Source organism: Dipodomys spectabilis, unplaced genomic scaffold, assembly GCF_019054845.1.
Source record: "Dipodomys spectabilis isolate Male_0828 unplaced genomic scaffold, ASM1905484v1 ptg000119l, whole genome shotgun sequence".
NCBI lineage: Eukaryota > Metazoa > Chordata > Mammalia > Rodentia > Heteromyidae > Dipodomys > Dipodomys spectabilis.
In genome coordinates, this window is record NW_024870796.1 from 2,508,211 (window position 1) to 2,580,299 (window position 72,089).

Genomic DNA, 72,089 nt, shown 5'->3' on the forward strand with positions numbered 1-72,089 from the left:
CCTATAGCATTTGTGGAATTTTGGTCAATCAAATCAAAACTGACTACAACAGTGTCACACATAATCTCAGGGTTTCTCTTAGTACATGAAACAATGCTTCTCCATCTACTCCCTTCCTCCACCTCCCCCTTGCCTGCCTCTGCAATTTCCCTTAAGATGTAATGAATGAATTATTGAGTGGAAGCTGCCAAAATGGAAATGCTCTGTATCTCCAGATCCCCATTCTGGGGAACTCAGACAAGTAGTGGGCAGGCATACCATGTACAGCCACCACCATTTTCCAGATGAGAATCCTAACACCCAGGAGGTTAAAGTGGCTTGTATAAGATTATGTTGTAGGGGCTGGGAAGGTGGCTCAGTGGTAGCGCACTAACCTTGAACTGAAGAGCTGAGGGACAGTGCCCAGACCCAGAGTTCAGGCCGCACGACCGGACCCTCCCCCCACCCCAAAAAAAGATTATGTTGCAGCCGGGTGTTGGTGGCTCACACCTGTAATCCTAGCAACTCAGGAGGCCGAGATCTGGGTATTGCAGTTCAAAGGCAGGCAGGAAACTCTGTGAGACTCTTATCTCCACTAAAGCACTCAGAAAACTAGAAGTGGCACTGTGGCTGAAGAGGTAGAGCGCTAGCCTTGAGTTGAAGAGCAAAAGATTATGTTGCTGGCAAATAGTAGAGCTGAGATTCTGTCAGGATTTTGATGGGACATAGCAAGTACTTAACTTGTTTTGTAGCTAGACTAGATATGGATTTCTGAGACTTTGTGTCCCTTAGACTGAAGGGGGCTTGTTAGGGAAGTGGAAATGGGTATCTGGGAGAAAGGGGAAACTTAAAGGTAGGCTGAAACCCTGTTGGCAGAAGCAGAGGAAGGTCGGGTGGGTAGTGAAAAAGCTGATCCTTCCTTAGCGCAGTACTTTTTGGTGTGAGTATTCCAGGCTAACTTGGGGCTTTCTGATAGGAGGATGGGGTGAAAGGATGTTATATACCTACGAAGATTTCTGTCTGGTGGCCTTGGTCATTGATAGTCTCAGTAACCTGCAGACAGGAATCATTTTGCCATCCAACTCTGAATAAATCCATATTTTGTCCCTCAGTGTCCTTGTTCTCACTGGTAATTTCTCTAGGAAGAACATGCAGTATGAAGAGAGAGAAGATGTAAGTCTTAAGGATTTGTTCTCTTAGCTACACTGAGGTATTTTAGGCTACTCCTGTGTCTTTTACTGCTTGACCATCTGAACTGGGCCATGACTTCAAGGTGACTCAAAATGTTCTTGCTCATGACACCACTTTCATTTTCCTCAGGTAAGGTTTATATGAGGGCAGGGGCACTTCTTCACTGCTTTTTCCTGGAAAGGCCATTTGTCCATTCTCTTGCCTTCACTAATCTGGTCTGAGAGGGAAATCCTCAAGGATACACCCTATCCTTCTTTGCATGGTCTGTCCCCACTTTGTTGGGGGCAGTGATCAGAAATTACTGGCTCTGTGAACATGTTTGTTAGATTAGATTTGTTTTTATTCAATAAATATCTGCTAAGTGTCCACCAGTTGTCTAGCTTCTTGCTGTGTAGTACAGGATACAGAGATAAACATAATCTTGCCTGTGGCAAACCTGGGTGGAATAGAGAAGGCTGCTATAGAGATCAGAATCACAAGAGTCTTTCTCTACAACCAGACATCATTTGGCATGATCTTGCATAAAGTAAATTCATTTGATACTTTTTTTTTTTATCATTAGCATTTTATGTATGAGGAAACTGAGGTTCAGGGAATATAAGAAACTTGCCTAAGGTTACACAGCCCATAGGTGAAGGACCTGAGCATTGAATTCAAGCATGTGATCCCAGGGGCTATTTTCTTTAACAGCAGAGCTGTGCAGAACACTCTAGCAGCACAAAGGAAAGAGGTCACAGAAGCCAATCCAGGGAGTTAAGGAGGGTCGGGAGAGAGTTAAGGAGAAAAAGGCAGAGCTTGCAGTTGACTTGTGCTCTATTTTGGCTGTCCATTACATACCATGTAGATTTAAGAATATAAAACAATACCACTTATTACCCATTATCATCGGTCATGGTACTAGGCACTGACTGGGCTGGCTTAAGGGTCTCAGTTGGGGTTTCATGTGTTTGTAGTCAGTTGGTGGCTGGGGTGAATCAGCCTTGAAGACCTCCTTGCTTACCTGTGTGTATCTGAAGGCAAATTATTAGTCAGCTGGGACTGGGTTGATGTCTTCATGTAACTTGTGCTTCCCTACAGCATGGTGGCTTATCTCTGGCAAGAATTTTCCTGAGACAGCATCTGACAGAAGCTAGCTTGCTTTTATAGATTAGCCATGGGAAGTATTACTTCTGTGTTGTTAGAAGCAACTCACTGTGACCAGTGGAATTGTACTTTGCCTCTCCATTGGAAGATTGGAAGAGTTTTGAGGAATGTACATGTGTGTTGGCACACAACATACCGTTTTGGCAGAAGTATAAGAAAGAATATGAGTAGCAAAAGATAGAGAGTAGGCTTAGAGAGACCTGGAGGACAAAGGCCTGGAGGCATCAGTGGCCCTGAGTTATGTGGACAAGACCAGAAAGAGAGGTGTGAGGATTGCATTTTGTAGACCTGAGCATAAGTGGCAGGAATATAGGCAGGTTAGGAAGGCCATAGGGGCCATTTTAGGCTATAATTCTGATGGGCATTTTCCCATAAGAATCCTACCCTTAAAACCCAGAACCAACATGCTTCTGTTACTTGTTGGGCTTGCAGAGCTCTTTGATAGTGACAGTGGCTAAGCAGATCCCAGACTTCTTTCTTCAGAGCCCTGGTATCAGTGCTGGCTGGGAGCTTTGCAAAGAAAGTCCCATAGCTTCAAGTCCATTGATCTGGGATGAGGCATGGTGGTTTGCATGCTACCACCATTCCTTAGTGCTTTTTGCCCTTCGCTGGCATCCTTACAAAAAATATGCCCGTGGGTATCCAGGACCAGTGCAAGGACACAACTCACCGGGTGAACAAAGTTTCTCTACTTCTGCTAGTAGAGAAGGGTGGAAGAGATATTTTGATGAGAAGCCTACAGGGGGCCTGAGGAAGGATTTCCTCTGATTCTAATGTGATTATTGCCACTTGCTGAAGAGGTTGCCTGTGCAAATGTCCTGTCCATGGTGGGAGCTCTACTGAGGAGCTTTCCCTGTGTTCCTCAGTGCCCCCCTCAGTGCTCCTTGCAAGTTGTGGGCCTGAGCTGGCTCCTCCCTGACCTTCCTCTTACCTTGGCCAAGAGTGGTCTTGAGAGGAAGCACCAACTCCTCTGGGATTCTTTTCTGGTGTGGAAGAAGGAGTAGGAACGATCTAACACTCAGCTGTGGTTAGGGGGCGGCACACAGATGACGTGGTCCTGGGATATGTAGTATAAGACTGGAAATATATACCTATGAAGATGTATGCTGCCCTGTCATAGGGAGCAGGGACAACGGTAACCCTTACAGAACCAAGGGCATCCCTGGAGATGAGAGTGAGCCCCAGCTGACGTCCAGCAAGAAAGCGCAAGTCTCAGCTCCACCACTCAAGGAACTGGATTTTGCAAACAACTTCATTGAGACTGGAAGTGGATTGTTCCCTAGCTAAGGCTCTGGCTGAGAACTCAGTCAGCTTTGACTGTAACCTTTCAGCTTTGGAGTGCAGAGAATCCAGCAGCGCTGCACCTGTAGTTATGATCTGCAAAACTGGGTGCAATCTACTGAGGGCAGTTTCAGTCTGCTGGTCTGTGGTCCTTTGTTAGGTAGGTGGAAAACACCTCTTCCAATTCAGGTAGCATTTGGCAAAGGTCAGATGTGGCAATGAGGGCCTTCCGGGGCTGGGGCCCGAGTATGACTTGCCTTGTGGCCATGGTGACTCAGTTCTTAGTGGCCAGTTTTTTGAATTCTGGGTTGTGTGCCACATGTTTCTATCCCAGGCACAATACATTTTATTGTCACATTAGCAGGAATAACAGCAGAATTTTAGTGGCTGATTGGGAGCTGTATATTAGCAAGGTATTAATAAGTGTGCAGTGACAGGACACCAGTGAGAGTGAGAAAATGAGACACTGTATTTATCCCTAGTGCAAACTCTTTTTTTTATTATTATTAAAGACACCGGGTTAACTAATGATAGATTTAATGCCTGCTGATAATTTTATTGTGGATAATCAGCAGTGCAGGATCCCTACCACAGCCTGAGTTCTGGACCTGCTGGGAACCTTAGGGAAGCAACAGAGCTTGAAAATCACAGATCTGGACACTTGGCTTGGGAGGTTCCCCTGAGCTTGCTGCCTGTGGGTAGATCTTGGGTGGCTAATGTAGACAGGTAGAGTCCCTCACCCACTTGGAGATAGGCAAGGGGAAGCCAGCAAGAATTCTTAGATACTGAAAAGAAGGATTGCAGGAGATTGTCAAAACTGGTGGAGTTTTGACCTGGGACCTACTTTAGAATGTATTCTGTTAAGATGCTCAGCCAATGACTAAGAGTCCTGAGTTGAGGGACAATTTACACCTCATCTATGTGTTGTCATATCCAGGGTCTACATGGGTCCATGCCCAAGAAATCTGGTCTGGAAGAGAGTTGGGTGTACCTGGCACTGGCTGGAGCTGCCTCAAGGTTAAGGGTCACTGAGTGCTGAGGTGACAGCCATCTCAGCGGCCTTTTGCAGTGGAGCATGCCTTCTGCCAAGGGGATCCTACTTCATACACCAATAAGATCTTAGTTCTCCAAACAACTTAAGAGGAAGTGTAGCTTAATGGTGACTGAGAGCCCTTGTCTAGCATGTGCAGAGCTCTAACTTCTACTCCCAGAACTGCAAATAAACAAAGCAGAGGCAGGCACAGAATCCAGAAGTGGCGAGCATTCAATAGTCTTGTCAAGCCCTTCTCCATAGGACAGGCTGATCTTTAGCCCGGCTCCTTCACCGCTTCTCTGTGTTCTCCTTGGCATCCTACACAGCATTTCTTCTCCCCTGGTCTTCCCAAAGACTCAGTGTAACCTTTTCCTTGCACCTCCACCTCCCTCTCAGTGGACCATGAGGTGAGTGGTGCTGGCACTAGGGAGAAAGAACATGCACTTTGGAACAACACTGGCTTGGGCTGACCTCTGTTTCTTCATTGGGCTGGCCATGTAATGTCCACTCTAAGTGACCTCTCTGATCTTGTTGTTCTGTGCTCTCACTACTGACCACCATTTTCCTCACAGGGAAGATGCTTGTAAGGACCAAAAGAGAATGAATGAAAAGAAAGAAAGAATGAATGCTTGAAAAGAGCTTTGCAGACTGTCTGTCTCATAGAAGGCACTCATAGCAAGCTCTATTATTTCTAGAAGGACTCAGACTTTTGTATTCTCAGAAGAATCTCTTGGCACATGTGGATGTTGGTTCATTCATGTGTTCTTTCTGCAGGTGTTTAGTGCCACATAGTAGTAAATAATGTATAGAATAGATGGCTGATGGCTTCTGGTTTTCCTCAGGCCAGTTGATACCCAAGTGCCAAGGCATCTTTGTAAATGAGCAGCAGGCATGGATAACAGAGAATGAGACTCTGCTTAGCCATGGCACAATCTGTGATCCCCATGGACGCAGCTTACACTTCTCTGGCTCCCATAGGCACTTGGAAGCTTCCTTCCCACACCTTCCCCAGTCATGCTCTTCTGCCCATTTTGAGCCTAAAAAACAACATGAAACATCACAGCAAGTGCTCAGTTAAGAGAGAGACACATCGTTTGGAGGAGCTCTCCTTGTGTTATTCAGGAGTCTTGAAGCAGGCAGGTCCTTACAGGCGGGTCACTGAGAGGGGCATTGACTTCTTTGGATGCTGCAGGTCTTTGTGGGTACAGCTCCTTGTTTCCAGACTGATCTCCTCTCTCAAGGCCTGGCTTGTCAGTCTTGGCTTGAACAACAAGTTTTAGAAAAGCATTCCTTAAAATATAGATTGGCACTGATGTCTGCTGACCCTGCACCAAAGAAAGCAAAAGAGAAAGCGAGTGGTTGTAGCTTCCCAGGCCTGGGAGTATGTAGAGGGCAACCATAGGTCTGAGGTGGCAGCCTTTAAGACTAGAAGACCTACACCTTCAGAGACTAATAGTGCAGAGACCACCAAGAGTCCAGGACCTTGTGATAGCATAGCTGTTCTGGTGCCAAGGACCAGAAAAATCTGTGCAGTTGTTTATTGTCTCTGTTTTTTTTTTTTATTATAGGCAAAACTTTTAATTACAGCTCCTACTAAACCTACTACCTTCTGCCAGCATTTACAAGGCAATAAATTTCCCCTTCTCTCCTTCCACAATCTGAACCTGCAATAGGGCAATGCATATGCACTGGAAGTATTGATTCCCCAAAGAAATTATAACAGCATTTGTTCTCAAGTAAACACACAGAGAGGCTATTATAACACCGAGGAAGAGTCAATTGTCTTTGCTTTATTAAACAACACAGCTCTCAATTGGAAGCACATCTAAATTATCAAGAGATTGGTAGAACAGACAGGCTGCAGCACCTGAAATGGGATGTTGAGTGGGAAGACTTGGATGTAGAGGGGAGAGGGAGGCTTTGTCTGCTTCTCTTTGTTTCTCCCTCATCAAGCCACCTTGCTGTTCTCTCTCCTCCCCCATGATCCTTTAGTATCAAAGGGCATTGATTGAGACTCTAAGCTAGTGAGTGGGCAGCTCCCTGCGAGCTGGCAGAAATGAAGCGTACACAAGGTCTGCCAACTGGCTAATGGCCCCATGTGTATTACCAGACAATAAACAAAAGCCTTTTAAAATCTTGTTATGTTACTGGCAGGTAGGAAAGGTTGATGCATTCACTAGTCTAACTTGAAAAATGCTACATAGCCCATCTTCACCTAGAAATGCATCCCAGTGAGCAAAAGAGTGCTCAGCCATGAGAAGTAGAATGTTTTATTGTGCACAACTTAGGCTACAGTTCTGGAAAAGCAATGGTGAAATTCAAAGTCTGAGGATACTTCGAACAATATTGTTATGTTCTAGTGTTCCATAATAGGTTTCTTATTAAGAAAAAATAACACTGTGGTAACACTATCCATGATTAAATAAATATAAAATACAGGGCAAAGTTAATCAAATCTCTTTGTAGTGGTATTTTCAAGGGCAATATATCAATATGTATTATGAATCTCAGGAGTTGGAAATCCAGTATAAAATTCTCTAAATAAGTGTTTTATTTATTTATTATTACAGAATTCACATCTTTTAGGACCAGTAGTGTTAAAGGATATTCTTTTTTTTTTTTTTTTTTTTTGGGTCCGGTCATGAGGCCTGAACTCTGGGCCTGGGCGCTGTCCCTCAGCTCTTTAGCTCAAGGCTAGCGCTCTACCACTTGAGCCACGGTGCCATTTCCGGCTTTTTCTGCTTATGTGGTGCTGAGGAATTGAACCCAGGGCCTCAGGCATGCAAGGCAAGCGCTCTACCACTGAGCTATCTTCCCAGCCCTAGGATATTCTTTAGAATACTATTCTGTGGGAATAAAGCAAAGACTAAACAAACTATGAGAAGTAGTCTCGACTCATAGAGCTTTCGCAACCAGCTTTCTAAATGTCTCTGGATGAGGCAGCAGGTGATTCAGACTACCTGTCAACCAGAGTTTTGTTAAGGTAGTGACTAATGGTGGCTCATGCCTATAATCTCAGATCCTTAGGAGGCAGATATTGGGAGGATCTTAATCCAAGGTCACCTTACATTTCATGTAAGCTAGGCATGGTGGTGTACACATGTGATTCCAGCTACTCAGAAGGCATACGTAGGATCACAGTCAGGGCCAGTTTTTGACAAAAAGTAAAATTAACTAAGTCATAAGGGGCTGGGGGTATAGGTAAAGAGCTGCCCACCAAGCACAAGTCCCTGAGTTCAAACTCCAATACTGCCAAAAGAAATAGTGTCTGAGTTCTGATGGGGCCTCTTAGATTTTTCCCATATTGACCTGATGGATACACTACCTGAATGGCAGCTTCAGCTGAACGTAAGTAAGCACCAAAACATAAGTCATGGTAGTCCTATCTCAAAGAAAACTCCAAATTAATGGAGAAGTGACACCTTTGTTAAATGTCACAACCAATAGAATGCTACAGGAGGGAAGCTGCTGTCAAAGGCTGTCCTCAAACCTGACAAAGTCTTGATTCAAGGGATATGTGTGTATAAATAAATAAATAAATGTTGTGCAAACCAACAATGATAAGTGACAACTACTTATGGAGAATTTAAAGAACAGGAAAGATAAATAGGTGACAGTAATTGAGAAAGCAAAGCTGGGTTACTTAAGATTCTTCTGTTGTTTTAGAAGATAGTAGAGTGAATCTACCAAGAAGCTAGAGAAGCACATATTTGAGGAGTAATTTCTGTGCTGTTTTTGATTTTGTTTTTTTGAGACCAAGTTTTACTATGTTGGACTGGAACTCACTACATAGGTCAAGCTGGCTTCAACCCCCAAACCTCCTGCCTCAGCCTTTTGTGTTTTGGATTGTGAATGTGGCATCACCAGATCCAGCTCTTTTTTTTTGTTGTTGTTTTGTTAAAGAGACCTTCTAAGCCAGGCGCTGGTGGCTCACGCCTATAATCCTAGCTACTCAGGAGGCTGAGATCTGAGGATCACGGTTCAAAGCCAGCGTGGGCAGGAAAGACCTTGAGACTCTTACCTCCAATACATCACCAGAAATCTGGAAGTGGTGCTGTGGCTCAAGTGGTAGAGCACTTGCCTTGAGCTGAAGAACTGAGGGACAGCGCCCAGGCCAAGGGTTCAAGCCCCATGACCGACCAAAAAAAAAAAAAAGACCTTCTAAGTAGAATAAGCCTTAAGTCTATGAAATAGGAGTCTACCTTTGGAATAAACACTTAATATTTCATTTTTGCTTTTTATTTAGAACAGTTAAATATATTAGAATTAAAGACAACTACTGAAGATATAAAAAAATTGTAGCTTCTAAACTAGTAGGAACAAATGAAAGACAAAATTTGAATGAGCCAATTGGAAACAGTAAAAAGTAGAACAGAGAAGTGAAGGAAGCAGTATAAATAGGACACAAACTAGAATGGCAGATGTGGACAAAACTACGACTCAACTTTTGATACTTGGTCATCTCAAGTGCTAATAGGATTTTTGAGTCAAGTAGTTAAAAACTCAACATCTCTCAGGCTCCCTTGCAACTTAGATACAGCCGATGGTATGTCACAGGACAGTGTTGCAGTTTCTGGCTTTCCCTTCTCTTTACGTCTTTCTCTTCTGTTGGCTGGGATTTCAATGTAATGGCTATGTAATGTAATGTAATTGTATGTAATGTAATTGTCTATCTTGTACCATAAGACAGAAGTATGTCTTGAAGATGACAGAGCAAGAAGAAAAAAAGACGACTAGTTCCCTGATTATTTTGTGTAGAGGGGCCATCAAAGGTACCATTTTTATGTAAGTGATGACGTTTCTATCTTGTTCGTGGTATTTTAAGTTTAATTCTTGAAAATTGTGGGAAAGCAATTTTCGTTCTGCAAGCACAACCTTATTCAAGTAAATTTGAAAATTCAACACAACAATGGGTAGTTTTCAAGAAACACACAGATGTGCGAACCTACTGAAGAAATTATAGAAAAACGGACTAGTCCCACAACCTTTGTATCAGTTATCTGCTGCTGACTAACAGATCACCCCCCAAACAATAACTGTTCTAAGTGCTTGTGACTCTGTGGTTGGCAGTCCGGCAGGAACCTCTGGGCAGTTGCACTGGCCTCACCTGGGGGTCCTGGGGCAGTGGTAGCCGTCTCATTGCATTGTTTAGAGCTGAACTGGCTGTCAGCTGACCAATACTGCACTCTGTTTCTCTAGGCTTCCCCTGTAGAAGGATTCCAGCAAAATAGAGAAATCCCAATGCACTTTTTTTTTTTTTTTTTATTGTAAAGCTACTATACAGAGGGTTACAGTTACATGAGTGAGGTTATGAGTACACTTCCTCTTGAACATTGTTACCCCCTCCATTGTTTTCCCCCTACCATCCCCTCCCTCCCTACCTTCCCCTAGGTTCTTTTTTTTTTTTTTTTTTTGATTGTGATTAAATGATTACATAATTTCAAAGTCACAAGTTCATTCTAACTTCCCTGGAGCAAATTGTCTACCACAGTCTGTAATATATAACAGTGTTCACATGTTATATACCATATTTGTGATCAGCAGCATGAGGATATTTAGTAGTGGTTCAACCAGATGAGCAGGAGTTCTTTGTTTCTTAAGTCCTGTTAGTTTTGTCGTATCACCTAACCTTTTGGATTTAGCATCCACTTATGAGGGAGACCATGTACTGTTTGTCTCTTCGTTCTTGGCTTACCTCGCTCAACGATTCCTTCTAGCTCCATCCATTTCCCTGCAAATGCCATTATTTTGTCATTTCTAATGGCTGCATAATATTCCATTGTGTATAGATACCACAATCCAATGCACTTTTTAAGCCTCCTTTGTGTCACTTTTTTTTTTTTTTTTGGGTCCGGTCGTGGAGCCTGGGCACTGTCCCTCAGCTCTTCAGCTCAAGGCTAGCACTCTACCACTTGAGCCACAGCACTACTTCTGGCCTTTTCTGCTTATGTAGTGCCGAGGAATCAACCCAGGGTCTCATGCATGCAAGGCAAGCACTCTACCACCGAGCCACCTTTCCAGCCCCTTTGTGTCACTTTTGCTAATGTCTCCTTGGCCAAATCACAGCAGATCTTGGCCAAAGAAAGTCATCAGATCAATGTGTGAGGTTATTATCAATAGGTAAGGACACATGGGATGGATGCTTTTCTAGACTGTTCCACTCAGTGATGTAAACACAAAAATCAACCCTCCATAACTAAAGTGGTATGTTCCACAATGAATGTTAGAACAGAAAAAGGAGGATGTAGAAAAACTAGTGAAATAGAAGTAAAGACTGAAATTTAGTTAACCAATAGGTTAATGTTCAGTTCTTATTTTAACAAACATACTGTGGTTCTATACTCGCACTTTAACCCTAGGGGAAGCTAAATGAGAGATACAGGGGAATTCTGTTTACTATGTTTAAAACCTTTCTATAAATGATAAAAATATATACACAAATACACATATTGCATATTATGACTATATTCTCCCACTTCTCTTCCTTTGTCTATTTACCTTCCCTTGATTTCCCCCCCTCTGCATCTCAAGTACCATCTTTCTGGTATTCATTTTTTAGTTTGTTTTTATTTTATTATTATTGTTTTTAATCATTTAATATTATTTTTATTTTAGTATTTTTCTTGTTATTATTATTCAAATATTCTTTAGAGTGGATCTAATAAATGATACTGCTTTATAGTTTTTTTGGTCTGAAAACATGTTTTAAGAGTTTTTCCACTGGATGCAGGGTTCTAGATTGTGTTCATTGTTTTATTATCCTCAGGTTCCAGTATTTGTTTTTTGTATATAGTTTTTATTGTAAAACTTCTGTACAGAAGGGTTACAGTTACATGAATAAGGTGATGAATACATTTCCTATTGAGCATTGTTACCTCCTCCTTTGTTTTTCCCCTACCATCCCTTCCTTCCCCACCTCCCCAACTCCTCCCTCTCCACCACTAAGTTGTAAACTTCATTTTCAACATAGTGTCTTGTACATCTCATTGTTACAATGGGTCAACCTGTATCCTTATTTCAGCATTTTGTTGTTTCCTTTCCCCCCTCCAAATTAGAAATAAATATATACAAAATGCGGGGAGTTTCCAGTATTTCTTGTAAGTTGGTGATAGGCTCTCTGTACCTCTAAGAAGGAAATTTTGTTGTCAGGCTCTCCTAGCTACTCAAGAGCGATGGTGGTTTTCCATTATTATTTAATAGATGAAATTTTTCTGTTGCCCTTTTGGAGTATCTCTTATTTTAAATGTGTTAAAAGATAATATTAGGATTATTACATTAAAGGAAGGCTACTTAGCATTTTTCCATAGCACTTATTTGATATTTCTCCAACAATCTTCAAAAGTTCCACTGTCATTTTAAATTACACAACAGTGTACTGTACATGTGTGTACTACATATTCAATTATACCAAACCACATAGATGCACGGCACAAAAATGTTTAATAAATGCTTTCACTGAGGACAAAATATAAAAGAAGGAATCAAGAAAAAAAAGAGTAATGGTTTAAAGCTGGCCCAGGTAGAAAAATCTAGGAAACTCCATGTCCACAAATTAAGCCAGGTTCAGGAATTGAACAGAACTAGGAATTGAAACTGAAAATCACTAAGAGTTGCAAGCATTCCTCTCATCATTCTTCCCTTCTTTAGATGCTAAGTGAGTTGAAATATCTTTTAGATGGGTAATTTCATCTGAGAATAGAAGGTAAATCCTTGACCAGAAAGGGACCCCTAAATGTGATGCCCACTGCCGGTACTTTTTATGTAGTATCCTAGACTCCCTTTCTCTATGATTTTAGGTAATAATAGACCTACCTAAACCCACTATCTCCATGCTTGAGAATTGAGCAAAATGCTTACAGACTATTGGATGGTTCAAGCTGCAATCTCCCAGCTCAGAAGGTTCAGGTAGCTTCAGGCCACCTTTCTGCTTTGGAAAACCAACCCAGTGCCAGAAGGTACAGGTAGCTTCAGGCCATCTTTCTGCTTTGGAAAACCAACCCAGTGCCAGATGTCCTTTGACTGTATTCTTGATTGGAAATGTCCATGGTAGTTGATACACCTCCCTCCTGTGTTGTCTGGAAATCTTTGCTGTATGTGCTAGATACACAGCAGGGTGAGTTTTTTGCTAGTCTCCTTCTTGTAGTTGTTTGTGTCCACACCTGGCAGATCTATCACCTGATGACAGCCTCCTTCCAACTCTGACTCTTGTTAAAGGCAGACTCTATGGTCTCATCATTGGGCTGCCTAGAGGGAAGGGCTTTTCCTTCTGACTGACAGCTCTGTATCTCCTTAGGGCTGCCCAGGAAGTGGAGCAATTAGGACTGCCAAAGAATCCTGGTGAGAGAGTATGCTAGGACTTGGTGTTGCCTGGAAAAGCAGGAGGGGAATGTCAGGCAGGGTGTCTCTTCTGTGGTGACTACATCTTGGGGGCAGCTGAAATGCAGATGGCAAGAAAGGAAAGATGTGAGGCAGGGAAGGTAACTGGCTTTCCTCAATGGAGAGAGAGAAGGAAGGTGGAAAATCTATGTGGACTGTGTACGGAATAATCCCCGGATGCACTGATTTAACTTGAATACTTTCTTGGATCAAGAGGTATGTGCTCATGGCCTTATTGAATATTCTGTCTGGCACAGATTTGCAGATTTTAGGTAGGTTGTAACCCGTGGCACATATTACTGCTCCAATGTTGGGGTCCAGTTGATTCAGCAGTGGCTCAGCAGGATGTGGGGAACATTTCATTTGGATGGCTAAGGGTATCTTATTTGTTCTATGGTAAGATTTGTGTAGGGTTTACAATTGAGTGATCCTATTTCTCCCTATTGCAGACAGGTGAGTTGAAATGCTGTTCCTTGACTGCAGGAACTGCATCTGTATTTGGGTAAAAGTCCTCTCATCCAATGAGAATTTTTCTGTGACCCTAAAATACAAAGGATGCCCAGTCTCCAGATGTCCATCTTGCAGCTGTCCTACTTTTGGCACAGGAAGATTTTGGAGGCACTGAATGTCAAAGCAACACATAAGTTGAACAGCAATTGTCTTAATGAACCTGATGCTCAGACCTTGGCATTCAGCAGATGTTACAGTTTCAGGTCTTGGTATATGATACTATTCTGTGGCAATGGTGCACGGCACACAGAATCTGTTTGAAGAGCCCCTAGTCGCAAACAGGTAGTGAGAGTGTTCCATCTGATGCAGAAGGTCCTCATTGCTGGCCAGGTCCACTACCAGGTAGATTTGGTCAAATATCTCAATCACCTAGAAATCTTTGTCATGTGTAGGGATGCAGATTCTTTATGGTATCTACTTCCTTTGCAACTAGAACAGGTTGTTTCCCCTTCTGCAGCAATTTTACCACCACCTGGTGTCAGTGACTCTGTGGTAGGCCGGTTTAATGTGTCCCAAGCCACCATGGCTGATGATTCTCACCATGTGATGTTGATTGGTAAGCATCTCATCAGAGGAGCTGGGAGAGAAGTAGTTCTGCTTTCCACATGCTAAACATGGTTGATAGCTAATTAACTAAAAATATAACTGACAAGTGTAAAAGGAAATAAATTAAAAAAATTAAAAGCAACAAAAAAGGTCTCACCTGCTGGTTAGTTCTATATCAGGGAGATGTAGTTGGTTACTTCAATCATTGGAATACCTTGATCCCATAAAGTATTCCGTAGTACTTTTACTCCCACCTGTGTGTCATGACTTTATGTGTGTACCCAAAAGAATTTACCCAAAAGAATTTACAACAAGAACTGATTTTTTTTTTATCCCATTGATAAGTTCAGTAATGTTTGAAATAGGCTACTGGCAGAAACAGCTTAAGTTTCCACCATGAGATGAATAAGTAATACCTACAGACAATGGAATGTTATTCATCCATCAAAAGGGGATAAAACTCATAAATACTATAACATGGATGGACACAAAAGGAAAAAGATTTATACCATTTATGAGAAATATGTAGATGAAACCAATTTGTGGAACCAAAAAATAGATTAAAAGTTTTCCAGCAGCTCGGTGATTGGGTTCAGTTGATATGATAAGAAAGTTTGGATATAGTTGTAACCTGTTGTTCAATAGTGTGAATGTAAGTGATGGCACTGAATGTTATGCTTAAATAACTAAATAATTACATCTATCTAATCTATAAATATATACACATATATATGCAGAGTATAACAAGAGGGTTTTCTATGTACTCCAGGTTGGGCTGGAACTTCAGATCTTTCTGTCTTAGCCTCCTGAATATTAGGATTACAGGCAATATCACCTTGGTTATATATGTTATATACATTTAATATATGTACACACATATAATATGCAATTATAAGCAAAAGAGAGAATTAAGACCAGGAATCCAAGATGGCATAAGTACCAAGAAACTTCCAGGTCCACTGAGGGATAGAATCAAGATAGAAGGGGGGCTGGGAAGGTGACTCAGTGGTAGAGCTCCTGCCTTGCATGCATGAGGCCCTGGGTTCGATTCCTCTGCACACATGAGCAAAAAGAAAAAAGCCGCAAGTGGCTCTGTGGCTCAAGTGGTAGAGGACTAGCCTTGAGCTGACGAGCTGAGGAACAGCGCCCAGGCCGAGAGTTCAGGCCCCACGACCGGACCCCCCTACCTCCCCCCAAAAGAATCAAGATAGTAGGGACAAAATTTAGCAGCATGGGGTGGGAGGGGAAGGGACAATGCTGGGTGTTGAACTCAGGGCATCAGACTTGCTAGGAAGGTGATCTACCACTTGAACTACCTCCTCAATCCTGAAGGTTAGCTGTGATATTTGCAAAAACTTAAATATTTGCAAAGACTCTGTGGAGCAGAGGGTGAGAAAGAGCAACTTGTACTAAGTATGTGGTTGCATTGCAGCAGAGGGTGCAAGTAGAGGTGAAAGAAAGAAACCCAGAAAGCACAATTAGTAAAATCCTCAGCATAATTCAGTAATTCTGTGTAAACAGACAGGGGACTTGGAATCTGCACAGCATACTGGAACTGAAGTTCTCTCTTCGTCCTAACATGTAATGTGGCGTAGTGTCAGGAAGACATCTTAAAGAGGCCTTGTTGGAGCTTACTTGGGAATCAAAAGGAACTATATTTCCCTGCCTCCTGTATATTTTGCTGTCTTCTGCAGCAATTGCATATGCTGATCCAGCCAGTGTTGGACGAGAGAACCAGTCTGGCTATATGAAACATCTGAATCAAAAGCACAGCTCTAGGCATAAGCTGGGCTGAGACACAAAAGGGAACAGTTGTCACTAACCATTTGGGACCATCCGTTTTGGAAGCTAGTTATGGTAGCTGGAGGGACAAATGGTTCAAAGCAACTGTATGTGGGAAATAAATTTCAGAACCCCAGAGTAGAGAGGAAGGGTTATAAGGGTTATTGGGATGCTATAGGTCTACTTTAAATACAGATGGTTGCATTTCCCACCCCCTGAGCACATGTTAGAGAAGGCACTAGATCTGTGCACAGGTTGTTGGCAGAGCAGCCAGTCCCAGAACTACCATAGTGAAACAAATGGCAGGACATACCTCACTCTCAGGTAGTTGGACAAAAGTTATGCATTGTCAGAACACTGTTACTGTTAGAGCACTGCTTATAGTAAGTTTTTATTGTAAGAATCCCCTATATTATTTATTCCTTAAATAATCTAAGATGTTGAGGGCTCCAGTGATTTGACAGCTGTGAGACCCTTCCCTAGGGTCCTGGCTGCCTTCAATAAAGGGCTATCAGCCAGCAGCCAACTGGACTGCCCTTGTTCTAGCACTAGCTGTTTTGAATGTTTCAAGGACACTTAGAGCAAGCTACATGTTTGCTTCTGAAGCACGACTTCCAGCTCCTGAAGGCACTGCCTTAGCAGTCAACTTACATCAGACATTTTGCCATTACCAGTCTTGGTGAACTCTAGATGTCCATGCAACCATTTCTACCCAGGCCAGAGGAGGAGTATTTCCCCTGGTGGCCCAGCAGAAGGCCTGTAACTTGCAAAAACAGTTCTTCATTTGCATAAGAGATTGTCATACTTATTTATGCTGTTCAGCTCAGTTTGCAAGCCAACTAGGAGATACTCTTCTGTGCTTCCCCTGGGTATTGCAACTCTAGGTCAACTAAAATGTTTCTATTAAGTGGTCTTTTTCTTTTTTTAAAAATTGTTATCACTGGTAGAACAGAGTGGGTGACATGAAGAAAAGAGATGAGCAGTGCAAAAGTAGTCGGTGCTGGGGGAGGAAAAAAAGTGGTAGAAAAAGTGGTTAAAAGATCCAGTATATCCTGAAATTAAAAAAAAAAGAAGATGGGAGAGGATGAGGAAACATGACACTCGGCAAAAGGAAATATACTTCTTTATGGATGTATGTAAAGGTAACTGAGCTGTATATCACCTCTAAAATAACAATAAATTGATAAAAATAGAAGTAAAGGTTGGAATTTAGCTAATAGCACCATTTTATTTTACAAACATACTGTCCTTATGTATTGGTATATTAACTAGAGGAATGAAGAGACATACAGGGAAATGATTACTTTTAAGCTTTTCTATAGAATTAAAATTATGCCAATAGAAAATTTAGTTTTACAAATGCTAACAAAGCCAGGTGCGGTGACATATGCTTGTAACCTTTAGCTCTTAGGAGGCTAAGGCAGGAGAATTACAAGTTCATAGTCAGCATAGGTTATAGTACAGCCTTGTCGCAAAAGACAAAGTAAAGAGAAAACTGAATGACTTTTTCTTTTGGGTCTGAGACTGGGACTTGAACCTGGCACCTTGCTTTCACTCATTGCTTAGCACTCTACTAAGCCATTCCTCCAACCCCAACAAGCAACTTTTTAGCAAAAAACAACAAGACAGATAGTTCTATGGGTGATTTTGCCAATGAGCATTTCTCTCACCCCCCCCCCCCCCCCACTTCATGGCTGGACATTAAACCCAGAAAATTGCCATTAGTAAGCAAGCCTTTTACCACATGAATTATACCCTAAGGCATCTTATTTTATTTTTTGCCAATCCTGTGGCTTGAAATCTGGGCCTGGACACTGTCCCTGAGCTCCTTTTGTACAAGGCTAGCACTCTACCACTTGAGCTACAGTATACTACTGACTTTTTTCTTGTCTTTGATTCATTGGAGATGAGTCCCACAGACTTTTCTGCTCATGCTAGCTTCAAACTCTGATTCTCAGATCTCAGCCTCCTGAGTAGCTAGGATTACAGATGTCAGCCACTGGAACCTGGCTAAGCTGTTTGTGTGTGTGTGTGTGTGTGTGTGTGTGTGTGTGTGTGTGTGTGTGTGTGTGTGTGTGTGTGTGTGTTCCTTTTTGAGATAGGCTCTTGCTAGCCCAGGCTGGCCCCCAACTTGTGATCCTCGTGTTTTCACTTGCTGAGTAGATGGGATAATAGGTATTCAGCACCTCAACCATGTCTCAACAGTTTCAGAAATTTTATAAAAAGAAACACTTCCTAATTAACTTTTATAAGCACCATGACAAAAATGGGAATGTTTATAATTTTACTTATGAAAAAAGGCAAAAATCTAAAAATTGAATATATGTCAGAAATAAAGCATAGTTTCTTTTGTGTGTGTGTGTGTGTGTGTGTGTTGCTGAAGATCTAACACAGGGCTTCACACATGTTAATCAAGTGTTTATACCACTGAGCTACCCCACTTACATAAATTTAGAAAATCCAATGTAATTTATCGCACTAAGAGTAAATAAAACCCATATAATCATCTCAATAGATGCAAGCACAAAAGCATATCATGCTTAATATCACTGTTCACAAAAACCCTAAAATTGAAGGAAAATAGCTGTACCTTATGTAGGATCTCTATCAAATACAAGCAGTAAACAATACTCTTAGTGGGGAAATATTGGAGGCATTTCTGATGGAATCGAGAGAAATCTGTTATCACTATCACTGATACCACTGAACATCCCATCCGATGTTTTAACTGTAAGATAAGAAAAAGAACTAAAAAGAATTTAACTACACTGGAGGAAAACATTGTAATTTTATGACAAAGATGCCATGACTGTCTACATAAAAATTAAAGGATGTTTACAGAGGAATTCAGAAGGTGGTCGAACATAAAGTCAATAAACAATGAAAAATTAAGAAAAATAAGAAACCAAGGTGGATGTAGCTCAGTGGTAGAGTATTTGCCTGGCATCTGTGAAAGGTCCTGGTTAAATTCCCTGCTCTCCTGGTTCCTGCAACACTGCCGTGGTAATAGCAGTGGCATCCTTGCGTGCACCCTGTGTTCACGACAAGGCCTTGGCAACCGTCCTTGAGGTCCAAGAGTAAGATTACCCTTTGATCTGTGCCCGGCTATGATTGGTCCACTTTCTTCCTGGTGTTACTGGGTCCAGTTGTGATTGGTTCATTTCCTCTCTGACATCACGATCCATTGTGAAGCACGTGGGGGTGGGGGTGGGGCGAAGGGGGTGGGGCTCCTTGCAGGGTATATAAAGAAGCTGCTGTGCTCTACTTTTGTCTGTTACAGCGCTGGGAGCTCTTGCTTGGTGACCCGCTGAACTAATTAGTAGCTTGATTGACACTTTAGGAGTGGGAGCTTTGTGTTGTTTGGGTTTGGGGGCATTTCTTTTTGCTTATTCTGGGTTTTACACTTATTCTTTTAGCTAATTTTAGTTAGATTTGCTACCCGCCATCCTAGGCAGAAGGATGGCAGATGAGAACAAATTGCCCACAAGCTCCTTGAAGGAGATCTTCATCGAACAATATCATATAAAGGAGACCATTGGCACTGGAGGCTCTGGATGGGTGAAGCTGGTCCATCACCGCCTCACAGACACCCAGGTGGCAGTGAAAGAACTCTTGAGGCTTGGAGAGCACTGCTGTCCTCGAGCCAAAAATGAAGTGGACATTGTTAAGTCTCTACATCATCCACATGTGATCAGATTATACCATGTGATTGAGAAGGAGGAACAAGTGTACCTGCCATGGAACTGGCTACCAAAGGGGACCTCCTGCAGCAGATCCGAAACTCCCACCGCCTAAAGCAGATTGTGAATGCTGTACACTACATTCACCAAAATGGAATAGCACATCGAGACCTAAAGCCCAACAACATTCTGTTGTATGGGAAAGGCAATGCCATGGTCAGTGATTTTGGCCTGAGCACCAGGATCACCCAGGGGCAGTTGCTGAAGGACAAATGTGGTGCCTTGCTATTCCGTGCCCCCAAGGTCTTCCAGTGCCAAGGATATGATGGCTTCAAGGTGGACATCTGGAGCCTGGGCATCCTTTTGTATTTTATGGTTTCAGGAAAGTTCCCATTTGAGGGGAGGGATTTTGCCCAGGTACAGGGACTAGTTCTGGAGGGCAGGTACCTTGTTCCATTTTACCTGTCTGCAAACGGACAACACATCATCTCCCAATTGTTAACTGTGGACCCAAAGCAGAGACCCAATATAGTGCAAATAATGGAGAACTCATGGCTCAACCAAGATCAGAAATGTTCCCCACATCCTTCTGAGCCACTGACCAACAAGTTGAACCCCATTATTATTGCAGTAATATGTGACATGGGGCACAGCCTACTTGAGATTCAAGTCTATGCAGGACAGAACATTCAATAAAGTCATGGACACATACCTTTTAATTGAAGCACACTTAAAGCAGAAGCCAGCTGTGTTGAAGTTAAAACAGTACTTCCAACTGTTCCACCATGCCCAACTCCTGCAAACCTTACAACCTCTCCTCACCCTCTGCAAAGGAGAGCCCGTTTGCCTGCCCTGCTTAACACATTCACTTTGTCATCTGAATTTCGATTGCAGTATGATGGCAAGTGGTCCTCGCTGAAGAGAGACCTAAGTGCCACTCTGCCTGATATTCCCCTCTGCTTCCTGCAGGGGAATCCCAGTCCCATCATAATCCCATGCCATGAGTCTATGATTCCCTTGGATGCTCTTTCTTCTTGAGCAGCAATGAAAGATGTCAGTTAGAGGACAAGACCCTTCTCCCTGGGCAGCCACAAGATGAGACCGAAGACTCTAGCTCAAACAAGAGCCAGGGCTGGAGGAGGGTGGCTAACAGGATAGCCACCACTCTTCGAAGAATATGGTGCTGTGTGCTGGCCCAAAAGTAAGGCCAACTGGTTAGGAACAAAGTGATTCCAGAGAAAGGGGTAGAGAACTCTGAAACGTTTTTGAAACATTTGTTTTGAAATCTAAAACAATTAAGTCATGGGACCCAGGGCTTCTTGTAGACTGTCACTGGGGTATGGAACATCAGAGAGATATGAACCTAAAGAGCTGTAGGAGGGAATCCTCTAGAAAGTTTCACACTGCCTTGTGCCCAGCATACCCAGCAGAGACCTCAGTCTTAGCACAGCAGGGTGCTGTGCCAAGTGCCATGGGATTCTCAGATGGAATTCTGGTCAAAAGGACATCTGACACTGAGTTGGCTTGCCAATGCTCAAAGGTAAGTTGAAAGGTGGCCTGAAGCTGCCTGTACCTTCTGAGCTGGAGGATTCCAGCATGAAACCTTACCTACATACTTGGTCGCTTCTCCTAACAACCCCTAATCATTTTGCTAGGTTCTCAAGCACGGACAGTGGGTTTTGGTGGGGCCTTTATTACCTTAAACCTTGGAGACAAGGGGCCTATGACGGGTGTTAGTATTTGCCTTCTCATACTACCCATCTAGGGAGACTGTAACCCACTTAGTATTTAAAGAAAGGAAGGATGATGGGAAGGAAAGGTTGTCATCAAGAGCATCTTGATTTTCAGGTTTACTTCCTGATTCTCTTTCAGTTCCTAAACCTGGCTTAATTTGTGTGTGTGTGTGTGTGTGTGTGTGTGTGTGTGTGTGTGTGTGTGTGTGTGTGAAGTAGAATAGGTTTTACACACACACACACACACACACACATCCTATTCTTGCCTCCCTAGTAGCTGGGATTACTTGCCCTTTAGAATACTTTTGAGAAATGATAAGGGTGTCGACATAAACTCCAAGAACTGGAAACAAGAGGTTCTTATTATGTCCTGTATGTAATTTTTTCTTTTTTTCTGTTTTAGTTTTCTGTACCTTTGTCTTGTATATAACTTTATCCCATCTGTGGGAGGGAAAGGGAATCACAGAAATAGCAGGACAAAGGATGAACTAATGCAACATTGATACTTAACACTGTTGGAAATGAACTTTATAACTTGGGGGGAAGGGGTGAGCGGGAGAGAATGAGGGATGGGGTAACTGTTTAAAAACAAATGTACTCTTTACCTTACTAATTTTAACTGTAATCCCCCTGCTCATCACTTTTTCAATAAAAATAAAAAGGGGATATGGGGAAGAGAAAAATAAAAAAATAAAAAGATGATACGGACCACTGAGGTAGAGGTATTACACAGGAAACTGGTTTTGGTGATTTATGTATTATTCAGGGTGAACCAGTCTGAACAACCTGGATTCTTAATTTTATTTTTATAAAAATTGCTTTGCTAGGTACTAATAGCTCAACTCTAATGGTAGAGCACTAGCCTTAAGCACAAAAACTCAGGGACAGTGCCCACGCCTTGAGTTCAAGTCCCAGGACTGATAAACAAAAAATATTGCTCTATTTTCTCTTTCAAAGAGTATCACACATCACCCTAATTTTAAGATAACTAATAATTTTTATTGCCTTTTAGTCTTTTTTCTAAAACAATCTAACTGCAAATATTATAATCATAGCTTAAGAAGGAAACCTTTAGATATACCAAAGACACATTTTAAAGTTAGTATATCTATATCTGTTCACAAATAAATATAAATATATATGATATGTAATTATATTTTTAGTATGTTGCTGTTTTTTCCTGATTCCACAAGAATATAAATAATACAAAAATGTAGAATTCAGAAAATGAACATCTTTAGAGATTCCTACTACTTTTATTTTTGTGAAAAATTTCTAGCTCTTTTTCCCATAAAACAAAATGAGACTCTATTGTACAAGGAAGTTATTTTTTAATGGCTGGATGCCATTTCACTGTCTCAAGGTATAATCCTGCATTGGATCATTTGCTACTTACAGTTTGTCTCTGCTATCTTGAAGTTGATTATTTTAGTCAGCATTTGTTTTATCTATATCTTATGTATTCACTCTCCCCTGCCATCCCCCACCACCGAAAACATAGCAGATGTAGTATAATTGCTTCTTTGGAGGCTGTGCCAGTTAATCTTGATTGTCAACTACATTGGATTGAGAAATGTATATGATTGAAGAACACCTCCAAGTGTGTGTGTTAGGGCACTTCTAGAGGGGGAAGACCCATTCTAAATGTGGGTGGCACCATCCCATAGGATAGAGCCAGGCTGCCATGAGTGAGCAAGACTCTTTCACCACACATTCCTTTTACTCTGGTGCTCTGCCTTGTCTTGGACCTAATGTGACAGGGACAGATTGAAATCTCTGGGATCTAGAATCAAAATAAAGCCTTAACCCTTTAAAGTTGTTTTGCTCAGTTGTTTTGTCAGAATGAGAAAAAAAAACTGACTCACACAAAGAGAATGCCTATGTTGATTATTTTCAGGTCACATTGCTGTGTTGCCTTTTAGAAAAGTCATGGCAACGTAGGTTCCTGTCAGCACAGGGCCCTTTTGCTCCCTGTGCATGACCTTCCTATGAGTCTTTGCAAAGCCAGTAGATGTAAACTTGTCTCTCCATCTTTTTTTCTTTAGTTCCTGCAGGATTGAACAGTTCTCATGTGTTCACTGAGCGCTTGCATTTCTATCATTGGTTTCCTGGCCATTCTAGGTTAATTTTTATGGGTATGTCTGATTTCTTTAGATGAAAGTTCTTATAAAATAGACTGAAATATATCCAAAGACAGTTTTGGGTTTTTTTTGGTAGTCAAATTCCAAAATGTTTACTTAACTTGTAAGCTGGAAATTATATCTAGTCCTAGAATATCCAGATAAAATGCTTATCATTTATCCTCTCTCTCAGATTTAATAGATGTGAAAATTGAAACTAAGATGTCTACAAGTATCACATCTAAAGTTAAAGATGTGCCTTTCTGTTTCTGTCTGACTCTTTCTTTCTCTATCATGTAGTATTGGAATGTGGTGTTTGGAATGGTTGCTCTGGTCTAGAAATATTTTCTTCTTCCTCCTCATCTCTTGGACAAGAGGTGAAAAGGTTGATCTCATTAATGGACATATTAGGATAAAGTTCAGGCTAAAAGTGAATGTTCTTGAAAAGATAGGCAGTCAGGACTTTAAAAATCCACCATGATGCTAAATAGACTTTGGAGATGTTGTCAAGTTTTTGCATATTAAGGATTTGCTTTAATGAATAGATTAAGACCATTTATCTATAATTTATGGTTTTAATGAAAATGGCGCTAGAAAAGATGTTTCAATGTGTTTGAAAAATTGTTTTTGATTACTATGCATTTTATTGATAGTCTATACTTTAAATCTTCAGTGTGGTATCTTACATATGGGAAAAGCTTCTTCCTAAGAGATATCTATTAATAATCAAACCAACTTCAGCATGACTGACCTTTTAAGGTCTTGTTTTGTATTAAGCAAGTTAATTTTTTAGCAAAATTAATAAACTTTTATTTAATATTGCCATTTGGTCCATTCCATTAATTCTCTTAGAAAACATCTTTGTAGACTATTTCAGAGGCTATGTGTTGTACCCAGATTTCAGGCATTTAAACAACAAAAAATGCATTTCTTGCTCATACCATGTGGTATGTGGACATGTGTCCACCGGGGAGTGATTAGGGCTTCTGCTCACTGAAGTTACTCATGACCCTGGGCTGATGGAGGAGTCACCTCTACTAAGGATTCTTTGGTCAGTTAGGCAAGGGAAGAGGGAATGGCAAATAACCCATTGACTTTTTTTATTTATTTATTTTTATTTATTTTTTAATTTAATTTTATTTTATTTGTGAACATACTGCACAGAGGGGTTACAGTTACATGGGCAGGATAATGCATACATTTCTTACCAAGCATTGCAGCCTCCTCCTTTGTTTACCCTTCACCTCCCTTCCCAGCCTCCCCCCTCCCCCCACCCAATCATACCCCCTTACCCCCCCACACCAACATTGTAAAGCTCGTTTTTGACATGACATTTTGTACTTCTCATTGTTGCAACAGGTCCACCTGAATCCTTAAATGACTTGTTTGTCCCCATCTCCTCCACAAGTTATACTGACATCAAATATAGTGAAAGCGGGGATTACACTGTGGGGGAGGGACATACAAAGCAACAAAGAAATAATCTTATAAATGCGTTACAAACACATGCATGAAAGAAAAAAAAAACATTAAAATACATATTTAAGGGATCGTTTTCCTAACATCACATTATTTGACCTTTTCCGCTTGACTCATACATATACTAGATATTGCATATAAGGGAAACCATGGGACCTATGTTTCTTTGGGCCTGGCTTACTTCACTTAATATAATTTTTTCCAAGCCTTTCCATTTCCTAACAAATGGGGAAATGTCATTCTTTCTGATGGAGGCATAGAATTCCATTGTGTATATATACCACATTTTCTTGATCCATTCATCTACTGAGGGGCATCTGGGTTGGTTCCATATCTTAGCTATGGTAAATAATGCTGCAATAAACATAGTTGTGCTGGTAGCTTTAGTATGGTCTTGTTTGTAAACATTTGGGTAAATGCCCAAAAGTGGGATTGCCGGGTCATAGGGGAGTTCTATGTGTAATCTTTTGAGGAACCTCCATACTGCTTTCCAAAGTGGTTGAACAAGTTTACATTCCCACCAACAATGAAGTAAGGTTCTTTTCTGTCCACATCCCCTCCAGCATCTGTTGTTGTTAGAGTTCTTGATTTTTGCCGTTCTGACTGGAGTGAGGTGATATCTCAATGTTGTTTTGATTTGCATTTCTTTTATGGCTAGGGATGTTGAACATTTTTTCATGTGTCTATTGGCCATCCTTCTGTCTTCTTCAGAGAAGTTTCTCTTTAAGTCTTTTGCCCACTTATTTATTGGGCAGTTGTTTCTTTGAGGATTTGTTGTTGGGTGGTTTAATTTTTTGAGTTCCAAGTATATTTTAGATATGAGACCCTTGTCCGTTGTATGGCTAGTAAAGATCTTCTCCCAATCTGTGGGCTTTCTATTGATCTTTCTAGCTATGTCATTTGCCCTGCAGAAGCTCTGCAACTTTATGCAATCCCATTTGTCCAACCTTTCTTTGATTTGTTGTGTTTCCGGGTCTCTATTCAGAAAATTTCGGCCTGAGCCAAGGAGACCTAGGATTTCTCCTATTCCATCCTGTAATGTTTTCAGAGTGTCTGCTTTGAGTTCAAGGTCTTTGATCCATTTGGAGTTGATTCTGGTGCAGGGTGATTATAAGGATCTAGCTTAAGTTTTCTACATGTAGTTAACCAATTTTGCCAGCACCATTTACTGAAGAGGCTGTCTTTCTTCCATTGTATTGTTTTAGCTCCCTTATCGAAGATTAGATGGCTATAGGCCTGTAGGTTCATTTCTGGGTTTTCAATTCTATTCCATTGGTCCTGAGGTCTGTTCTTATGCCAATACCACGCTGTTTTGATTACTATGGCTTTATAGTAGAGTTTGAAATTTGGTATTGATATTCCTCCAGCAGTGTTCTTTCCGTTGAGGAGCGTTTTTGCTATTCGGGGTCTTTTATTGTTCCATATGAATTTTTGGATTGCCTCTTCTATTTCCTTGAAGAATGAGGGTGGAATTTTGATAGGTATTGCGTTGAATTTGTAGATAGCCTTGGGAAGTATTGCCATTTTCACGATGTTAATCTTTCCAATCCAGGAGCATGGGAGGTTTTGCCATTTTTTAAGTTCTGTGTTGATTTCCTTTTTCAAGATTTTAAAGTTTTCATCATAGAGGTCCTTCACTTCTTTAGTTAAGTTAATTCCTAGGTATTTTATTTTTCGTGGTGCTATTTCAAATGGGGTTGCTTTCCTAATTTCAGCCACACTTTTCTCATTGTTGGCATACAGAAAAGCCATTGATTTTTGGGGGTTAATTTTATAACCTGCTACTTTGCCAAAGTTTTGAATCAGCTTGAGTAATTTGGGAGTGGAGTCTATGGGATTCTTTAAATACAAGATCATGTCATCTGCAAAGAGGGAGAGTTTTATTTCTTCTTTCCCTATTTGGATCCCCTTTATGTCTGCATCTTGTCTTATTGCTGTAGCTAGGCATTCTAATACTAGATTGAAGAGAAGTGGAGAGAGTGGGCATCCTTGTCTTGTTCCTGAGTTAAGAGGAAATGGCTTTAGTTTTTCACCATTGAGTATAATGCTGGCTGTAGGTTTGTCATATACAGCCTTATTGTATTGAGGAATGTTCCATGGATTCCTAATTTTTCCAAAACCTTCATCATAAAGGGGTGTTGGATCTTGTCGAATGCTTTTTCTGCGTCTATTGAGATAACCATGTGGTTCTTATTCTTGCTCCTGTTGATGTGATGAATAATATTAATTGATTTGCGTATATTGAACCAGCTTTGCATCCCTGAAATGAGTCCTGTTTGATCGTGGTGTATGATTTTTTGGATGAATTGTTGAAGTCGATTGGCCAAAATTTTGTTGAGAAGTTTTGCATCAATGTTCATCAAAGAAATGGGTCTATACTTCTCTTTCTTTGATGAGTCTCTGCCTGGTTTTGGGATGAGGGTTATGATGGCTTCATAGAATGTGTTCGGTAGTGAGCTTTCTCTTCCAATTTCATTGAAGAGTTGGAGGAGAATTGGTGTGAGCTCTGCTTTGAAGGCCTTGTAAAATTCCGCTGTAAAACCATCTGGTCCTGGACTTTTCTTAGCTGGGAGGTCTCTTATTGCTGTTTCTATTTCAATGCTTGATATGGGCCTGTTAAGATAGTTTACCTCATCTTGGTTTAGTTTTGGCATGTCAATATTTGCTAGGAAGAGGTCCATTTCTGTCAAGTTCTCAAACTTATTAGCATAAAGTTTTGAGAAGTATTCCCTTATAATGTTCTGAATCTTGGTTGTTTCCGTGGTGATGTTTCCATTCTCATCTCTGAGTTTATTAATTTGGGTGTGTTCTCTTCTTTTTCTGATAAGATTTGCTAAGGGTCTGTCAATTTTGTTAAGTTTTTCGAAGAACCAACTCTTTGTTTTGTTGATTCTTTCTATAGTTTTTTTGGATTCTAATTCATTTAATTCTGATTTAATTTTGATTATTTCTTTCCGTCTACTGGATTGGGGTTTATCTTGCTGCTCTTTTTCAAGGAGGTTTAGATGTGTCATTAAATTGTTAGTTTCAGATCTCTCCAATTTGTTGATGTAGGAGCTCAGAGCTATAAACTTGCCTCTGAGTACTGCCTTTGCTGTGTCCCAGAGGAGCTGGTAATTTGTATGTTCATTTTTGTTGAATAGCATGAACATTTGAATTTCCTTTCTAATTTCTTCCATGACCCACTCATGATTCAGCAGTGTGTTGTTCAGCTTCCATGTGATACCGGACTTTCTTTGGTGGCTTTTGGTGTTGAGTTCTAATTTTATTCCCTTGTGGTCAGAGAGAATGCAAGGTATAACTTCAATGTTTCTGAATTTAGACAAGTTTGCTTTGTGGCCTAAAATGTGGTCTATTTTAGAAAACGTTCCATGCGCTGCTGAGAAAAACGTGTATTCTGATGCTGCTGGGTGAAATGTTCGGTAGATGTCTGTTAAGTCTAGTTGATCTATGCAGCTGTTTAGATCTGCGGTTTCTCTGTTGAGTTTTTGCCGAGTTGATCTATCTAGTGGGGAGAGTGGTGTGTTAAAATCCCCAACAATTAATGTCTTTGGATCTATATGGGATTTGAGGGAAAGTAGTGTTTCTTTGATAAATTTGGGTGCTCCATTGTTTGGCGAATAGATATTTAGAATTGTAATATCCTCCTGAAGGAGAGATCCTTTAATTAGTATGTAGCGACCTTCTTTATCTCTTCTCACGAATTTTAATTTGAAGTCTATTTTATCTGATATTAGGATTGCAACTCCCGCCTGTTTATGGGGTCTGTTTGCTTGGTAGATTTTGTTCCAGCCTTTAACATTGAAAATGTGTTTGTTTTTATGGGCAAGATGTGACTCCTGCAGGCAGCAGATAGAAGGGTCTTGTTTTTTAATCCAACTAGACAGTCTATGTCGCTTAATTGGAGAGTTCAGTCCGTTAACATTAAGAGATAGGACTGAGAGGTATTTGGGAGTTCCTGCCATGTTATCCACCTTCTTGGGGGCTGTGAAAACTGGGTTCTTCCTATGGTTCTTGGATTCTCAGTTTGGGTGCAGTTTCTTGGCCTTTATTGCGGTCTTGTTGGTTTTCTATGTGTAGGACATCTTTAAGAATCTTTTGTAGGGCTGGTTTGGTGGAGATGCATTGTTTCAATTTTTCTTTGCTATGGAAGGTTTTTATTTGGCCTTCAGTTATGAAGGAGAGTTTAGCTGGGTACAGTATTCTTGGTTGATAGTTGTTTGTTTTTAGGGCATGGCATACATCATTCCAGGCTCTTCTTGCTTTGATTGTCTCTGCTGAGAAATCTGAGGTGATTCTAATTGTTTTCCCTTTATAGGTGATTACCCTTTTCTCCTTGACAGCTTTAAGGATCTTTTCCTTGGTCTGAGTTGATCCTGTGTGGATTATAATGTGACGGTGGGATGTCCTATTCTGGTCTGGTCTATTTGGGGTTCTAAAGGCTTCTTGTATCTGAACAGGCCTATCTTTTTGCATGTTTGGGAAGTTCTCTGCTAGGATCCTGTTAAACAAATTTCCTAGACCATTAACTTCTGTTTCTAGGTGCTCCTCTACACCCATTATCCTTAGATTAGGCCTTCTGATGGTGTCTTCCAGGTGTTGGATAGATCTATCATATTTCTTGGACTTGTCTTAGATGGTTGTATGTTCTTTCTCTATAATATCTAGGCTGTCTTCAATCCCTGAGATTCCATCTTCTGCATGGTCTAACCTGCTGTCAAGACTCTCTACTTTGTTTTTTATCTCTTTTCCTTCTAATTGGTCAGCTTTGATGGCTTCAAGTTCTTTGTTGAAGCTCTGTTTTAGGTCTTGTATGAATTTCTTTACTTCCTTAATTTGGTGTTCAGTGTTTGTTCTCAAATCACTTAGTTGATTGGTTATGGTTTCTTTGGACTCCCATTCCTTCTGTTGGGTTCCATTCAGCATTCCCTTTGTGGTCTCCCTGACTTCCTTCAGCTCTTTGTTAATGGATTCCATGAATGCCTTTAGTGATCTTTGTGTGTTCTCTACCTGGTCTCTCAATTCCTGTATTACTCTTTGATTAGCTTCCTCCCGTTCGTGGGATTCCTGCAGTTCTCTTTCCTGCCGTTCGTGGGATTCCTGCAGTTCTCTTTGAGTGTTCTTAGCCTGCTCACGCCATTCCTCCCTTTCTCTTTGAGTATTCTCAAGTTGTTCACGCAAATCCTGTATCAGTTTTTGAGTAGCTTCCTCACGCTTATGATATTCCTGTATAAACTTCTGGGATGCTTCCTCTCTCTCCCTATCACGCTCATACAGAGTCCTTTGTAAGTTGTCAAACTTCTCATTTATCATGTTTGCCAGCAGTGTTTGTAGAGCTATTTGGGAACTCTCCTCTGGATTATTCATTATCTGTTCTGACCCCTGATTATCAAGATTGGGAATTGAGATACCCGAATTTGCCATTTTTCTTGTGTTTTTCCGGCTTACTCTGTCCATTTGAGATGAAGATAGCACCAGTTTTGTGCTAGAACACTATCTTAAGGCAACCATCAACCAAAGTTTGCATTTGTACAGTCAATAGTCTACAGATACAATCTAGTTCAACAGATACATCTATTCCACATCAAACAACTATATGTTAATGGACTTCGAACCGCAGAGAAGAATTTGGAAAACCAGAAATTATTAGGGTTAGGGAGAGATGTGCGTAAAAAATAGGGATAGATTGGTGTGGGGAGGCACAGGGAGAGTTAACTATGTCCTAATCACAATGCAGGAAATAGGTTGGGTAGGATGCAAGTAGAGAGAGAGAGGAAAAGAAGAAGGGGAAAGGGGAATGAAAAGAGACCAGAAAAAAAATAGAAATGTAGAAATTAATGTTATTATATAGATTAAAAGACCATCTATTTAGAGAGGAATGTGAATATTTTGAGAGAAGGTGAGGGACATAGAGGAGATGTGAAAAACTTAAAAAAATGCTTAAAATATTATATAGGTATAAAGGGGTAGTACTGCTATTAAGGAATTTAAGTCTCAGAGGTTTTGAATTGAGTAATAAATTTGTGGATTAAGTGTATACACAATGGGGGATAGGGTCTACTAGTTAACTACAGGTTTATCTGAGGATGTGCAGGACAAGAGTTAAGTCACATAGGGAAGAACAAAAGAGAGGAAAAGGTGAAACGGATAGGAAAGGGAGAAGAAAAGATCAGAAGTTCAGTAGAGCTAGACAAAAAAACAAAAAGATAATTAAGAAAGAAAAAGAGAAAGAAGACAAGAAAAGAAAGGAAAACGCACATTCACGTATTCCTAAAATAAAAATTATAAGAGGAAAGAAAAAAAAAAGTTACTGGAAAACAATTATTTTTTCAAAAGAGGCAAAAATTAAAGATTAATAAAAGTTTTAGAAAAGGAAAAAAATTTTTTTATATATATAAGGTACCAAAAAAAAGAAAAAAAAAAGTTCTTTTATTTTTTTTTTTTATCTTTTTGGGAGGGGTGGGAAAAATCCTGTATCTCCCTTGTGTCTGTAGCCAGCCTCTTGTTGGAGTCTCTGGTCTGCTTGAGGTCCTGTGGCTTGATTGGTTTCTTAAGTCAGATTCTTCGAACAGGCAGAAAAATGCTCTGCTTTACCCAAGATTTTGAGATCCCCTTCCCAGGTTAGTTTAATGGGAGGGTGATCTGGTTTAAGAATCACAAAAGAGGGGAATGCAGTGATGAGGCTAGGTTCTGGGTAGAGTTGAGGCCTTTCAATGAACAGTAGCTTTTCCTTGGGGCTATTTTGTGAAAACCTCACAGAGCCCAGCCTGGAGCCATTCTCAGGGTTTCTGTTTTTCAATTGATTGTGTAGGCTGCTAGAGGGAGGGGCAGCCTCTGGCTCTGGTTACCCAGTGCGGAAAGCCACTCCTATGGCTGGCACCCGAGCTGGGTGACTTTTCCCTGGATGGAGCTGAGTCTGGCAGGTCACGCCGCTGTTAAGTTCTTGTGATCTGCTAAATGACTCGTTTTATTCCAAGGCTTGAGCTGGAGCTCGCAGCTCCGCCGAGCTTTGTCGGTATCCAAGATGGAGATCACCGGTGCTGGGGGGGAGGGGTGGCCTTCCCTCCTCTGCTCCCTGAGAAGGAGTGAGGAAGTCGGGCTTCTACTCACGCCGAGTCTTGGTTCCTGGGTCGGTCTCTGGTCTGCAAACTGCAGGATGAAGATGTCTGCTCCTTGTCCGTTCTTGCTGGTGTTGAGTAGAATCCGCTCGCCCGCCACGTCTGGCTCCTTTGTCCCGGACTCTGTGGCTCAGTTATGGTGCCCTGCAGTCGCCGCCGCGGCGGCGGCGGCTGCTGGCAAGCGCTCAGATGTGTCTTTTTGCCTTGATTTCCCCTCTCTTGCCTAAACCTCTGTCCTGTGATGGCACACTTGGTGTGGTTCTCTGGCTTAGGGCTGTTCACTGGAACTCTAAAATTGCTTTCTATGCGAGAGCTTGTTCAGATTCCAGCTTCTCCTCCGCCATCTTCCCGGAACTCTCCCATTGACTTTTTTTAAAAGGCAGTTTCTGGCAAATTATGATCTTTGGGTTGCATGTTTTTTCATATTCTTTAAAAAACTTTTATTATTAAGATGGTATACAGTGGGGTTACAGTTATGTAAGTCAGGTAAAGAGAACATTCTTTTTGGGCAGTGTCACTTCTTTCCTTGAACTCGGTTTTTGCATATTCTTGCAGATAGGAATATTCTTTACATTTTGAAATGTTTTAAAGAATCAAAAGGGGAATAGTTCATTACACAAACAAATTGTATGAAATTCAAGCTTCAATATTCATGAGTTATATTGGAATATAAGTACAGCCATTTGTTTGCAAATTATCTGTGGCTACTTTGGTGTCACAATGGCAGACTCAAATAGAAGTGACTGGAGCCCTATGCCTGGCCTTTCATAGAAATAGTTGGCTGATACCCTATTTTTAAGTAGCTTGCATGGAACTAAAACAATTCTTATGCTCATCTCATTAGCCTCAAGAAGTCCCATGCTCTTGCTTAAATTCAAAAGAGATGGAGAAATACAAGTAAGGAGAACTGGAAATATTTGGTAAATGTCTGATATGACTATTCCTTAGGCAGAAAAATGGTAAATTTCTCCCCAGGATCTGGCTGAGATCTCACCCATTCTTAATGAATCGAAGATAATTTACCATAAATGTTTGTCAAAAGCCTGAATTGCCTCTGTCCATGCAGGCCCTTGTCTTCCTCAGAATGGCTGGGAATCAATCTATGATCATTCTCATAACTTCAAGTTACAACTTGATAACAACAGCTGGAGAAATTTATAAGCAACCCAATGAGCAATTTTAAGGGGAAAAATCGATTCCAGTTCTCCAGAGTACAAGGGGACATTTAATACTGTAAATTGTCTGAGCTCAGCTAGAAAGAGAAAAAAGCAAAGTGTTTATTTTCTATTCACAGTCTCCTTTAGAATAAGCACTTTTGACCCTTATTTGGGGTCCAAACAATGCAGGGGAAAGTGGGAGGTTGGCCCTGCTTCCTGAAGCGGGATAAGCTACTGCACAGCCTCAGACAAGCCCCAATCAAGGTTCACAAGTGCCAACTAAACTGCTGAGTCAAGAAGATGTGTGTCACTTCAAAAAGCAGTCATGGGGCTTCTGGGTTCAGAGCCCCATGGAGAGGTTGGACACAGGATTTTCCTCCCCGGAGCTTTCCAGCCACTGCTACTGTGTATTCATCACATATAACCTATGAAGTGTGCCCTACCCTGGCCATTTTCTGTCCCTTGAACTCACAGTCCCAAGAGGATGTGTTCTGCCCAGCAATTCCAGTGGGTCAGCACTGCTTCTTGGCTGCCTGATTTCAGTCCTTTCTCTCCTTTAAATTACAATTCCTTCCCTTAAAAAAATTTCCAAATAGCTTTTGTGCTATTGCAAACCACAATTGTTCCTCATGAATCATCTGCAAGGGGCATGTCTTCATGAAGTCTTTGCTGCTTCCTCTGGCTCTGGCAACTGAGTAATCTGAGAAAATAAGAACCCTTGTTCCTTGTCATAAAATAAGTTTATAGAGATACAATTAGCAATAGTATTATCTTCATTTGGACTTAGCCAAGCTAAATTTTCTATAAGAGTTGTTTATGAGGCCATGTGAATGGTTATGGTATTCATAACACAATTAGCTGGAAGTATCAATATTTCCCACCACTTACTGCCTCCTAATGAGGTTGCTTGTGGAGTTCTGGAGTGTGGATGAGCTGGTGGATTTATATAAAGTTGTAAGAAAGCACTTAAGAATCATTAAAAGGAATTGGGTGACCTCAAAATGTAGGTCTCTTGTCTTCTGTGAATTACTAGTTCAAGGAAGGTCTCTGGGAATAGATCTTAGTGGCCTGGGACACACTGCTCTTGAGATATCTACCCTTGGTCCCCCAGATGTGCCCTTCCAGGGGCCTAGTTGTCTTGTGATTTTCTGCAGGAAGCACTCAGCCCTTACTAGGGATTTTTTAGATTTCAGTAACTCTTACAGCTTGGGCGAGATAGACACTCTCTCAGTCAGTTCCAGCTTTGTGACTTCTAGCATGCTAGGTGCTGTGCAGTTTCCACGTGCCTATAGAGTTGCAAGTGGGGACAGAAGCTGTGGATGCCATCTAGTTTAACTGGCCACTTTACAGATAGCAAGCTGTGATTTTATTGCAGAGTCATATTGGGGAGAGGCAGAGCTCCAACATCAAGCATGAATGGCTCAGGTCATGTTCTAGAGCCCTAGATGTTCCTTCTAATTGAGGAATCCTCCTCTAGATTCTACAGTGCACCTTGGAGGAGGGAACATTGGGATTGAAGGCAGGGCTAACATCAAGTACCAGATCTCCTTTAAACATAGTCTGCATTTCCTCAGCCTGTATTTCCTCCTCTGGGAAGTTGGGATGATTGTCTGTCCTGATGGTCTTGCTATATGCTTATGAGACTCACTTAGTAGTCTTGCTGAGAAAACGATGATGTGATTCCCTCACCTGGGCAAGGAAGGTGGGAGGGAGAGAGAGTATGGCAAGCAAGATCACTCTGTAAACCTGTTCTAGAGTTGCCTGTCCACTTGGTAGATGGTACTTCCAGTCTGGGCCCCTGGTAGGACCTCTGCTACTGTTTATACTGGGTGGCACCCTTGGGTGCAGAGAGTTGGAGTTGGTTTGGCTATGTCTTGTCTCCTATATTTGTATACTAACCCAGCTTCCTGTTTGATGGCTGAGAAGCCTGTCTCACTTGAGGATAAGCTGGCCCCTCTGCAGTTCCAGACCACTTATTCCTCTCAGCCTCTGTCTCCACTTGGGGATTCAAGCCTGAGCATAGAATTAGCACAGCTGCTGCATTAGGGCTTGGACAATCTCTTTAGCCCATTAGTTTATAGAGGTAGTCATATACTTCTTATTGTGGTGCCTGGAGCCCACGGATCTGAGAAGTTTCCTTGTGACTCTTGAGTATTGAGGACCCTGGAGTACTCAGTGTGTACTAAGTAGTACTTAGTACAGAGCTTCTTTCTCTGTATTCACAGTGGTGGATACCACCAGCACTCAATTATAAGTGGTTCATAAAGGAGTCAAGAGGACACATGGAAGAAGGGGTGGTTTTGCTTGGGTTTGATACCGAAGAGAGATCAGAAATATTTGAATCTTTCCTCAGAGGAAAGTGAGAATGGCTCTGAATATTTAGGGATGAGGTTTTGGTGGAGTGGCTTTTGGGAGAAGCCTGAGGTCCTGGGAAGCTATATTGGGCCCTCTTGATGTCAAGCCTGCCTGTCCAGTACTATATAGCTCATGTTAGCCCCACTCAGATTCCATCACGCCAGTGTAAATTGAGTTATAGCATCAAAAGCTCCCTGTTTAATGAGTCAAGCACTTTGTATTAGTTACTACATCTGTCTTGTGATTTTGCATCATTATTGCTAGAAGCCAGCATGCTTGTCTCAAAGGGAGGAGCTTTAAAGGCCTAGTGATTTATGAAATCTCCTTTGTTCTTTTGCTTATTATTCTTAAATGGATAAATGGGAGTTTTGAGGCCTCAGCATTAGCAGGGGAGGGAGGGATAATGGCTTGGTGTTCTCATTGGTTCCAAAGGCTCATAGCTTCTATGGGTTTTCCATTGCCATCAAAATAGGATATAAGCTCCTAAGAGGGTTTTCAGATATATGGCTATTACTAAGATGGCCAATTTTTTGTATTTGTATAGTTTAAAAATAGCACTTTTCCCTATTATAAAAGTAATATGATGTGTATTGTAGAAAATCTGTAAAATGGGGCTGGGAAGGTGGCTCAGTGGTAGAGCACTTGCCTTGCATGCATGAGGCCCTGGGTTCCATTCCTCAGCACCACATAAGCAAAAAGAAAAAGCCGGAAGTGGCATTGTGTCTCAAGTGGTAGAGTGCTAGCCTTGAGCTGAAGAGCTGAGGGACAGCGCCCAGGCCCAGAGTTCAGACCTCACGAACGGACCCCCTCCCAAAAAAAGAAAATCTCTAAAATGGAGACCAACAACAATAAAAAACCAAATCCCAGATCCCAGCATGGAGAACAAAACACCACTAATACAATGTCCTAGATGTTTCTAGGCATGTGTGTCTATCTTACCTATAATATGTACTTTTATAAGAAGGGGATCAAAAGTATATTTTCTTATTACCCTCACAGCCATAGTGTGTCTGGTTCACCATGTTGCTGACTAACCTGTCAGCTATCCCAGAGTCCTACCTGATCTGCAATCATTATCCTCCTCCCCATAACGAACCTTCTCAGCCTATCATAGCAGACCAGCTGAAAGCTGAGTATATCATACCATTCACAACTCTGGCTCTTGGGGCAACGTTATTAAGTAGTCCCAGGTTGTTGGGATGGCTCTGTCACTCAGGAAATACCAGATTGCTCTGAGACCTTGGTGAAATGACTTTAGAGATGCTCCTGTATAGCAGACCCTTGGTTTTGAGGTAAGTCAGGACTGAGTTGTGCTATGTCTCTTGCCACCCTATGAATCACTGAAGATGCCTTCCCCTGCTTGCATATGCCTCCAGGGATGTGTACATGATCAGCTTTATAAGCAATATGCAGTATTTGGGGTAAGATGATATTTGGGGTATGATGATGGGAAGCACATGCCTCTGTGGGCCTTGTCAGCTTGGGGAAGGAAAATCACACAAGAGGGGACCACAAAATTATGTCTTCTCCCTAGTTTTAAGAAAACCTAGTGTTTTCTTTTCTTTGTCTCTCATAATGAGTGTCAAAGAATTCCATTTTGTTGCTGCTACAAAAGAAAATTTGCTGTGTCCACTTTTCATTTCCCCAGTGAGATCAATCCTCCTTTTCAGAAGGATGTTGTTCTAAGACTGTATCTGCATAGAAATTGACTGAACTTGGGGTCAGCATGAGGGAAACAGGGTGATCACAGGATGGGGCAGGCTGCCTAATCAATACTCCCTGACCTCTGAGCTCTCCCTGGCTTTGAGCAGTCAATCCTTCTTTTGCTGTCAGGAAGGCCTGTCCTTGAACATGGCTGGGAGATTCATTACCTTCCAGAGGCAGCCAGGTGTGTCTGTACATGGCTGCACTGGGTGCTCATTTAGTTGGCTTAGTAATTAAAAGCAAATAAAGCCTAGATGGAGACCTATGGGTGTTGCTGGGGACCACTGGGGCAGAAAGAAGTGGGAAGACAGCCAAGTGGTAGAGGCAAGAGAGATGCAGCCTCTGAGCGAAGTGACAGAGATAGTGCAGATTCCTGGAGTAGAGGAGAAATGGCTCTACTGTGGGCTGCATTGATGTACCCACAGTATTCTGACTCACATCTGGGCCTGGGGTGAGACTGTCACTGAGTAACTGTTGGGGCCTTTTGAGGTGAGAGATACAAGGCAAGGTGTGTTCTCAGATCTGTGCCTTGTTGGACGGAGCGCTGATGGCATTCTCAGAAGAGAGTGAAATTTAAATTATTAGGGATTCAAATCCAGAGCTTACTGACCCCCATCTGTGTTCTTTTCCTTTTATTCATAATTTAGGGTGTGTAGTGGGTTAAATGGTCATCCCCTATTATATAGTTGAATATGAAGCGTCTCTTATAAGTTCGTGTGTTGAAAGTTTGGTCCTGAGGTAGCCTTATTTTGGGAGGTGCTAGAAACTTTAGGAGGTGGAGCTCAGCTGGAGGAATTAGATCACTGGGATGGGTTTTAAGGTTATATTTTGTCTGATTTGTGTCCATGATGAAGCAGCTCCTCAACCACTTCCCTCCTGCCAGGATATTCTGCCCAAACTTATGGGGCCAAGGAACCATGAACTGAACCCTCTGAAACAATCAGCCAAAACAAATCCTTCCCTTCCTTGAGTTGTTTTCTGGTCAGTTATTTTGGTCACAATAATATGAAGTAACTGAATACTCCCTCAGAGATTTGATTAAATCCTTAGCTTCTGTGGAGGTCTTTGCAGATGTAAATTGAGGATCTTAAGGGGCATTGACTATCATGGATTATCTGGATGAGCCATAACTCCAATGATAGAGTCTTTTCATTTTATTTTTAAAATTCATTATTTTGATGCCAATCCTGGGCTTGAATTCAGGGCCTGGACATAGCAACTCTACCATTTAAGCCTCAGCACCACTTCTGGCTTTTTCTGCTTATGTGGTACTGAGGAATCAAACCCAGGGCTTCATGCGTGCTAGGCAAGCACTCCACCACAGAGCCACACTCAAAGCCCTGGAATCTTGTGTTATATGAGAAAAGTTGAAGGGAATTTGATTCAGGTAGAGAGGTGTAGACATGGGCAGAAGAGGCAGGTATGTGGCCAAGAGGCAAAGATTGTTGTGATCACAAGTCAAAAGAGACTGACAGTTACCATAAGGTGGAAGAGGCCAAGAATGGGTGCTCCTATAGGGTCCCTGCCTGGACCACAGCCCTTCAGGATTTAAGACTTCTGGGACCTAGAAGTGGGAGAGAATAATTTTCTGTTGTTATAATCTACTGTTTGTCATACTTTGTTACAATAGCCCCAGTGGCTCAATATATTTCAAGCTGGGGATTTTCTGTCCCTTCATAACCACAGGGACATTATTTCAGATATTCGAGGCACTTCAGCTGTGTCTTGGATATGGGGGTGTGTCATGCCATCTGAATCCCTCTCCCCTGACCTGTAATGTGGTAGTCCTCATGTCCTTCTCTGGCACTCCACCATCCCCAGCCATGGAGTGCAGTGAAAGCTGACCTGATGTCGCATATATTTTTTATGAATGAATTTTGCTCAGCTTGGAGGTTGCTTGGGCACAGAGACAGGAACGTGGTGCTGTTTAGGGTAGCTTCACCGGCTGCTGACCTCACAGGAAGATTATAAATAGCAGTCAGAGACGGCTTCTGAGTGCCTCCAAGTGGAAGCACAATCACTTGATGACAGTTGTGTGCAAAGGAGACAGCACGATGCTGGGGGCCATTGCCTCTCCTCCGCTCTGACGATAATCAGAGCAGGCAGATGTCTCCGACAGCTGGGGCTAATGGGCTGTCAGACAGGGCCAGACTAGCCTGGGACATACTCTCTGCTCCCTGGTGCAGGTCCAGGCCACGCTGAGGGCACTCAGGCATGAGGTTGGAGAAGGATGGCATTGGCACCTACTTGTGTTGGCTATGCCTGGCCTTGCCCAGGGAGCACTCCCTAGAACATTGGTTGGTTCCGCTCATCCCTAGACAGTTTTATTTTTCATTTGTGGAAATGGTCAATTGAATACATTATTGATGAGAGATTAAAACTAAGCTAATTCAGTTCAATTTCTTCAATAGACAAAACTATTTATAATTAACCCCAGAAACGAAGGTCAATTCAGTGGCAAATGGCTGTGGAAACCAAGGAATTGCAATGAGGAGACAGTTTGTGTGAAGGTGGAAATGACTCCAGAACCATCTTGAGAAGCACTTTGAAAGAAATTTGTGAGCCCGGCCAAAGTTTAGTACGATCTTGAATGTGAAGGATTGATGGTGCTTGTTTCTTGAATATGTAGTCCTAAAAATGGAGAGAACTGCTGGCTTCCAGGGCAGGTGTTCTCCGAAGTGGCATGAGACAGGAAAGTAGGGAGACCTGAAGCCTTGCTTTAACTGTTTTGTGATCTCCCAGTCTCCATGTGAACCAGACAAGCCACAAAGTTCTAGAACGACCTCAGCATCTTTGTGAGATACGGAGGTAGCAACCCTGAGAGCTCTCTCTGCCACCCCATTCTCTTGCCCTATGGCACTCGTGAGTAATCTCAGGGAACCACAAGAAAGTGTGAAAGACACTTAGAGTGCCCCTGTGTTCTCTCACTCAGCCCCTCCTGAAGGGGAACGGAGTGTGTTCTGGAATGGTTGGCCAAGGACTTAGTTCTTGGTGGGAGTCCAGGACCTTGGTGCCATTTGACCATCTTGGCAGGCTAAGGGACTGGCAGCCTGTGGCTCAACTCACTTCTCCCCTGCATATTTTGGTCAGGAAAAGCAAGGCCAGGCTACTTGAACAATAACTGAGCTGGCATACACCTGGTCACTTCCACTGTCATAGGAACAGGCTTTGCCCCGAGTCTTTTTTGCTTCTTTGATGGAGCAAAGTGATGAATTATATCTTGTTTAATGGTAGTGAAATAACTTTAGCTATTGTGATATCAGGTGATATCCTTGCAGTTTGGATCTGAAATGTCTCTCAAAGGCCCATGTGTTTTAGACGTGGTTGCCACCCCGTGGTTCTATTTGGAGGTGATAGCTGGGTGCAGTGGCACATGATTGTCATTCCAGTAATGGGAAGTATAATAAGTATGAGGATCTCAGGGAGGCCTGAGTCAAGTAGTAGAGTGGCTCTCTAGTAATTACTGTTATAGGGCTCTGAGTTCAATCCCCAGGACTACAACCAATCAATCAACCAGTCAGAAACCAAGTCCATGCCATGATAGAGTCAACCTTTTCATTCTACAGTTGAGGGACTGGAAACAAAAATGAGAATAGATTGGCTCATGGGTCACAGTGGGCTCCTAGCCAGGCAGAGCTGTCCTGGTTTGCAGCTGATGGGGCAGAGAGGCGAAAGAAGAGGAGGTCTGTCTGTTACACCTTACTCTGCCTCTCTGGGAGTTGTTCTCAGTGCTGCTAGCCATCTGGGTCTCTGATTCTCTGAGCAGCTGAAACACTATGGGTCTTTCCTGCTGTGTGACTGAGAAGGACTTCTTGTCAGTCCCAAGCCTCACTGAACATTCTATCTGAGGACATCAAGCCAGCCTTGATGTAGAGGGAGGGGCAGCATGTTGCTAGGAACATGCAGGGCCTTTTGAGAGGGTGCTGGGGTTCTTCCCTGTGGAAGGAATGTCCTTGTGGTTCCGTGAACTCCAGGATACTGCCCTGAGACACTTGTTTCAAAGGTTTCACTTTTTGCTTCTTTCTAGAGAGGTTTGTTCATTTCCAGAGAGGCTGAAGCTGATGTTGGAAGAAGCTGATTTGGACATAGAGGTAGTCTAGGATTGCAAGGTGGTGAATAGCTCCAGGTCTTGCTGTCTACCTTTCTTTCTTACTGGTGCTTGACCCTGTAGAAGCTCTTGGCTTTGTGACTGTCATTTACTTCACATTTGTCATCTGAACACTAAGGTGGTTCTCTCCCAAATGCTACAGCAGACAAGCACTTGATGTCCTATGTGTGTTACCTACCTTCTTATTTATTTAATTGAGGTTTGAAGTCAAGACCTTAGTTTGCTAGGCAGATGCTTGCTCAGTCACTTGAGATACATCTCCATCCTTTTTGTTCCTGTTGATTGCCTCCTGTGTAGTCGGAATGGCAAATACACACACACACCACACACACACACACACACACACACACACACACACACACACACACACACACACACACACACACACACACACACACTACCATGCCCAGTTTATTGAGATGGCACTTCACTAAGTTTTTGCTCAAGCTGGCCTCCATCTTTAATCTCCTGAGTAGCTATGATTATGGTGGGCAGACATGCACCACCATGTCTGTCCTTATGCTACCTCTTCATTTTGTGTCTTGTTTATAGTCTGTTCCTGAGGGCATTTTTCTTCACTCTGCTTTATTTCTAAAAATAAGAATAGAGATACTATTGATTTTGTTCTCTTCTTAGGGTCATGTAAAGTGTCAGTAAAATGCCAGTCCTGGGCCTTGAACTCAGGGCTTGAGTGCTGTCCCTGAGCTCTTGGGCTCAAGGCTAGCACTCTACTACTTGAGCTATATCTCCATTTCTGGCTTTTTGGTTTCCTTTCCATCTATCTGTAGGCCTTTGGCATTTCTCTGATTTTTTGGAAGGAGATTAGAATCTCATGAACTTTTGTGCCCATGCTGGCTTTGAACCATGATCTGAAGATCTCAGTCTCCTAAGTAGCTAGGATTACAGGCATGACTTACTGGTGCCTGGTTGTCAGCAGACCTTTTTTTTTTTTTTTACCAGTCCTGGGGCTCGAACCTTTGGGCTTGGGTGCTGTCCTTGAGCTCCCACTTTGCTCAAGGCTATCACTCTACCATTTGAACCACAGCACTACTGTTTTTTTCCTGTGATTAATTGACTATAAGAGTCCCATGGACTTTCCTACTAGGGCTGGCTTCAACTTTCCTACTAGGGCAGGCTTCAAACGACAATCCTCAGATCTCAGCCTCCTGTGTTCCTAGGATTACAGGTGTGAGCCACCAGTGCTCAGCTCAGCAGACATTTTTAAAAGGGGAATGAACAAGTATATAGCGTTTGCTTTCTACTTATTTGTAGACTCTTTGAATTTCTCTGATTTTTTTGGTTTGGCTTTTCCTTGGATAGAGTTAAAAGTTCCTGGATTTTTGGTTTGGCTTTTCCTTGGATAGAGTTAAAAGTTCCTGGATTTCAAGAAAGGATATTAATGTCTACCAAAGGACTAAAAAAACTATCTCTCAGAGACAGGATCCATGTTCATTTTGAACAAACACTTTCCTAAGATAGTCTGGCTGTCCATGTTTCCTGGCAGTGTTTGGAATATTGACATCTTCAGCTTCCCAGCTTCACATGGGCTCTGGATTATTTCACATGGCTCTCCTCGTCTTCCTTAGATTTCTGCAGCTTTTAATTTTACTCCTCTCTCTTGGAAATGAATAAATAAGCAATTCTGTTGTGCATGGCCCCTGCCTCCCATTTCAGTGGGATTTTAGAATAAATGAGTGAATGAATAAATGACTGAATGAATGAAGTTTTGGAGACCTAACAACACCCTTCTGGTGATAAGCTGAAAATATTACATTTATTTCCTAAGGACCTCATTCTCCCCCTGCTCAAATTGTTTGCAGACACTGGTGAATGCTGCATATAAATTGAGGTCTCAAAAGGCTAACTTAACAATTAATCAGAGGCATTCCTAACCCCTCAAAATGGAAATTTTCCCCCTCAATTGTGAGGGAAAAATCTTACCTTCAGCGACCTCTTTTATTAAAGATGTGCCTCATGAACCCACTGAGGGAATCTGGAGTGAACTCTGTTTATAAGGGTCTTAAGGGGTGAGTCATGTTCATACATCAAAGAGACAATTTTGAGCATTTTGTCACATTGGCTTTTCTCTTTCTCCCTACAATGCCAAGTTTTAGTCTCAAAACTCAGTAGTCTCTGTCAATCAGGACTATAGCAGGCTTGATTTTGAAATATGCACCAGTGGGACCCCATGGTCATATGTTTTTATTCTTCTCATTGTGTACTCTATGGACTCCTATAAGGATATTCAACATCTAATACTGCTGCTTGTGGTGGTCCTTCTTCCTATACCTCTGACACCTGAATTCCTTCCTCATCTTTTCTGTTATCCCTTAGAAGACAAGCTATAAGATACTGTGATTATCCTGTAACAATACCCCACTTGTGAATTGTCAGTGACTCCTTATGCACACCAGATGAAGTAAATCTCTTATCTGTGGCTTCTAGGCCCTGTTTGAGCCTGGCTCTCTCTCTCTCTCTCTCTCTCTCTCTCTCTCTCTCTCTCTCTCACACACACACACACACACACACACACACACACACACACTCACATACACACAGAGTCTCTCACACACATTCCTATCTCCAGACTCTTGCTCCCACTGTTTCTAGGGTGTCCATACCATATATTGTCCCAACCAGAATTGATTGACTAATGAAAGGGAACCCTCTTAATAATTATCCTGGAACAGTGGCAAAAGTTGGATGGACTCAGGGAACAGGAGCATGTGGTCATTTTAGCCATATCTTATTCTTGTTTTCTTTCCCTCTTTATCTCCATTCTTCCTTCTACTTTCAGCTCAAGTCTCTCTTGTGCTTGGTGGCTTGTTTCTAGGAAGCTTCTCTTGAGTGAGGAGTGAGTTTCTAAGTCACCATTATGAGGTTCCATGCCCAAAGCCCTTTGCTTTCTCCAGCTCAATGTTTAACTGCTGGGCTAACTTTCAGTGGAGGGGTGGGGAGTGTCAGGGGTTTGGAGCATAGGTTCTACAGCAGGATGGGTCCTGACAGTTCCTAGAACTGGACCACATGTAAGGGCTCACTGTCACTGAATCATGTATGTTTGTACACAATTATGTATTACATTGCCATTCTTGTTGGCTTTCCATACTTCCTATTCTTAGGGAAGATCCACTTTTTAAAGTTGAACCTGTTTCATTTTCTACATCCTTGCCAATGCTGAGTTAGTGCTTTCCAGCTTTTCTTGCATCCAGGGTGCAGGAAGTGACCATCTGGACTCCAGCCTGGCAAAGATGTCAGCTGCAACAGTTGATTGTGTTCCTAATGATGGTGACCGTAGCAGGTGTTGGTGGCAGCTCCAGCTGAGGTGTCTGCACCTGGCACTGAAGCATCTGTGGTGGCTTCTCGGGTCCAGTTCTGCAAAGGATGTAGTGACCCACTCTTGGTATTGTGCCTCTGTATCAAGAACATTTTTCATGTGTTCTCAGGCTTTCCTGGCAACTTGGAGATGTTTAAATCCTTATTATAAAAAATGTTAGCTGGGGGGGGGAGGGAAAGGGGGTAGGGGGGAGGAGATGGGAAGGGATGGGAAGGGGAAATAAAGGAGGAAGCAACAATGCTTGATAAGAAATGTACTCATTACCTTGCCATGTAATTGTAACCCCTCTGTACAGTAGTTTCACAATTAAAAAAAAAAGAAATGTTAGCCCTAGCAGAGGTAGAGAAAAACCCTATTAAGGAATCTTTACCCCTACATGCTCACAAGGCACATTTAACATATGTACAAGTTTTATTCTACTTCTCCCTGTCCTCTTTCCCCTTATTTCTATCTGAAGAATTTTAAGGCTATCTAAGAAATAAGGACATTTTCTTATATAATTTTCTTCACCTTTCCTACTAAATTAAGAGCAATTTCTTAATATTGTCATATTAGCTTGTATTTTCCCTGGCTGTCTCGAAAATGTCCCTTTGTGTGTATGATATTGGGAGCCCAACTCAGGGCTTTGTGTTCTCTAGACTGGGGTTCTTCCATTAGTCATTCCTCCAGTTCTGCTTAGTTTTGATATAGGGCCTTGCAAACTTTTCTGCCCAAGCTGGCTTCAAACCTAGATCCTTCTACTCAGCTTCCTGGCATAGCCAGATAAAAAGGCCTTTTTTATAGCTGCACTTAGATTCATACCAGGCATATAGTGTGTATTCACTTTTCTTCACAGAACATGACATGTGTCTGCTTGCAGAAGAAATAGCTCTGTTGTCCTGTACAAGTTCTCATGTTCAGGACTCATCTGATGACTTCCTCTTATCTGATGACTTCCTCTTGGTACTGTTACAACTTGTGCCTCTCTTTCTTATACAGATTAGAAACCGGACACTGATCTGAAGAGTTGATTAGATGCAGGTTTCACTGTTTGTGTAAGAATCCTTCACTGTGATGAGGTAGACTTCCTCCACTCTGTATTGCATCTTAGAGCTTCTCATGTCTATGTTCATACTTTAGTGACTATGATTTTTTTCAGTGGGATTTTTTTTGGCAGCCTGAATCCTGTATTGAACAATTAGATTTACTTCTTATAAAAGCAAGTAACTTAAGAATATGAATTTTGTGCCCCGCTAATATCCTCTTTTAATTTTTTCACTTGTTTTAACATTCATTGGTTATCCTCTATCCAGTATCCTTTATTTTTTATTATTTATGTCATTGTACAAAAAGATTTCAATTCAGCACATCAATTTATGAATACAATGTATCTTGATTAATGTTGCTCTTTCCATTATTTCCCCTTACCCAAATTCTGGTTAATCTTCAATACTTTGCTTTTTCTCCTTAATTCACTGGAGTGATATATTACAAACAACCATGATTGAAATATGATTTTTCTTGTTGCAATAAAGTCATAGCAGTTGCTGGCTATTGTATTTAAAAGTGCACTACCAGGGGCAAGATCTAAAGAAATAGAAAGGGTTCAGTGAGTTCTCACATATCCTCAGGTATCACAGGTCGCTGAATGTTTGAAATGAGAGTGAGCTTGAGTAGAACAGCTGTATTTATTGTGATAACACTAGCTGCCATAGAAACAGCAGCAATAAGAACAACAACAAAACAAAAACCAAGCTGGATATGGGTGGCTGACACCTGTAATACTAGCTACTCAGGAGGCTGAGATGTGAGGATCATAGTTAGAAGCCAGCTGAGGCAGGAAAGACTGCAAGACACTTATTTCCAACTAACCCCAGACAAATGGAAGTAGTGCTATGGTTCAAAGTGTTAGAGTGCTAGCCTTGAGCAACAAAGCTTAGAGATAGCGCTTAGGCCCCGAGTTCAAGCCCCACAGCAGACACCAAAGCAAAACAAAAAAAACAAAAACCAACTTAGCTAGTGCCAGTAGCTCATGCCTACAATCCTAGCCATATACCCCCTGTATGATGTTCAGCTTTTATACAAGCCAAGAAACAATGGGCTGAAACCTCAGAAGCCATAACCACACTAAACCTCGCTTCCATATAAGTTGATTATCTGAGGTATTTTGTTACAGCAATGGAATACTGACTAATATAGACGTAAGTTTTCAGAAAACCTTATAGCTTTCAAACACAGCCAATGGTTTCTTTTAAAACTTCTCTGCAGACTTTAAATGTCACCCAATTATGCTCCTTCCTGTAAAGAATCCTCTGTTTATTAGAATGCACTATAAAATACATTACACTACACTTAAACAGCTTAATATGACTTTTCCCCCATTCAGCCAACTTATAATTTCCTATGCAGAGGAGAGATGTATTTTGGATCCTCCTTTGTCCCTAGCTCAGGGGTAATCACAAACATTTGTGGATGGGTTGGAAGATAGCTATCTAGTTGCTTAGGAAGAAAGAACTAGAGCTAAGAACTAGAAATTACAAAAGCACAAAAGTTCAAACTGTTGCTTTTTTAAACTCAGAACTATGCACTTGGTGTTTAGTAGACACAGATACTATACCACTTGAGCCATAACTCCAACCCTTTTGCTTTTTTACTTTTTGAATAAGATCTAGCTTTTTGTCTTGGTCAACCTGGACTTTAATCCTCCTATTTTATTCCCATGTAGGTATGATAACAGGCACATAGCGGCATGCACTTAGCATTTTACTAGTCAGAATGGGGTTTTGCAAACTTTTTGCTAAGGCTGGTGTCAAACCATGATCCACCCAATCTCAGCTTCCCAAGTAGCTGGGATTACAGGCATAAACTGCCACACCCAGTTAAGCTGCACTAGGTTTTGTTTGGTGCATTATCACAGAATGGAGTACCTCTACTTTGTTGTTCCTATAAAGAGACTTTGCTTTCTCTGTTGTACAGAGGCCAACATGACATATAAATCATGAACTTGAAACTGAAAGACCATGTAAATGTTCATAGAAAAAAATAGGAATTGAACTCAGGAAACAGATGAACAGGTAATGTTGGAGGTAGCCAGGACTCTGGTTTTGAGTGTGCTTCTAGCCTAAAGGGAAGAAAACCAGTGTTGTAACTAGAGAATGCTCCTTCATGTTGGATGGTACCATAATAGCATCAAGAGTGACAAGTTCCATAAACATCACAAATGGAGGAATTTGCCTTGAAGTTCCATCTGGGATCTAATTTAAAGGCACATTGTGTTGAAACTAAGGTCATGGGAAGCAGACATTAGCGGAGGGAAATGCAGTGTGACAGGTGAACTGCCCTAGCCTTGTGGTGGACTTGTGGGTAGAGGGAGGCACTCCTGGGAAATGGGCCTGGAGGATGCCAGCCCCAGAAGCAGTTCTGTTAGGACCACTGACAGGAGCTGGACTGCACTGGGAACAGGACTTGGAGTGGGAATACCTAAGTTTGAGTCTTCCCTCTGCCACTTACTATGACTTACTTGCTGTCCTTGAGTAAGTCTTTGTGCCTGTGGGTCACAACTATGTGAAACATAGAGCTGAAGCTGGTGCCTGCTCTGGCTGCTGCAGGGATTAAAAGGCAATGATGTCTCCAAGGACAAAGAGGGGCCTTCACACTCTCATTTGATTAAGTGAAAATTCTTCATGGGCAAGGCTTTTGTAGATTCAGAAAGCCTGTTTTCTTTTTCCAGTCCCGAGGCTTGAACTCAGGGCCTAGGCACTGTCTCTGAGCTTCTTTTGCTCAAGGCTAATACTCTACCACTGGAGCCACAGTGCCACATCTGGCTTTTTTCCTCCCTGTTTATGTGGAATTGAGGAATCAAACCCAGGGCTTCCTGCATGCTAGGCAAATACTCTACCACTAGCCACATCCCCAGCCCTTTCGTTTGTTTCTAAACAGTCAGAGTTGGAAATTTGAGTGACTTCAAGTCTCTAGAATAGTATGTGTGGGTAACCTGCTTTCTTGTGGGTCTGTGGCTATCTTGTGAATTTTTAAGGTCACCTAAACCTGTGTGCAACTCCGATGTTGCCCAGAGTGTAGTAAGTACAGAGTGCCAGTGATACACTAAATTAGATCCTGTAGTTCAAGGAGGCCCTCAGCTGAACGTCACTGTAGCACAGGTTTAGTGCCTTGGGTATAGCCCAGGAGGTAAACTAAGAGGTTGCTTTGAGTTCCATGATAGCATGTCTGTTTCTCCCAGCTCCATGGCAAGTTGTCCCTGCCTCTACTAGGCTTAGGGGGGTTATTTTCAAAATAGTTCTTAGTTCAACAGAGTCCTCTGGTGTCTCTTCCAAGGGCTGGAGGAATGTATGCCCTGCACAGGTGCCATCCACACTGGCAGGATTGGGGGTAGAGGGCCAAGACCTGTTGGTCTTTCTGGAGTTTTATATGCATGTCATATGTGTGTGTGTGTGTGTGTGTGTGTGTGTACACGTATATATTCATGGGATTTGTTGAGGAGAAGGGCTGGATGTGGCTTCTAGCTGAGCATTTTTTCTGAGATGAACGGAGCTCTCTGTGTGCACTATGGTGCTGTAAAAGGAGTTTGGGAACAAAGCGTGCTCTGGGGTAGGGTAAGGTATAGCTCTACATAGATCTCTTCCTTAAGACAGGCTCAACTGGAGCCTTTCTTGGAATTGTGGGAAATGTTTGCAGCTCTCTGTGGTTTGGAAGCTTATTTGACTATCAGGGCAATCTGTGAATAGGTTAGGGGAGCTGGGTTTAATTTTATATCCACTGGGAGATTCTGGCAGTGTGTTTCTGTGGTGCAGAATCATTATTTACGATGAAGCACTTACAGAGAAATAGTAAAGTTAATAGAGGTTTCAGTGGAATTAGCCTTGTTAAGTTCCCCAGTGACACAGCCGCTTGCCTCGCCAGCAGCTACACCCAGCAAGGAAGTGAGGGACAGACTGAGCAAAGCTGGAGATGTGGGTGAAATTGAGAAAAACCTGAAGCAATGGGCAATGAGCTTCAGGCCTTCAGGTGCTGACCTGTGGCTGAGCTCTGTGATGAGCTGCCTCCCTGGTTGACAGCCCTGCCTGGCCTCTCTGTGGGCATCTGTCTTGCCAGCAGGAAATATGCTGAATCTCTCTGCCTGGCCTTGTTTCTGGATGCTGCCATCAGGAATGCTGGGGGCAGCAGCACATGCTAGAGGATTATCACCCTTGTACTTCCATTCTCTGAAGGGGCACAGACTGTACTACCTGAAAGGCAATGCACCTGGGTATGCTGGGTGCTGTAAAAGTCTTAGAAACGAGTTCTCCCAAGCAAGGTTTCATTCCCTGAGGTTAGGAGCCTGAGAGTTGTAGGTCTAAAACCAAATTCTGTTGGATGACTTGCCAGTGTTAAGTAATGCATCTCAGTCTTTCTTTTCCCTGTTTCGAAAATGAGGACCATTGTGGTACTGATGACATGGGTCACTGGAGACGGTGTGGCCGTCAGTATGTGTGGTAAGCACGGAGTGCCGTTCCAGGGTACACTGGTCTTCACTAGGTGGTCCAGCTTCCTACACCTCTCTATGGTTCTAGATCAGAGATTGCCTAGGCTGTATCTGAGGTTCTTCCCCCTAGAAGCCAGCAGTTGGGAAAAGGAGGTGCAAATTCCTCTTTCTTCATTTTCTTATTCTCTTCTTTTTTTTTCACGGTGTATCTGGGGCAGGACAGCCGGGGAAGTGAGATTCTTATACTCTCAGCTTCTGCTCCTTCTTAAATTCTAGTGACACCAACTCCTCCCTTGGTGACCCCCTGGGGTATTGGCCTCTTGTATTTCCTAATCTCTGTACCACATTGTCTTCCAACAGACCCGGCATCAGTGGAGGTAGTTTTCTGGGTTAAACCACCTCTGTTTGAAGGACCTAGTATAGTTTCTGTCCCTGACTGTACTTTTGATGCTTACAGAGGGACTCTATTAGTCATAACAAGAACCTTGGAATCAGATCAGGCAAGGTCTGTACATCCTGACCCTGGCCCTTGTATCTTCTGTGACCTGAGTGCTCATATCTGCATCTGTAAAATGGGGCGTAACAAACTCAAATCTATGGTGGTGTTGCTAGGATGGAATGAGATAAGGGCAGAAGTATAAAGCATAACACAGTGGGAGATGCTTCTCAGATGGCCTGATTTCTCAGTGCTAGAGATGCCACGTAACAGGGTAGGGCAGGACATGTGAAATATGGGACAGGGCTGGAATATCCTTGGCCATCAGGGAGCTGTGAAGATCTGGAGAGGCTATGGATAAGAACAGTCTGGAATAATCATTTCATCTACCCGTCCCCACCCCCACCCCATACCCTGGCTCAGAGATCCAGCTAAGTATGAAGGACTGAGTACCTCCCTGAAGTCACCTGGTGGTAAATGCTATGATTTTTTCTCTCAGTCTCCAAAGCTCAAATAAGTGAGGTCGGGTCAGTGCCTCAGTCTGGGAGCCACTGGTAGCATGGCTTTTAGAATCTACTTTAGTCATTCATTTTACCTCATTAGCCAATGACCTAACACCAACCTATAATGTTATTTTCCACTCAGATGACACTCATGGGGTTTAAAGAGCTAGAATATTTTATCTGCTGCTCGATGGCCAAATTTCCAGCACTTGCACGCTCAGACCTTCCAGTGGGGATTGGTGGCAGTGGTCCCACCCAATGGGTTATCTGATTGTTACAGAGTCTGGGAGCCAATCAATGCACCATCCTTCAGGTCCCTGTGGAGTGCCAGGTCAGCATCCTTGTTGTAAAATGGCTTTCCCAGAGCTATTTTATCTTGAGAAGGAAGTAACACTTAACACACCAAGACCTGACAAACCTTGGAAAGATCTGAATCAGCAGAGACAACTTGCCTCCTAAGCAGGTATTCTGCATGGGTTGGACCTGCCCACTTGGCTACACTCTGTTTAGTGCTCATTTTCTCTGGATGGTCCTGGAGTGCTGGAGCTGCGGGGGGGGGGGGGGGGGGGGGGGAGGGAGGGACAATGTGTTCAGAGAAGCTGAAGTGACCCAGAGTGCAAGTCCCGCCTCTTCCATCTCTCCCCACCATGGGAAATTCACTTGCTTCCTGGCATCTTCTTCCACACCCAGGTCAGCTTCCAGGGTTCACTGTTCTATCCTCAGTCTTTACCCAATTTTCCCAACCTTGATGGGAATTCATGGGAATATCTCCCCGTGAATGCAGATCCAATTTGTTTGGTCGTGCCCTAGGAAATCTTCTATGGGCATACATCATTGGGTTTTGTTGGAATTGTTTTTCTAGGTCTTCGCACGTATCAGACTGAAGTTTCTCATTGGCTCCTGTAATGCATGCTGTTGTGTGAGCAGCCTGATTGGGGAGTGGATTTCTGTTTCTGGTCCTTGTTATGCTAATTATCATTCCAGGTACTTATACCAGGAAGACAGAGTTTTCCTAGTGTTGCTTTTGGACCAATTGAAGATAAGAGGAGGAAGCCTCAGACCAAATGTTTCCATATCTTTCTTTTGTCAGAAATGCCTGCAAATTACATTTTTACTCTCCCTACACTATACCATTTTGATGGATCTGGAGGAAGATCATGGGAAGGTGTTTAAACCAGGTATTTTGGTACTCAGAACAGTTTGGGATCCTTACTGTAGAATAACATAGAAGTTAGCCAGTACTCTCAAAATGGTGCCTCATTCTGCTTTATTGGGACGGTCTTATCTTCATGCATTGTCAGTTGCTCCCACAAACATGGAAATAGTACAGAACCCTCCTGGCTTTATGATCCAAGGTGAACATCTCTGCCAATTTTCAGACATGAATAAGGTAGATGACATTCTCCCCACCTCACATTCTGAGTAAGGAAATGTAAAGTGTGCCCTGACCATACAAACAGCTTAAATAGGGCACACTTGATTTTTAATTCTTTTTTAATCTAAGATTCAAAAAGTACCTTAGTCAAAAGTCATTTAAGAAACTCCTTTGTACTAGTCAGTTTCTACTAGAAGATTCCAGCAACCAGAGCTCTGTTATGTCTCCAAGATCTGCTGGACTTGTGAGACCTCTCCCAACAACTGGAGTTAATTGCCTTTTCCTCTTTTAGGCAACTGGCCTTGCTTTAATGCCCAGTACACTGGCTTTCAACCTTGGCAGCACATTACAATCACATCCAGATATAATATCCTGGGCCCTCACACTAAGACTGATCTGGTTTTTCTTTGAGTAAGGTCCTGGCCTTGATCTTGACGTGCTCCTGGAATCATAAAGCACTTGCAGTAAGTCCTGCCCACATCCATGTGTACAGCACCAGGGGAGATAGATTAGAGCAAAATCGAAGAAAATGGAAGAAGTTAAGCACAGTCTAGAAATTTCCTTACTAAACTCTAGTTATTTGACAACATCCATATTCCTTGTTTTTTCCAGATACTTCTAAACTGTCTTTCTTATTATAGCAGTTTATTACATAATGACAATGAGATCACTGCAGATCACTGTGTGCTATGGTTGACTGACCTTGAAATCAACATAGTCATTCTGTTTATTGCTTTCCTGTGACTCCACTTTGCACTGTCCGAGGCTCCTGTGTGCTTGCTTGCATATTTATTTATTTATTTTAATAAGGGGAAGCTTAGCTTTCTGCTCCCTCAGTTATACTAAGGTGTGTAGGCCACCAGCACTTGGCTTGTTTTTTTATATTATTTATTTTTTATTGTCAAGGTGATGTACAGAGGGGTTATGGTTACATGAGTAAGGTAATAAGTACATTTCTTGTAGAACTTGTGACCTTCTCCCTCATTTTTTCTCCCATGTTCCCTCTCCCCCACCACTCCAAGTTGTACAGATCATTTCCAACATATTGTCTTGTGAGTTTCACTATTTCATTGGTTCCCCCTTGTCCTTTGTCTCACCATTTTGTTGTTCTCCTTCCTCTCCCTAATTCAGATAAATGTATATATAATACCCAGAGTACCAAAAACTTGGCTTGATTTGATCCTTTTGGGGATTGAACTCAGGACTTGGGTGCTGTTCCTAAGCTGCTTCTGCTCAAGGCTAACACTACCACTTGAGCCACAACTCCATTTCTGGCTTTTTGAGTAGTTTATTGGGGATACAAGTCTCGTAGACTTTCCTGCCCAGGCTGAGCTTTTGAAATCCAGATCTAGTTGGTGAAGGCCAATTCTACTGAAGGTGGTGTGCAGATCCAAGAGAAGCTGCTGGACCATGGCAGAGATGGTGACAAGATATACTTCTGTACTCTCCCCACCCCTATGCCAGCATCTTGTTACCTGCTGAGTCAGTCATCTTTCTTGCAACTGAGGAACACATTTTCTTTCTATGGCCTTTGGCTGAATGAAGTTCATTCAAGCTATTGACAATGAAGATTACAACCCGTTGACATGAGCTACCTTGATACTAAGCTGCTGCTTAGTGGGACAGCTGGGGGAGGGCTCAACTGACTTGCCCCTAGATGTCCTCTTTCAGTGTCAGAGGGCTGAGAGGAAAAAAAATGTTCCAGAAGGCTTAGTTTCACCACCAGGCTTTCAAAGTCATTCTGAAGGATATAAGCCAAGATAGCATACTTCACTTTTCTCTTTAATTTTTTGATTTTATTTTTAATGCTGCAAAGTTCACACAGAAGTCCCTTAACATCTGGACTTCCAGCTGTAGGTGTGCTCGTTGGTTCTCAGCACCACACTGGCCCTCAAGCTTGGATGGATTTGAGGACAAGATGACGAGAGTCATGTCTGGTAGCAGTTAATTGGCCTGGAGCATCAGGACTGGAGACTGAGCTGCTCCAGATGTGCCCCAGATTGAGAAACATGGCTGTATTCTACATGAGCCTGCCTTACTCAGGCCTCTGTTGGGACTCCCCATAACTTGCCCTGTGGGGTTATTGTACATTGAAAGTCCTGGCTCTTATAAAAAGCCATGTTTTCTGTTCTGTTGGAGATGTGCTGTATCTAAAAGATGGAAGGATTGTTTATTCTAGTCAGGAGTGACAACATTGGAGTGTTAGAGGAAAATTAAATATTTGACTATATGAAGAAATAAAACCTCAGTTGAAGATTTCATATCTAAAACTAAAAAGTTCAGTGTGTAAGCTAGCCAGGATGTATTTGAAAGTGTTGGATGGGAAAGGAAGCCCCATCTTTCAAGACTTGATAGTGTCTGAGGGACAAAGACAGAGACAGGATAGTCTGGCCTTTGGGAGACCGTGTCCAGTTGTTTGAGAAACTGAGCTCAGGAAGTTTGGGTTGGGGAATTTTAGGGTGAAGATGATTCTCCCAGAATGTGCCATCCTGAGAGCAATCAAGGGCCCAAGATAGGCTCATGAGTTGGGAGGACTGCTGTCTCAACTCAACTTAGTTTCTCTTGGGTTTTATCATGAGACACACTAACCTTCATCTATTGAAGCTTCAAGAGCAGTCCTACTGTTGCAATTTAGCCATATACTCTGACTTCATGTTTTGCCTTCACAGATCACATCTGAGTCTTAGAGCCCTATCCCCACTGACTCTCAGGTGAAGAGATAATGGAGTTCCAGTGGGGAGAAGCAGTATGGCTGCCCTCCTTAGATTTTGAGCATTCTCCTGATTGGTTCAACAGCTCTTTTCAGAACATCTCATCATTCTATTTGACTTCCATTTCAACAGTCATAGAAGAATGGTTTGAGGAAAGCCTTTTGGAAGATGAACACCATCTACAGAAATATTTGAACAGTGTCCCTCTGTATAGCCAGGTGGGGTAAGACTTACAAGGCCGTACTTACATTTTAAAGCAGCCAGCTTTAAATATTAGCCCTGTCTAAATGTGGGGAGAGGAGGAACAGAGGTAAGGAGGTGAATGCTTACTTTTCAGCCTCATCTCCAGGCCATGAAGACCATCTGATGGAAGAGGTTCTTGGTTAGCAAAAAGAATCTTATAATCATTGTCAGGAGGATTTTGGAAGTTGATGATATGCTTGCTCACCAATATTCATGAACTTGCTAGGTGCCAGTGGCTCACATCTATAATCCTAGCTACTCAGGAAGCTGAGATCTGAGGATTATGATTCAAAGCCAGCCTGGGCAGGAAAGTCTGTGAGACTCTTATCTCCAATTAATGAGAAAACTGGAAGTGGCACTGTAGCTCAAGTGGTAGAGTACTAGCCTTGAGCTGAAGAGCTGAGGGACAGCGCCCAGGCCCAGAGTTCAAGCCCTATGAATGACAGAAAAAAAATCCATGGATTTATTTTGCATATTCATTAGGGTGACAGTTGGCCTGTACCTAAAACTTTTCCTGCAACACTCTTTTAGCCACAAACTGGGTGCTTACTCTAATCTGGTGGACTGGACAGAAGAGTCACTTGCTCACAAATGCACCTGGAACATTTGTTTTCCCATGTGTATACAGTGGGAGTCCACATCCAACTGGCCCCAAGTCATCCTTGGGAAAATAAACATTGCCCACCACACAGCACCATTGGTACCAGAAACTTGTTCTTTTGGTGCTGCCACTAGTGCAGAACCACCCAAGAGTTCTTCAGAGGCAGGGGCATTTCCTGTTATCCACTTGGCTTTAGCCCTAGACCAATGCCCCTGAATGTAGAGATCAGGGAAGATTTTCTTCTTGTTTATGTCCCATCTGGCTTGCATTAATAAGACAAATGTCAGCAAGAGGGAACTAAATCTGTGACTTAGTTGCACAGCTTTCTCTGGGGGGTGAAGAATAAGTAATCAGGACAAAATATACTGTGATAAGGAAGCTTGTCCTTTTGTTTACTGACATGCATCTCTGCTTCAAGTTCTTTTAAAAATGACTATTTCATTTGCAAGGTGATAAAAGAATGAATGGAAATTTACCTATGAGTATCTCTGTAATTGAGTGCGTATCTTCAGGATGAATAGTGGAAGCAAATTACCCACAATGGACCAACTCTCTGCTTTCCTAAGGACTGTGCATTCTATTCTTCTTGTTCAATAGGGGACGTTGTCTACTTCACCAAATTAGCCAAACACAGATAATGTTGTCAAAGAAAGGCTGCATTAGATTTCACAGACGCCTGACATCAATACAAAAGCCTCTCCCCTCCCAGCATTTCAACTTCAATTTTTTCCTACATGACTCAAAAAATAAATTTTATGGGCCAGAGATGATGAGTTTGACAAGTTTTCAGAACAGAAGATAAAAGTTAACAGTATTGGCTGGGGGTATTCCAGCATATTGTAGTAGGCTGTGTAGCATGCATGCAGAGGGCCATTTGGTGAACTGGAAAGACTTTCTAACTGGGGGTTGGGCCCCTGGGCCCTAGCTTGACTATGACGTTGGCTCAGTTCACATGTTTGGCAACGCAGTGATAGCACTGGGCTGCCGAGCAACAACTTTGGGAGGGAACTGCGAGCTGAGGAGGGGCTATACTCCCTCCCTCCACATGGTTCAATGCCTGAAAGTGCTCAAATGCCAGCACCATGGGAGCATCAGTTCTGTGGGGAGAATAGAGGAGGGTAGCCAAGACACCTCAGAGGCAGGCAGCTTTCCAAGAAAGGAAACAATGGAAAAGCACTTGCTCCACAGTGTAGCATGGCTGATTTCTGAATTCACAGTGACTGTCAGGAGGACCCAAGAGAGTGGTGAGCATTTTTGACTTGCTTAATTTCTCTCCTTCCCTCCTTTTTCCTTCCTTCCTTCTGTCTTCCTTCCTTCCTTCCTTCCTTCCTTCCTTCCTTCCTTCCTTCCTTCCTTCCTTTCTTTCTTTCTTTCTTTCTTTCTTTCTTTCTTTCTTTCTTTCTTTCTTTCTTTCTTTCTTTCTTTCTTTCTTTCTTTCTTTCTACCTTTCTATCTCTCTCTTTCTCTTTCTTTCTTTCTTTCTTTCTTTCTTTCTTTCTTTCTTTCTTTCTTTCTTTCTTTCTTTCTTTCTTTCTTTCTTTCTTTCTTTCTTTCTTTCTTTCTTTCTTTCTCCCTTTCTCCCTCCCTTCCTTTCTCTCTCCCTCCCTCCCTTTCCCTCTCCCTCCCTCCCTTCCTTCCTCCCTTCCTCCCTTTCCCTCTCCCTCCCTCCCTTCCTTCCTCCCTTCCTCCCTCCCTCTCTCCCTCCCTCCCTCCCTCCCTCCCTCCCTCCCTCCCTCCCTCCCTCCCTCCCTCCTTCCTTCCTTCCTTCCTTCCTTCCTTCCTTCCTTCCTTCCTTCCTTCCTTCCTTTCTTGTCTCTGTCCCTGAGCTTTTACTGTCAAGGCTGACAAACTACCACTTGAATCTCAACTCCACTTCCAGATCTTTCGGTGTTTAATTGGAGATAAGATTCTCACACTTGGGCTGGGAAGGTGGCTCAGTGGTAGAGCGCTTGCCTTGCATGCATGAGGCCCTGGGTTCGATTCCTCAGCACCACATGAGCAAAAAGAAAAAAACCGGAAGTGGCGCTGTGGCTCTAGTGGTAGAGTGCTAGCCTTGAGCTGAAGAGCTGAGGGACAGTGCCCAGGCCCAGAGTTCAGGCCCCACGACCGGACCCCCCCCCCAAAAAAAAGATTCTCACACTTTCCTGCCCAGGCTGGCTTCAAACTGAGATTCTAAGATCCCAGCCTCCCGAGTAGCTAGGATTACAGAATTGAGCCACCAGTGCCAGGCTCTCGAAGACATGCTCCATCATTTGGTTGGAGCATGGCACACCCCTCCATTATAGGTCATATGCTGGGATGGGACAGCTCAAGGGCATCTTGGGGTATGCTGCTCAAGTGGAGAACCGAGTCAGAAGAGAGAGGAGAGGAGGCAAAGGGAAGAACAGATTGAGAAAGGCCCAGTGATACCAGGAAGACCATAGTTTGGAGTAGGGGGTTTCATAGCCTCAGTACTTAATAGAGAGCCTGGCACAAGATGGGATTGTGCATACGTACTGAAAGGGTGAAACATAGGAAATAGCATCCCTGAGCAGGGCATCCATATTTCTGCCCCCAGCCTGGACTGAATGATGGGCTGCTGAGAATTTATTCATACTTAGAAGTGAGAGTAGGGTATCAGAACGAACTCCCAGGCCTGGATATGGAAGCTGGGACTCTTGTGTAGAGAGCTTCCTGGTTCCACAGCAAGGAACACAGGATGTGAACAATTGTATCCTCAGGGAGTGGGTTGGGAGGGTGGTAGCAACTGTGATTGTTTTTCTGCCTTATTGTGCTCTGGCCATGCCTATAGTTTCAAGAGGCAAGTTTGTTGACATGGATCATTCTGGTGGAACTTCCAACGCATGTATTGACTTTCCCAGCAAGGCTGAATCCAGCAGCACAAGTGATGCTATTTCTCCCATTTTCTCTTTCCCTTTCTTTTTTTTTTCTTTCCTCTCCTTGATATGGGATTCCTTCACAGGGTCTGGGGAAATGCCTATGTTTCGAGCTTGACAAATCAATGGAAAACAAGCTTTCCCTCCACATGCGAGTACAGGAACCGGGAAATGATTGGCCTTGCTTCATTGTGTCCACCTAGATTGGTACTGTAATTGTTTCAACTTGGCACTCCTGCTTGCCTCTGTGGCCAGAGACTGGAACTCAGGGAGGAGAACTATGATTGATAGCCCTGCCAGACCACAAGGTGTGCTGAGGGAGGGTTCCCCCATGGAATAAAAGTTGCAGATAAAGCAACCTATTTCCTAAACTAAAGAGAACAGAAAGGGGCTTGCAGTGGGATAAGGATGCCTTTAGGCAGAGAACAAACGGCAGGTGAGAGACCTCAGCTCAAAAACGGCAGGTGAGAGACCACAGCCTGGTTGACATCATCCTTTGTGAGTATCTGGGAATCTAGCCAGGCCCATTCCCAGCCCCAGGAAAGCTGACCAGCCCCAGCAGCGCAACCCAGGACGTGAAGAGCAAAGTTTATCCCTGGAGCATTATGAAGGTTCTCACTTCCTTCATTTATGCTACACTGGCCAAGAACTTACTTTTTAAATGTCATATTTTTTCCCCTGGATAACTGGACTTTTGAGCTGTGTGGATCACTCCAGTGAGTGATGCAGCATTTGCACTATCTCCCTCTCTTCGCCTTAACTCTAGGCAACCTCCTACTTAGGAATTGTAGAATTATGCATCTATTCAATCAACTGACTGAGAACCTACTGTGTGCTTTGAGGATTAGCTTCAAACAAACCCAGGCCATTCCTGACCTTGAGCAGCTTAAAGACTAGCAAAGAAGTCAGGTTTGCTATCAAAACAAGACGTAGCCCATCTAGTGGACAAGACTTAGCCATAATGGGGTGAAGCCTAAGGTGAAGCCCTGGTGCTCCCACAGCTCAGGATCCTTCAGGGGTTGGGGAGGCCTCCTGGAGAGGAGGATGTGAAAGCTGAGAGGCAATGAGCAGGCTGGATTTGGGATTTGGAGGCAAAAGGACTGGGGAAAGGTAAGGAGAAAGGAAGGTCTAAGCAGGATCACGAGGTTGCTGCCTCTAAGCTACCAAGTACATGGGCAAGATGGGCAGGGTCTGAAGGTCCTTCTATGTGCTTGCCTCAGGGTAGGAACTCAATTCTGTCCTACTATAGTCCTTAGAAGTGAGTACTGTCCTGCTGCCCTGTGCTGTCTCTGTCTCTTCAGCTCCTAGAAAACCTGGTGGAGGAAGGGATTCCCCTAATTGCATGTGAGACCAAATTTTTCACATCAAAACATTGGCTACTGCAGTGACTATGGTTTGGAGATAAAACTGAGTGGCTGAGCATTATACTTAATGGTGGAAAAACTAAAGCCATTTCCTCTTAACTCAGGAACGAGACAGGATGTCCTCTCTTTCCACTTCTCTTCAATCTAGTATTAGAATGCCTAGCTATAGCAATAAGACAAGATGCAAACATAAAGGGGATCCAAATAGGGAAAGAAGAAGTAAAACTCTCCCTCTTTGCAGATGACATGATCTTGTATTTAAAGAATCTCATAGACTCCACTCCCAAATTACTCAAGCTGATTCAAAACTTTGGCAAAGTAGCAGGGTATAAAAATAATCCTCAAAAATCGATGGCTTTTCTGTATGCCAACAATGAGAAAAGTGTGGCTGAAATTAGGAAAACAACTCCATTTGGAATAGCCCCACAAAAAATAAAATACCTAGGAATTAACCAAAGAAGTGAAGGACCTCTATGATGAAAACTTTAAAAACTTGAAAAAGGAAATCAAAACAGAATTTAGAAAGCGGCAAAAACTCCCATGCTCCTGGATTGGAAAGATTAACATCGTGAAAATGGCAATACTTCCCAAGGCTATCTACAAATTCAATGTGATACCTATCAATATTCCAACCTCATTCTTCAAGGAAATAGAAGAGGCAATCCAAAAATTCATATGGAACAATAAAAGACCCCGGATAGCAAAAATGATCCTCAATAGTAAGAACAGTGCTGGAGGAATATCAATACCAAATTTCAAACTCTACTACAAAGCCATAGTAATCAAAACAGCTTGGTACTGGCACAAGAACAAACCTCAGGACCAATGGAATAGAATTGAAAACCCAGAAATGAACCTACAGACCTATAGCCATCTAATCTTCGATAAGGGAGCTAAAAAAAAGTAGAATGGAAGAAAGACAGCCTCTTCAGTAAATAGTGCTGGCAAAATTGGTTAACTACTTGTAGAAAACTAAAGCTAGATCCTTATATATCACCCTGCTCCAGATTCAACTCCAAATGGATCAAAGACCTTATAGTCAAAGCAGACACTCTGAAAACATTACAGGATGGAATAGGAGAAACCCTAGGTCTCCTTGGCACAGGCTGAAATTTTCTTAATAGAGACCCAGAAACACAACAAATCAAAGGTTGGACAAATGGGATTGCATGAAATTGCAGAACTTCTGTATGGCAAAAGACATAGCTAGCAAGATCAATAGAAAGCCCACGGATTGGGAGAAGATTATCACTAACCATACAATGGACAAGGGTCTCATATCTAAAATATACCTGGAACTCAAAAAATTAAATCCCCCAACAACAAATCTTCAAAGAAACAACTGCCCAATAAATAAGTGGGCTAAAGACTTAAAGAGAAACTTCTCTAAAGAGGAAAGAAGGATGGCAAATAGACACATGAAGAAATGCTCAACCTCCCTAGCCATAAAAGAAATGCAAATCAAAACAACATTGAGATACAACCTCACCACAGTTTGAATGGCTATAATCAAGAACTCTAATAACAACAGGTGCTGGAGGTGGACAGAAGGGAACCTGACTGCATTGTTGGTGGGAGTGTAAACTTGTTCAACCACTTTGGAAAGCAGTATGGAGGTTCTTCAAAAGACTCCACATAGAGCTCCCCTATGACCAGCAATCCCACTTTTGGGCATTTACCCAAATGATCACAAACAAGACCATACTAAAGCTACCAGCACAACTATGTATATTGCAGCATTATTTACCATAGCTAAGATATGGAACCAACCCAGATGCCCCTCAGTAGATGAATGGATCAAGAAAATGTGGTATATATACACAATGGAATTCTATGCCTCCATCAGAAAGAATGACATTTCCCCATTTGTTAGGAAATGGAAAGACTTGGACAAAATTATATTAAGTGAAGTAAGCCAGGCCCAAAGAAACATAAGTCCCATGGTTTCTCTTATTTGCAATAATTAGTATATGTCTGAGTCAAGCATAAAAGATAAGTTGATGTTAGGGAAATGAACCCTTAGATAAGTATTCAAATGGTTTTTTTTTCATGCAATTGTTTCTAGCACATTTATAAGATTATTTCTTTGTTGCTTTGCATGTCCCTCCTCCATGGTATAACCTCTGCTTTCACTGTATTTGATGTTGGTATAATTTATGGAGGGGAATTTAAAAAACAAATCGTTTAAATAGGGATCCAGGTGGACCCATTGCAACAATGAGATGTACAAGTCGTTATGTTGAAAACAAACTTTACAACTTAGGTGGGGGGGAGAAGGATTGGGGGGGAGCAGGGGGAGGATGGGAAGGGATGGGAAGGGGAAACAAAGGAGGAGGCTACAATGCTTGATAAGAAATGTACTCATTATCTTGCCCATGTAATTGTAACCCCTCTGTACAGTATTTTCACAATTAAAAAAAAGCAAAAAACAAAACAACTGAGTGGCTGGTAGCCGGCACTGGTGGCTCATGCCTATAATCCTAGCTTCTCATGAGGCTGAGATCTGACAATTGCAGTTTGAAGCCAGCCAGGGCAGGAAAGGCTGCAAGACTCTTATTTCCAGTTAATTAGCAAAAAAGCAGGAAGTGGAGCTGTGGCTCAAAGTGGTAAGCTATTAGTCTTGAGCACTAAAGCCCAGGGACAGCACTCAGACTTCAAGCCTCAGGACCAGCAAAACCAAAATAAAACAAAAAAAACCTCTAAGTGGGTGGAGTTGGATTGGTCGGGGGGTGGTGGGAGGGGGCTGATGGAGCAGAGAAAGAGGAGCCTCTCTGGCTACAAGGGACTGGTAATGAAGTGGCTGGAAGAAGATATTTCAAAGAAGCAAGCACCAACCCATGTTCTTGGACACCCTAAGTGTGAGGAAGCAGTTGGATGCACAGGGCTGGGCTAGAAACACAGCACGGAAGTTATGGCAGTGGGCACCTGTGCATAGGGTCAGGAGAGGCCAGGCCTGGGTCTCCAGGCATGGAAGCATTTGGAGGTCAGAGAGAGGAGAAGCAGATACCCAACTGATAAGCCTGACTGTGTGAAGATGCCAGCCTGCCTGTGATAAATCATGCCAGCGCTGCCTGGGCTGCAGATGTGTGCTCTGAGGACCCTTGGGCACCTGGGGCCTGTCGCTGGGTGATGGATGATGATGCTCCTTACTTCCCCACCTCCCGCCATCGCCTGCTTCCTGCCACCACCAGCAACCCCTGGGAAATGGAGGAAAGCGCTGAGTAGGCTTGCCACCGTGACAGCCTTTTAAAAGTGACTTTTCAAACTTCTTGTAATTGTTGATTAAAAGGCCCGTTGCTCCAAAGGCTCTGTTTGCAGTGGAAGAAGTAGAGCCATTTGAGAAGAACTTTCTGAGGAGGTGAAGCATTCCAGTAAATTGGCCAGGCGGCATTTGCAGCTCCAGGGTTATATTTCAAAAGCCATTAAAAGCCCCTCAAGAAAGGGTTTGTAAAGTACTTGTTTTGAGAAAGAGAAATACACTGGGGGAGCGGGGGGAGATGATGCTAGCTTGCCTTTGCCTTCACAGATTCCTTCGTTGGAAGGATCTTCTGGAGCACTGCCCATGGTAGTCCCTCTCCTTTTCCTAAAGCTTCTTGGTCTTCAGTAGCCTTCTCTGGCTTCTTATAGCTATGTCCACACATGTTCTCTCATAAGGCAGCAGTCACATGATATCTTTGGTCCCGCCTCCATCCCCAGCCAACTGAGACATATGTGTAGAGAGAGAAGTGCTCGGGTGCTGGGGCGGAATTAATAGTCACACAGAACCAAGCTGCTTTCCTCCTTTCCAAGTGGCCAAGGTGTGGTGGAGAGCCGGTCCTCACCTCCCATGGTTTCTGTCTTGGGCCTTGTTGTGCCTCACCAGGATTACCCTAGACAATGCTGACAGGGAGAATGAACAATTTGAGATGCAGATGTGTGAGGGTGTGTGTGGTTTGGGGCCATTTGAGCCTAAGGAGGCTGCCCTATCCCACTTCTTTGGAGAAATGAGAAGAGCTTGCCGGGAGCACACAGCCTCCAGCTGGGGGTGGAGTAGGGGGAGGAGTCTAACTCCCTAGCTGTGGGCATGGAGTGTCTTCAAGTTCATGAGCCCACCTCTGAGCCCTGCGTCTTGTGGGGTGACAGGTGGTAGGCTTCTAGGAAGGAGTCAGCAGTGTGCAAATGAGGAGCATCCATGGCCAGACTAGTTTGTCTTGAGTCTCTCTGTCCCTACCCTGCTTCGGTGACCTGACTTTTCTGCTGAAACTAGCTTAAACAGACATTGGTCATAGGGAACCATTTTCAGAACAAGGATCTTCTGGGATCAAATCTAGACTTTAAGGAAGAAAGATCCTATCTCCTCAGTTTTTGTTTCTGGAACTGGTTCCATGGGTTTCTGGATAAATCAGAAGACCTGTGGTCACTTCATCTAGCTCATATTCTGAGCAGTAGTAGAAACCAGAGGAAGCTAGGGATGGCTGACTAGACCTAACTTCCATTCCTTCCCTCCCCTCCCTTTCACTCCATCTTCTTCTCTCTTTGTCCTCACCTCATCCATTCCATAAATAAATGAATTCATCCTAGGCCCCAGGTAAGGTAACACAACAGTTAATGTCTGTGCCCTTGCTGTGGGGAGGCAGATTGGAATCAGACAGTATGATAGATGATGTTTGGAGAGTGGGGGCTATAGGAGCCCAAGGATCTGAAGGGTAGATGGCGTTCTGGAGGCCACTTATCCCTTGATGGTCACTGGGTGACTGGGTACAGCTGCTGGGCCAGATGCTGGCCCAGTGATGCTGTGGGCCAGAGTTTATGCCTGGTACTCTACCACTTGACTCACACCTCCAGGCCTGCATTTTTTCTAGTTAACTAAAGATGAAGTCTGCCCAAGCTGGCTTCAGCTGTGATCTTCCAGGTCTCAGCTTCTGGAATAGTTAGGATTACAGGCATGAGCCCCCAGCACCTGGCAATGCTTTTGTCAGAGTCTTAGTAGAGACCCTATAAGTCCCCAGAGAGGCCCTCAGCTTGACACTCCCTTCCCCAGAGCACAAGGCTTTGGGCATGGTGCTTCCTTTCCTCTGGCAGTTCCCAGGTGAAAACTCAATGCACATAGAAGAATAGTAGAGTCCTCCAAGCTCTCAAAGAGACTTGGTTCTTGTGACCATTTACCGGTCCCTTATATACTCATTTAGTTCACTCATTTAGTTCACTCACTTTCGACTAGCACTGTAAGCTGTTCTGTCAATGGCAATGAAATAAAACTGGGAAATACCACATTCTGTCCTTCCTTCTCTGATAATATTCCCCAAATCATTAGCATTCCAAAGGCTCTCGAAGTCCTCTGCACAAGACACCTGCTAAACTTTCTACAATCCTGTATTTCCTAAGTTTATTTGAACAGATCCTTGTTACAGAAAGCCTAGGGAAGTTCTGTGGTGGTCTCCTGTCCTTGTGCATGCCTGGGGCATTCTGATGACTTCATATTCTTTTGCTATAGCTTGTAGAAGTAAACAGTGAGGTAACTCACCAGCTCTGCGTTTTCTCCCAGGATGACAGCTAGGCTGGGTGAATACCATCTGGCCTGTGTGGGCAAATCTGAGCTTTGAGCAGGCTAGAGGCAGAGCACAGATGGATGCGTTCACCCAGCACATCTCTGTGGTCTCCCTTGCAGACCTGCTCAGAGACCTGTGTTTGCGCACGGATGGCTTCTTGGTTCAATCAGAGTAGTTAGCTGGATGGCCAGTCTGCACGCTCACCTGCACAGCTCACCTGGGGCTTCATGGAGGATGGGGTGTGAGCAGAAGCACTCTGTCCAATCTCCCTTCCCCTGCAGCAGTGCAGGCCCAGGACTAGTGATTGCCTTGTTTTGCATATGGTGATAAAATATTAAAGGAAATTCTTCCAATTTTGGAAATCTTTTAGTCAGGGTACTAGGGCAGCCTGCATAGATGGTAGAAATTCTTTGAGCCTGGAGAGAGGAATGGAGAGACAGGCACCCAGTGCTGAAGCTGCCTTTAAAGAGATCGTGAGTGGCTCCCAGGTGGTCATCTTCTCCGTCTCCCTACTGGCTGCAAAAAGATAGTTGCTGCAGTCTCTGATTCTGAGAGGGCAGTGTCCTGGGGAGCATTTGGATAGAGCCTTGCAGTGTGTCCACTGCAAGTTTTTTTTAAATCCCTTTTAAAGGTTGGATTCCTCTGTGAAGAGACTGAATTGGTGGCCAGATGTTCTTAGGGCTTGTCCCAATTTACATAAGAAGTTCTGCTTTAGTTCTGCGTTATCTGGTTCCATGTTCATTACCAATGCTGCCTTAATTCCCAGTGAGAATCCATTGGACCCAGTCCAAGGAGGAGCCATCTTGAGTGTAGCCTGCCATGGCTGGGACAAACCCTGGTTTTGCTGCCCTTAGAGGCATTGCTGGAGTTGGTCAGTGCAGCACTGGCCAGCCACCTTCTGAGCGACCTCCTGGGGACAGGCCTGTGACTTGACTACTGATAGATGGCTGCTGCCTTCCTGTCAGTGTTTCATCTGCCTAGACACAGTCACACTGGCGGCCTCTGACATTTCTGACACCACACATGAGCTTCTCCAAGGCTACTCCAAGTCAGAGATGCCCTCAGAATGTCAGAGCATTAGCATGCTCAAGGACATGTGCACCCCCATTTCCGAGTGAAAGAGCAAGCAGCTTCCCTTTGGATGATTGATTAGCATCTTCCTTCTCTCTTTGCCAAGATGTCTCAGAAGCACACAAGCAGATGGCTGCTTAGGAATTCCTCTGGGAAACCAGCCTTCGACAAACCCAACACCATGTGGAAATCCAATGTGCACATCGAGAGGGAATTAGGAAGGAAAATATGCTCTTTTCTTCCTTTAAGTTCAATCCTAGAAGCAGAGCTAGATGGGTCAGAAACGGTCTCTACTCTCTTGTGGTCCCCTCCCAGTCAGAGAATGTTTGCTTCTTTGGTTACTTCTAAGATGGCCAAGTGACAAGGCCTTGCTGCCCTGAGGGCTGCAGCTGAGAGATGTGGGAGTGAGGGACTGGGCTTCAATTCCCATCAGTGGCTTTGGCTTCAGAGGCTAGCTTCTATTAGTCCTAGGGCAGCACCATGAAATCAGGTAGTTTATGGCTTCCAAAGAAGGAACTTGTGCCAGGCATGGTGTGGTGGCACATGCCTGCAGTTCGTGGGCTACGTTGGAGGCATAGTGGGCAGATTATAGCCTGAGGATGCCCCCTGCCTCTGAAAAACTTGAGACTATATCCAAAAAGAGGCTTAAAAGGGTAAGGGGTGGGAGGGATATAGCTCAAGTGGTAGAGCTCCCCTCTAGCAAGTACAGGGCACTAAGCTCAAACTCCAGTATTGAAAAAAAAACAAAGAAGCATGAACCTGTGGGTCTGTCAGCCTCAAGTTTCCTGACCTGTGACATGGGAGCCCATCAAACAGAGTGTGGAAAGGGTCAGATGAGTTACTGTGTATTCAGCTTAGTTCTGTTCTTTGCACACATTGGCCATTAAGAGCATGCTTCTAAATCTAAGTCCCCCCTCCGGCCCCACCCCCCCGCCCCCCGTCTCCTCTCCTTCAGGAGGGTGCTTATAACACTCCAAAGAATTCAAAAGCTTCTCTAGAACCGTCCCCCAGAATCAGGAATGGCAGTACACCTGTGAGAACCTGATTCTGAGAACCCCCTTCTCCCCAGAGCTCTGAGCTTTCCCCTGTTGTTCTGAGCCCATGTGTTGCAGTATCCCTTGTGCTCTCTGCCATTTGGCTTTTCCTGTTCTTTCCCTGAGGTTTGATCCCATTCATGTTTATGAGCAAATAAAACTCGGATTGCTGCTCTGGGGCTTGGCATCACTACTGACTCTGGGAGGGATGTCTAATTTAACTTAACCCCTCTTCTATCCACTTTCCATGACTTCCACTACCTTTTCCTAAATGGGAAGCAAATGTAATGACAACAGAAGCATTACCTTCCTTGCCTAACCTTAGTGCCATCAGTCACCAAGAATCAGACCAGATGCTGGAAACATTTGATGATGTTTCCATGTCCATTCCTACATGGATACATGTGGATGAGACAGCCTTTTGGGGGGCACATAAACTCTGGGCTATCCCAGGTAAGCATCACTTGTTTTCCCAAAGAAAAGGCTGGTAGTACACACAGGCTGCCTCATTCTTTTTCTTTTTGGAGCAAGAAGCGACCCACAAAAATTCCTTGCTTCAAGGATAAGAGCCTGTGGGACTTGCGTGTGGTGCTCTATAGACCCCACTCTGTAGAAAATACATTATTTTTCAGTTCCTGCTATTGGATTGCTTTCGGTGGGCTGGGAGAGTCTTGGTAGGTTTTGTTGGGGGGGGGCAGTAGAAAATATGCCTCATGGCAGCTGCACTGGTGAGAATTCAGTGTTGGGTTGCATTATGGAGACATTTTTGGGAAGGAACAGTATGGACACTTGAGGCTGTGGACAGGGCTGTGCGTCAAGCAGAAGACAAGCATTTTATGATTATATGCCTGTCTGGTTTCACTTGCCAAACTGAGGACTCCTTTTGACTTTTCCATTTACAGTCAGATGCACACGTGTGCTAGTAGTACACTCCTAAACCTTTCTGGAACCGCTGGAGTGTGTTTGGCTCTGCAGGCGAAGGCAAGAACACCAAAAGGTGGTGCTTACAAGTTAGCCGGAAGGTCACACACACCACAACCTAGGATTCTACCTGGCAGGACAGGATCACGGCTGGAGAAGATGTGAGAGGGGAAGGCTTCCCAGAGGAGGAGCAGGTGAGCTGGTGTGCGCACACCATCTCCATGTGTGACACTGAGGCGCGCAAGGCTTCAGGAAAAGGGCATGGAAACACAGGTGGGGAGATAGCGAGGCGAGGGTGCGAGGGGCTGTGGAGGGGAGTCATGGGAAAGCCGTGGGAAACAGCTTTGACCATGTGTGGCAGGATACTTGTTAAATAAGTGTGTGAGTGGGCCTTCATTCAATGAACATTTACTGTGATCATGGGGTGAGAGACACAATGCTAAAGACTGATACATTGGAGGGATCAGCACAAAAATATCTCTCCTTGTGGGTTTACACTCAAGCAGGGGGAAACGAGACAATACCCAAACAATATATAAGTAACATATGAGAAGAAAGATGTAAATACAAAGGCAGAAAGAATGTGTAGGATGAAAGGTGGGAATACTGTGTGTGTGTGCTTGTGTGTGAGTGTGCATACAAGTGTGCACAGGTTGCACTTTTGAGCAGGGTAACAGAGAGTAGACCTCTTTAGAGAAGGATGGAAGGAGTTAGCAGGTGAGTGTCTAGGGAAGAGCACTCCAGGCAAAAAAAAAAAAATAGCAATGGTACCAGCCTGGTGCAGGTATGTGCCTGGCATGCTAAGGAACAGCAAGAAGGGCTACAGCTAGGGAGCACTGGGGACAATGTTGAAACAAGACCGGAGAAGGCAGGATTGAGGGTGATGCATCAGCATGGGTATGTGACATGCGCTGATCAAACAAAGCTAGCCTTTCCTTATCATCCCTCCTCAACCTCTGGTAATCATCATTTTATGTACAGGTCAACATGTTTTATTTTTTGCTATATATTAGAGAGAACCTGCAATATTTGTCTGGATAGTTCCATCCATTTAGTTTCACATGACAAGGTTTCATTCTCTTTTATGACTGAAAATTGTTTATTTGTATGTGTGTGTGTGTGTGTGTGTGTGTGTGTGTGTGTGTGTGTGTGTTCATTGATGGGCACATAGGCTGATTCCATATCTGAACAGTTATAATTAACATTGAAATAAACATGAGCAAGAAGGTATCTCTCTGATATGTTGATTTCATGTCCTGTGGATACTAGGAATGATGTAGCTGAATCTCTGGTAGATTTTTTTTGTTTTTAGAAATGGTCATACTGTTTTCCATAATGGCTGCATTCATTTACATCCCTTTCAACAATGTATACGAATTCCTATTTCTCTACATCCTTGCCAGCATTTGTTATTGTTTGTTTTTTGTAGTTTTCCATTATGGCTAATAGCATTGAACATTTTTCATTTATTTGTTGGCTATTTGAGCAGTTTACATTCAGATCACTTAGCCATTTTTAATTTGAATTACTTAGTTTTTTTTGTACTTACATATTTTAGATATTAACTTCCTGTTAAATGACTAGTTGGCAAATGTTTTATTTTCCTGAATTTGTCAGGTTGTCTTTTGATTTTGTTGTTTCCTTTGCTGTGCAGAAGCATCTTATTTTGATATAATCTCATTTGCCTGTTTTTGCCTTTGCTTCCTGTACTTTTGGAGTTATAACTAAAATGTCATTGTCTATGCTGTTGTGTTTTAAGTGTTTCTCCTATGTGCTCTTCTAGTAGTTTCATAGGTTAGGGTCTTATTTTTAGGTCTTTAATCTCTTGTTTCCATGAGTTGGCGTTCATATTAATATGCTTCATTATACATAGTCCTTTGCACTAAGCATTTGGGTTCTTGAGATCCCTGTTAAGAGTATCTTTACATATTCTAGTTCTTAAAAATGAGGGAGATCATAAGACTTGCTTTTCTTTGGGTCTGGCTTACTTCACTTAATATAATTTTTTCCTTTTTTTTTTTTTTTTTTTTGTCGGTTGTGGGGCTTGAACTCTGGGTCTGAGGGCTGTCCCTGCGCTCTTCAGGTCCTGGCGAGCACTCTACCGCTTGAGCCACAGCACCACTTCCAGTTTTCTAGTGGTTTATTGGAGATGAGAGTCTCACAGATTTTCTTGCCTGGGCTGAGTTTGAACCGTGATCCTCAGCTCTCAGCCTCCTGAGTAGCTAGGATTACAGGTGTGAGCCACTGGCACCCTGATAATTTTTTCCAAGTCTTTCTATTTCCTAATGAATGGAACAATGTTATTCTTTCTGATGGAAACATAGAATTCCATTGTATATATGTTACACGTTTTCTTTATCCATTCATCTACCGAGGGGCAGTTGAGTTGGTTCCATGTCTTGGCTATGGTAAATAATGCTGTGATGAACATTGTCGTACTAGTAGGTTTAGTGTGGCCTTGTTTGTGGACATTTAGGTAGATTCCCAGAAGTGGGACTGCTGGGTCATAGGGGAGTTCTATGTGTAGTTTCCAAGTTTACACTCACAAGTTTACACTCACACCAACAATGTAGTAGTGTTCCCCTTTGGTCACATTCCCACCAGCATCTGTTGTTAGATTTCTTGATTATGGACATTATAACTGGTGTAAGGTGGAATCTCAATGTTGTTTTGATTTGCATTTCTTTTTATAGCTAGAGATGTTGAGCAATTCTTCATGTGTCTCTTGGCCATTCACATTTCCTCCTCAGAGAGGTCTCTCTTAAGGTCTTTAGCCCACTTTTTAATAGGATGGTTGTTTCTTTGGGGGTTTGTTCTGGGGGAATTTAATTTCTTGAGCTGTTGGTATATTTTAGACTTCTCCCAGTCTATGGGGTTTCCATATATTTTGCTAGCTGCGCAGCTATTGATTTTTGTAGGCTAATTTTGTACCCTGTAACTTAACTGAATACATTTGTCAATTCTTATAGTCTTTTGATGAAAATTTTTTTTTCTATGGAGAGACTCAGACCATTTGCAAAAAGAGGATTTGAATTCCTATTTGTATGGCTTTTCTTTCTTTTTTTTTGGCTTTTGTTTCTTGGATGTTTTTTTTTTTAATGGTACTGGGGTTTGAACTCAGGAACTTGTGCTTGCTAGTCAAGTGATTGGCCACTGAAGCTATTCTCTCTCAGCCTTTTTATTTACTTTTCAGATAGTGTCTCAGGTTTTTTGTCTGGGTTCAGACTTGGACCTTGACCTTCCTACCTACACCTCCCAAATAGCTGGTATTACAGGCATACATTATCATGCCTGGCTTTCTTGCCTAATTGTTTCAGCTGAAACTTACTACTGGGT